We start from the raw sequence: 72,089 nt of genomic DNA, 5'->3' as shown, positions 1-72,089 counted from the left end.
GTGCCCGCGGTACAATCATTCTAGACTTTTTTAGTTAGCCTACAAACTTTGTACACCTTCGGTACAATCTTAATCTATTTTACTTCACTTTCATTCACAGACTTTGTACAGCCTCGGTGCATTCTCATTCTGTTTTACTCCACTTCCATTCACAAACTTTGTACACCCTCAGTGTGTATATATGTATGTATACTTGGGTTTTACGTCGTACTTAACAATCTTTCATTCATGACAAAGAGTCAGTGGGGGTGTGTATAAATATACTGTGACTTCTCGTGGCAGGGCAAGTACATGCCGCCAAAGTGCTCTCACCACTAAAGTATTATGCCGAAGACACCAGACATGCCACCACACTCAATCTCATTTAACTGACACCGGCCAGCTCAATTGGTTAAAACTTTTGCTACCTGCGGACATCATGTTGTTGACAACTGAGGACGTATTTTCGAATCCAGCTTTCGCTGTTTGGACTGCGGTCTTAAGTTAAGAAGATTGTCAGGTAACTGGCATTTATCATTATTTACATTTGAATGTTTTTTTTAACGTTACACTCCAACACCCCTTTAAGATTCCTACACTCGAATATCTGTACACCAATGTGTAAGTGTAAGCACAAGAGACCAGATGTCAGTATACCCAAATCTCCTCATGCGTGCCCAGATGCCAGCGTAACCAGCGATCAGATGGCTTTGGGGATGTGAGTTTACCGAGATGTCAGTGTAACGAAATATACGACTTGTCAATGTGAGTGAGTGAGTGCTTAGGATTTAACGTTGTACTTAACAATTTTTAAATCATATGACGACGAAGGAATCCTTAGGGTGCATGTATTTTATTTGATTTGATTGGTGTTTTACGCCGTACTTAAGAATATTTCACTTATACGACGGCGGCCCGCATTATGATGGGTGGTAACCGGGCAGAGCCCGGAGAAAACCCACGACCATCCGCAGGCCGGAGAGGAATCCAACATGAGCTGGACTTGAAATCACACCGACCGCATTGGTAAGAGGCTCCTGGGTCATTACGTTGCGCTAGCGCGCTAACCAACTGAGCCACGGAGGCCCCTAGAGTGCATGTAATGTGCCTCCTTGCAGGACGGATTTCCATCGCTCTTTTATCTAACGCTGCTTCAATGACACGCCTTACCGAAGGCAAGTAGGCCGCCCCACCAGAGCCATTATACTAATACAGGTCAACCAGTCGTTGCACTATCCTCTTAATGCTGAACGCCAAGCCAGGAAGCTGGAACCTCTTTCAAGGTCTTAGGTGTGACCCAACCCAGGAATGATCCTGGATATACGAGAGGGAAGCTCTACCGAGTCATCGGGGCCCGACGTGTCAATTTACCTACGTGTCATTACACCTATGAGTCAATGTGCCCACGTGTCAATTTACCCACGTGTAAATGTACATTGCTCTACATGTACACACGTGTTCATGTATCAACGTGTAAATGTACTTGAGAATCAATGTGCCTACGTGTAAATGGTTCTACCTGTTAATGTACGCACGTGTTAGTGTACCTACGCGTCAATGTAGAAAGGCGTCTATGTACCGCCGTGTCAATGCACATACGTGCCGATGTAGCCATGTGTCTGTATATGCCAATGTCCCAGTACCTATCCAGGTTTTACTCCACCCCTTGATGTAGGTTACTATGGAAACAACCTGTCAATCAAGCATTCCTACAGCAGATCAATCCCTGTCTTAACATGTTGGTAAAACAGTTGCTTATTGTTGGAGAAGCCAAAGAACAATGGTACATCATATGCCAGTAATTACTTTCCCAATTTTTTGGCCGACAGTAAACAAATTATATGTGTCACAGACAGTTTCTGTCACATAGCCGGGCGTCCGGTATTTGACGAATGATTCCTCGGCGCTTGGGAATGCGATCATAAAAAATGCGCACACATAAATATATGTCGCGGTCATTTGTGCTCGGAGTATTTGTTTGCGTGTGCCTTAATGGGGCCAAATTCTAAGACAGATCATTTTGTACGCTAATGAATAATCTTAGGTAGGGATGCCCCGACTTCAGAAAACTGCGTAGTTTAAACGTTTTTGTCTAGAAAACAAAAGAAAGCCATTCGTCAAGTAACTAGCAGGCTAAATATAGCCGATGTTGCTTACACAATAAACCCTTGGCTGTGATTGACATAGTCAGATGAAAACGCTTCCTCATAAGATTACGCTTATGGAATAAGTAAAAGGGGTTTTATCACGGTCGGAGGGCAAAGGCAGGTTTAAATTACGTCTTGTGTCTGTGATATCACAGGGCTATAGTATACATTCACGACTGTCAAAGTTTTAGGTACAAAGGCTATCAAACATCTATCAGGGCTGTGTCATACCTTGACTAATCTAGGCAGTGACTTAGCGAGACTGTTGCGAAGCGTGGCTTGTCCTGGCTGTGGCGAATCGTTGCTTTTCTAGACTGTAGAGAACCGTGACACTATCAAGGCTGTGACAAGCCGTGACTTATCTAGACTGTGTTGTACCGTGACTTATCTACTCTCTGGCGCACTGCGACTTATCTAGACTGTCGCGTACCGTTATTTAGTGACATTGTGGCGTACCGTGAATTATCTAGGTGTGACGTACCGTGACTTATCTAGGTGTGACGTACCGTGACTTATCTAGACTAGAGCGTACCGTGACTTATCTACACTGTGGTGTATCGTGACTTATCTAGGCTGTGACGTAGCGTAACTTATCTAGGCTACGGTGTAGCGTAACTTAGCTAGGCTGTGACGTACCGTGACTTAAATATGCTATGAAGTAGCGTAACTTAGCTGGGCTGTGACGTACCGTGGCTTATCTAAGTTTTGACGTACCATGACTTGTATAGAATGTGGTATACTTTGGCTTATCCTTGGCACGTAGCGTGATTTACGTAAGCTGTGACCTAATGTGGCTTATCTACACTGTGACGCACCGGGACTTATATTTGACGGGGTGTGACTTATCTAGGTTGTGGTAAACGGTGATTTATCTTCGCATTGAATCACTGTGATTTGTTCCGGTTTTTGCGTACAGTGGCTTATCTGAACCTGATATGCTAATCCTCAAATTTTATGACCACCAGGACAAAGTGAAGATCCAACACTAATGGCTTAAGATTTGGGTTTCGTCGGAACATTACATATATGTGTTTTAAGTGCTGTGTTAATATACTGGCTGTACACGACAAAGCCCCCATGTATTACAAAATCGCCCTTCACCACAAAAAAAATGTGGACAAAAAGCTATGTTCTGTTACAATATTCCCTCGTGGTCTGTATAATATTCATTTAGGAAAGTCCCCGGACACCACAAATACCCTGTATAGCACAAAACCCATCTCTACCACAAACTCCCAATACAACACAAACTGCCTTTATGCCACCCTGTGCGATTTTGTCCCCTCCTGGTTTAAAAATAAAGACCTAGGTGGCTACCATTGATTATTACACGTGCTCTCATTGTTCAACGTGGGTACATATTTCTTTGCTTTTTTGACGCCTTCATTACCTGGCCTAATTTACATAAAGATTCCATCCTTAATAGATATGAAAGAAAAATATGCCATAAAGAGTTTTACAGTCACTAATTCCAGTTGGAAATCAAAGGGACGTAAGCTTTGTTACAAATCACAACATGTTGAAGTCATGTGCCAGCTAGAACAGAAACTAATATAACTTTGGCTCTTGCTTTGAGCTTTTATACTTCCGCCAGTTATTCTAGGTACTCATGTCTAAAAGTCATGCTCAAAACTGAACTGCTAGATGTACTACTCTTACGTTCATATCCGATCATCATGCCGATATGGCACTGAATTTTAGGTTAATAAATATACACTGGTGCATGTCGGGAAGAGCTTGATCAGACCAGACTGCTGAAAGATGACTTTGTCTCCTCCTGAACAGAAAATCTTCTGTGATTTGTCTCTTGTTTGACGTCGCTCATTCACGCCTTAGGTACTTTGCCGGGAGAGGGAGCAAGAAGTGGAGACTATATGCAAATGTTTTCAATATAGTACCTCACCATAGACACAGCCCTATCACCAAGCCTTCGCATAAAACCTAATATGAAATTAATAAGTGTGTGCTAATATTCAGTTGTAAACGACAATCAGTTCACCAACAAATGAATAGCATATTTTTGCATATATTTAACAGAAACTTGCACAAATTCTCAACAAGTTCAGACGTTTGGGTTTAAATTTAAAGTGATATTTATTTATTTATTTATTTATTTATTTGATTGGTGTTTTACCTATCCAAGAATATTTCACTTACCACTGCCGCCATAGGTTCCCATAGTTTATGGGAAGAAACTGGAGAGTGTCCGGGGGAAACGCAAGGCCATCCGCAGGCTGCTGCAAGACCTTACCATGTACAGCCTCACATTCCTGGGTCATTCCGGTTCCTGGATCATTGCGCCGAGCTGCTAATCCCCTCGGCCACGGAGCCGCAAATTTAAAATAAAGTACATGTAACACGCTCACAACGGTATTCATACTGAAACTACGATAGAAGAAGTCAGCATTTTTCACTTTTGCTCCAGATTTGTGAGCACTGAATTCGGTCTTTTCTGTGAATGGGCCTTTTACTTAGAACGCGATATGCCTCACAGTTTTGCAAGAAAAGAAAGGCAGAAAATTTACACCTCAAGTATTTTTTGGTAAAGTTCGAAGTTTATAATATCTGTTTTAGTGTGTTTAGCCCTCTCCATGTATGTTATAACAACAGTCACATATGTGATCGATACTTTCTTAAAAACATGGGTTTTAATATGTGATTGCATTGAAGATGTGGATCGTACCTTGATTATTTCTTTGGTCCAAACACGCATTTATATTGGGGTACTCGCATAATTATAAGTATATATAATTATATGCTTTACCATTTCTGTAAAAATCAGTATTTTTATTTTCATATTCATGTTGTCCAAAAACCACCAAAAGAAAACGAGTGTACCCTGTTATTGCAGTCGAAAGAGACTAGCCTTACACAGTGATGCCGACAATAAAAAAAACTGCCACGTGATAAGTCTCGTATTTGCCGCGGGACTGCACAGCACGCGCCCGTGGGTTTCCGGTCTGGGTAATTCACGTGTCACGCGGGATTATCTGGTTACCTATCGTGTTAACATGGCCAATGGCAACCTGTACCCCAGGCTGAACATTGCCCCTCACCGCTCGAACAACACCTTTCTCCCAGAGAGGCAGGTAAAAAGAACTTAACAAAGAAAAGAAAAGCAAAAACAAAAAATGTTTTTTTTTTACTTACGCTCGAATGTGCACGGAGGCATACGGACAGACTGTGGTTTAAGACAGAGTACAATACGGATTAAGTTCATATATATTAAAAACACATGTGGAAAAATGTGACCAGATGTTGCGCCGTAAATTTTTACAAACCATGCTAACATAACATGCTTAAATTTTGCACGTCTTACATAACAATGTTTTTCATATTTACAGCTCTGAATCATATGTTAGAATATCTTACTCTTTGAGCTTACTTTTGTTTAACACTCTTATGGGAGCAAAACTTTAGACATGCTCTTAGACACGCAATGTAAGATTTTTAAATTATTTGCGGTTGTAAGAAAACAAATCTCGTTATTTAAAAAAATGAATACAAAACCACATAAGATGCAGATTGTCGGTAAGTTTGGTTTTCTTTCCACAGAACCGAGTTCGAGGGCTACATCTTTTTGCACGTAAAGTGTTTGTGTAACAATGATGAGCATGCAGGTGATGGGAATTAAAATCGTGTCATATCTCAACTATTTGCCTCCAACTTTTTTACAGTCCACTACACATTAGTCATCGCGATGTGTGAAGACAGACTACATACCTATGAAAGTCTTGTTTACAATGTTTATTTTTAAGCTGAGTTATACAGAGGAATAATGCGTGAAATCCAGTTATGCCCCCAACTTCCAGGTTTACGCATGCTCACATCCTACTACTTTCCCATTACTAATTTTGAAATGAACTCAAACCGGTTATGAGTACCGATGTGTCTATGATTTGAATTCTATTTGGTTCACTACCTCACCTTATTTGAGCATAGATGCCCCAGTGACAAAATGGTTAGCGTGCTGGCGCAGCACAATGTCCCAGGAGCCTCTCACCAGTGCGGTCGCTGAGAGTTCAAGTCCAGCTCTTAATAGTTTATCATGCCAGCAGTCTATAATTTGTTTTGAGTTCTACGTTCCCACGTTCTACCCCTTATTTTAAAGAGTATAGACGTATACCCATGCGTTATCTAGACACAATGTAGTGTTTCTTGCTAAGCACAAAATCCTTCTGTATTTTATAAATGTTTAGAATATAAAAAGAGTTTTATATGTATATTTCTGTTGAAAAGCTGCGGGAAGGTCTGTGGGATTAGTCTTATTAGCTGCAAAATAGATAATAAATCGTTTCCTTGAGATCATCTTGATCCAGAGTGTACACAGCATTTAAAAACATATGTAAACTATATGTACAATTTTCAATAATAATTTCTCTGGCCAAATGCTCTACAAGAACATTGGAATGGTCAGATTGTTTTGCATACAAAAAGAAAGCACAACCGTGTATTGTTATGCATTGCGTATTCTGGTGCATCATTGCTTACGCAACACGTGTCTTTTCATTAAAACAAATGAAAACTGAAAAAACCGTCACAATAACAAACGCATGACGACGAAGTACGACACAGTCGTAAAAAGCCTAAATTTGCAAGTCAAGATGCCACTTACTATTCCAGCCTTGCCCGGCCTTTAAAGCCCGCCGAAAAGGCGCCCACTCCCCCTATGGCTGTTCTATTCATCCTCCAGTCGACAGAATAATATTGATTACGGGCTGTAAACCAATGTCCATTGGATTTCATTGATTACGGGTTCGAACCAATGTCCACTGGAAACATTGCTCTCTGTTCTACAACTAAACTAAAGGGAATTACCTCTGAGCATGTTACCGATAGCCAGAATACACTATACCAGACAACAGCATAGCTCGGGCCCTGGAAGCCCAGGGCATTCATGCGGTATATTCTGGAACTGTTTCGGGCGTTACCTTGTCATCTTAGCAGCTGTGAGGCGATACATTTGCACGTGTAATGTAGCCTTTTTTTGTGGCAAAAATGTCTTAGCCTACGGGTATATTGGTAGACATCCATCCAGGTGTACCATTTCTTTGGAGCATTCTTTCTTAATCAGTGCTTGCGGTTTATGTCCTTAAATTGAACATCAGGAAGGACTTCTTGTCTCGTGGGAATTGCAAGCCACTAATAAATAGGTCCCGCATGTAGTCCTACACGTCGGCGTGATATATATGACTGTGATTGTGGTGATGCGCTATTGTTTAAGTCTTAAATTCTGTCAATTTAATTACTGCATCTGATGGGTCCCTGACCAGTGACTGGGCAGGTTCGTACCCAGTTCTCTCTAGTTGGGCCTCGTTGTCTGAATAAATAATACCTGTACAAGGATTACTTAGGTTTAATTTGGCTGACGTCACACTGAAGAAATTTTCACTTATACTATAGCCATTCAGTTTAATCCGTGGGGAAAACCACCAAAATTTGGCAGGTTGCTGACGAACTTTCCCATGTGTGACGTACATACTTTGCGCGCCATATTGATGTAAGTCAAATGGTCTTCAACGAAAGGCCCGCTTACATTCGAACATTCGTCGACCGCTCATTGTCACCAAGGCTCCGCAAATAGCGAGTGAGAGCCGGGTAACACTGAGTAACCATATAATACTTCAAAAGTTACATGCGAATGCAATTTTCTTCAGTGAAGAACCCAAAGTCAAAATCGAACTTCCTCAACCAGGTTGCCAATAGTGTCTAATACTGTGTGGTCAGCGACACACTGACTGTTTTACGTGATCGGAAAATGAGTGGAATTTTTAAGTTGATTAATTTGTACCAAATTTTCAGGTTTTCTGTGTACACACCAAGCAGTCAACGAGGCCCATGTGGCCGTTTGCGCAGAAGGTCACTTGTCAATACGGTGTGCATATATCTGTGTCACGCATGGGAATGTGGGTCACTGACTTGCCAGAAGTCGGTGGTTTACACTAAGAATTGCGGTTTCCTTCACCCATTATACCAATCATATAAGTGAAGAATTCTTGAGTATGGCGATTAACAACAATCAACTAAAATTAAAATAGCACTGACACATCATGACGGAAGACATCTTTGTAAACTTTGTTATGTAATAAAATCATTGCATGAATACTGAGCAAATCTCCAGTCACCCAAATACCTATGTCAATTTAAACATTATTTTTTTTCTTCTTCACTTTTTGTAATTAATTTTTGCGGTTTCATCTAATTATAAATCATAATTTTATGCTCAAACGAACTGAGCTCTAAGCAAAAAATAAGACACATATGCATCATGTTTGCCCCGTGGCATGAAAAGAGGCTACCTACTCACTGAAAGTATCAGCATTTCGTATTGTCTATTTTTACATAAGCATTTCGCCCGAAAGACACATAAAAAACAAGGTAAGCTACTATTAATAACAAGTCACGCATAACACACAAATGTCAGGATAAATCCCTGAGTGTCATTTTTTTTCTTTGTGCTGTATAAAGCTTGGATTGCCCATTAGCTAACAAAAAATTATATATACATGTATATCAAAATAAAATAAATGCAAAAACAAAAGCAGAATATCCCTATAATGGCATTATATTGTATACATCACTGTTGAAACAAAACTTTGCGGGTTAAGACGAAAATTGACATAATTAATCACCTTTTGTAAAGATGCTCAGGGGGTTGGAAAATATAAGGAAAAAAAGGTATAGCCATTACTAATGTCCCAACACATTATTTTCATTCAAGAATGACGCAACAGTGACAAAATAAGATAAAAAAGGGACAAAAACTTAAGTCAATTTGAAATAGTCAAGGAATAAAAATTACACCTTTTGAACACAATGTCTTATACACACTCCGGAGAATACTTCGATATTATCGACGATCGGAATGTCAAATGAACAGCAGAATTTATTCATAAAGTAATTGTAAAGTTCATTTCCGGTTTGACAGATGATTACCATGGCTAAACCGCGAGAACAAAATAACTAACATATTTTACTTATATGATTTTCAGTAAAATGGTTTTCTTCGAATCCAGAACGCCTTATTTTTAAAATCATCGTAAGATGCTCTGAATATTGATAACGATCTAGATAACTTTTGTTACAAGTTTTACCAGAGTGTTTTCTGAGTTAATTTGGCTGTGAGGTGTCTAATTTTGGATGCTGGTTTCCCACAGGTATCCGGGAAGACATGAACTGATGTGCACGTGGATAGTTGTAAAACCTGATCTTGACATTCGTTCTGCTACTTTTTGTGCCGGCACCTGGCACCTGAAATACCCGGAGCACAATTAACTTCTTATGGAAGCCCACACATGCCATCAGATTACATTTGTCATTTTGATTGTTTACCTACCGAGGTATGCTTGACTGCGCACAATTTCAACCGGCGCATTTTTCTGATCAACTTAACGTACACGCTAAACACTGATGTGTTAAACTGAAGGGATACTATGTTCACAGAGTGACAGCTTAACAGATTCTGTTATTGCTACAAACTATTATGCTTTACATGACAGACTTGTTCTGTTATTCTAACAGAATATTATTATATTTTATTTTAAAAATTTATTCTAGCATCACTCAGAAAACATATGAAGATGTTAAGTTTAACAGATTACTTTTTAGAGTGTACGCGCATTTTTCAGAAGTATTAACAAAAGGGCACTTCCGTAGTGCTTAGAATTAAACACAGTATAGAGATATCAAGTCAAATTGATGCAACAAATATGGATGGAATTTATATATTTATACTGAAATGTCGGTAAATATTAAATGTCGACGATGGTGTCGGTAAAATTACTATAGCATTATTGTATGTGAATGATAATAAAAATTCTAGATATGAAAATATCTCATTCTGCAAAAAAACGAAAAATTTCTTAAGACAGAAATCTGATTGCAATGCTATTCCAAAAAATCGCTCTGTACGATTTGCACCCTTAAATCAAGTCGACTTATTTTAAACCCACCATCCGGGATATTTTCCAAATGCGTAAGAATTGCTGAGGATTTTTTTTTTCCGTTTAGACCCTGTCTTTCCCTTATTAAGTCATAAACGCTTTCCATCATGTTATTAGGTGGTTTTGGAACTTTGTGCATAGTTCTTTCTGAGTCAATACTGGCTTTTAAACCTGAGGTGGCTGTGCTGGATTTACTACTATGTCGGTATTGCTTTTAACCCTATATGTAGGAGGGTCAAAAGAAAAAAAAACTTCATTTAAGTCAATAAACTTATTGTGCAGTTCATAAAAAAGCGGTGACATGCTGAATCATGTGATGTGTAAGATGATGCCATGGAAACTGGACGTCCGTAAACCACAGAGCACTTTCACACGACAACATGTGGTCAGTGAGAACACCATACTATAGAACTGTCACCACAGAGCACTTTCACACGACACCACGTGGTCAGTGAGAGCACCATACTATAGAACTGTCACCACAGAGCACTTTCACACGATACCACGTGGTCATTGAGAGCAGCATACTATAGAACTGTCACCACAGAGCACTTTCACACGACATCACGTGGTCAATGAGAACACCATACTATAGAACTGTCACCACAGAGCACTTTCACACGACAACATGTGGTCAGTGAGAGCACCATACTATAGAACTGTCACCACAGAGCACTTTCACACGACAACATGTGGTCAGTGAGAGCACCATACTATAGAACTGTCACCACAGTGCACTTTCACACGACACCACGTGGTCAGTGAGAGCACCATACTATAGAACTGTCACCACAGATCACTTTCACACGATACCACGTGGTCATTGAGAACAGCATACAAAAGAACTGTCACCACAGCACACTTTCACACGACACCACGTGGTCAGTGAGAACACCATACTATAGAACTGTCACCACAGAGCACTTTCACACGACACCACGTGGTCAGTGAGAGCACCATACTATAGAACTGTCACCACAGAGCACTTTCACACGATACCACGTGGTCATTGAGAGCAGCATACTATAGAACTGTCACCACAGAGCACTTTCACACGACATCACGTGGTCAATGAGAACACCATACTATAGAACTGTCACCACAGAGCACTTTCACACGACAACATGTGGTCAGTGAGAGCACCATACTATAGAACTGTCACCACAGAGCACTTTCACACGACAACATGTGGTCAGTTACTATAGAACCATACTATAGAACCGTCACCACAGTGCACTTTCACACGACATCACGTGGTCAGTGAGAGCACCATACTATAGAACTGTCACCACAGAGCACTTTCACACGACATCACGTGGTCAGTGAGAGCACCATACTATAGAACTGTCACCACAGAGCACTTTCACACGATACCACGTGGTCAGTGAGAGCACCATACTATAGAACTGTCACCACAGAGCACTTTTACACGACACCATGTGGTCAGTGAGAGCACCATACTATAGAACTGTCACCACAGAGCACTTTCACGCGACACCACGTGGTCATTGAGAGCAGCATACTATAGAACTGTCACCACAGAGCACTTTCACACGACATCACGTGGTCAATGAGAACACCATACTATAGAACTGTCACCACAGAGCACTTTCACACGACACCACGTGGTCAGTGAGAGCACCATACTATAGAACTGTCACCACAGAGCACTTTCACACGACAACATGTGGTCAGTGAGAGCACCATACTATAGAACTGTCACCACAGTGCACTTTCACACGACACCACGTGGTCAGTGAGAGCACCATACTATAGAACTGTCACCACAGCGCACTTTCACACGACATCACGTGGTCAATGAGAACACCAAACAAAAGAACTGTCACCACAGAGCACTTTCACACGACACCATGTGGTCAGTGAGAGCACCATACAAAAGAACTGTCACCACAGAGCACTTTCACACGACACCACGTGGTCAGTGAGAGCACCATACTAAAGAACTGTCACCATAGAGCACTTTCACACGGTACCATGTGGTCAATGAGAGCACCATACTGAAGAACTGTCACCACAGAGCACTTTCACACGACACCACGTGGTCAGTGAAAGCACCATACTATAGAACTGTCACCACAGAGCACTTTTACACGACACCATGTGGTCAATAAGAACACCATACAAAAGAACAGTCACCACAGAGCACTTTCACACGACACCACGTGGTAAGTGAGAGCACCATACTATAGAACTGTCACTACAGAGCACTTTCACACGACACCATGTGATCAATGAGAACACCATACAAAAGAACAGTCACCACAGAGCACTTTCACACGACACCATGTGGTCAGTGAGAGCATATACTATAGAACTGTCACCACAGAGCAGTTTCACACGACACCATGTGGTTAATGAGAACAGCATACAAAAGAACAGTCACCACAGCACACTTTCACACGACACCACGTGGTCAGCGAGAGCACCATACTAAAGAACTGTCACCACAGAGCACTATCGCACAGCACCATGTGGTCAATGAGAGCACCATACTGAAGAACTGTCACCAAAGAGCACTTTCACACGACACCACGTGGTCAGTGAAAGCACCATACTATAGAACTGTAACCACAGAGCACTTTCACACGACACCATGTGGTCAATGAGAACACCATACAAAAGAATAGTCACCACAGAGCACTTTTACACGACACCATGTGGTCAGTGAGAGCACCATACTATAGAACTGTCACCACGGAGCACTTTCACACGACACCGTGTGGTCAGTGAGAGTACCATTCAAAAGAACTGTCACCACAGAGCACTTTCACACGACATCACGTGGTCAATGAGAGCACCATTCAAAAGAACTGTAACCACAGAGCACTTTCACACGACACCATGTGGTCAATGAGAACAGCATACAAAAGAACAGTCACCACAGCGCACTTTTACACGACACCACGTGGTCAGTGAGAGCACCATGCTATAGAACTGTCACCACAGAGCACTTTCACACGACACCATGTGGTCAATGAAAACACCATACAAAAGAACAGTCACCACAGAGCACTTTCACACGACACCATGTGGTCATTGAGAGCACCATATTATAGAACTGTCACCACAGAGCACTTTCACACAACACCATGTGGTCAGTGAGAGCACCATACAAAAGAACAGTCACCACAGAGCACTTTCACACGACACCGTGTGATCAGTGAGAGTACAATACAAAAGAACTGTCACCACAGAGCACTTTCACACGACATCACGTGGTCAGTGAGAGCACCATGCTATAGAACTGTCACCACAGAGCACTTTCACACGACATCACGTGGTCAGTGACAGCACCACGCTATAGAACTGTCACCACAGAGCACTTTCACACGACACCATGTGGTCAGTGAGAGCACCATACTATAGAACTGTCACCACAGAGCACTTTCACACGCCATCACGTGGTCAGTGAGAGCACCATGCTATAGAACTGTCACCACAGAGCACTTTCACTCTACACCAACATGGTCAGTGAGAGCACCATGCTATAGAACTGTCACCACAGAGCACTTTCACTCTACACCACATGGTCAGTGAGAGCACCATACAAAAGAACTGTCACCACAGAGCACTTTCACACGCCATCACGTGGTCAGTGAGAGCACCATGCTATAGAACTGTCACCACAGAGCACTTTCACACGACACCATGTGGTCAGTGAGATCACCATACAAAAGAACTGTCACCACAGAGCACTTTCATACGACATCACGTGGTTAGTGAGAGCACCATGCTATAGAACTGTCAGAACAGAGCACTTTCACACGACACCGTATGGTCATTGAGAGCACCATACTATAAAACTGTCACCACAGAGCACTTTCACACGCCACCGTGTGGTCCGTGAGAGCACCATACTATAGAACTGTCACAATTTAAGATTGTGAGGAATGTTGTGATTGGTCGCGATTAAAGTCACCAAGGCTTCACTTTACTGGCCGTAACGTGTAGGACAATAATAGCTGATACTTTTGGTTTTCATGGAAAAGTTTAACTGAAAAATCTTTTTTATGATAAAGATTCTTTACTCAAGGAGAAAGGCCTACCAAGCCGTTACAGCGATGCGTAACCATAGTGGCGTATCTCTGCACTGTGTGTTAACATGCGTCAGGAGCAAAATGTGATTGCATCGTAAAACGGGCCCCTGGGGCCTCCACTTGGGGTAATGCCCATTAGTATACTTAGTGGAGACATAATGGTGAATGGGCTTGAAGCAATTTTACGCCAGGCACATCCTGCTGGTGGACTAAGCATCCCCCAGACCGTGTCCCTTCGCACAGTTTTAATGAGATTGTATATTAAATGTGATGACAGCACGGTATTTTTAAGTAATTCTAGACCAGTAATGTCAAATAAAAAACTAACTTCACTGCTTTTGTTTTTACTTAATTCCAATTAAGCAGAGGTGCTAATGGGCGTGTACGTTGGTACTTTTTTAGCATATATCTTAAACAGTCGGAATAAATCTCTAACTCAGGCAAAGTGACCGGATTTCACCGGTAATATGTGTGCTTACCATTGTAAAACCGGTCTCTGTGTACGCGAGGTTCCGTACTTCTCATACATGTAATGTCACAAGGTTATGACGGAACACGTCGGTAATGTATGACGTTGTCGGGTATTTTGTCGGCACCAAAACTGACGGAAAGCCTGTTTTGAAAGGTGTTATCAGAAGAACAGAAAGTCTTGTAGGTAAAGACGTTCTAAGAAAATCTTTCTGGTAATGATGTTCTTAGAAAATTGTGTCCTTACATTGTGCCGAAACTTTTGTCATCTTTAATCTGTTTTGATACTGAAACTAACAGATATATATTTCTTCAAAGATATTGCCAGGAATCTTCAAATGTCGGTGGTGACGCAGTTAAGAAAACGTTTCGAAATTGACCCTTTGAAAGGAAACCTTTTAGCTACTGATGTTCTCATAAAACCTTGTTTGTAATGATGTTGTGAAAAAACCTTTTACACTTTAACATTTAAACCTTGTCGGTATAATGAACACTTTTTCGGAAATGACGCCATAGGTAAACATTATGGGATGCTGTCTGGAAACTTTGTGGGTAGTGACACCACTCGTAAACCTGTCAACAAAGACAATGTCAGGACGCCTATGAGAAAATCTCGTCGGCAATGACGCCATCATGAAATTCTGCCGGAAATCTTTCTGCGAGAAAAATCTCCGTTCAAGACAGGAAATCGTATTGGGATAAAGTCGCAATGAAGCCATTATATACTCTCTGCTAACTTTACAACGACACTGTGGTTCTTGAAGACTGTGAAAACATATGGCGACAACGTAAGTCTTCTAAAATAAAACAGCAAATTTAATCGTTTTCTGGTACATGCATAATCACGCATACAAACATTATGTTCGGATTGCCATGACACACCTGTCGGAATATATGTCGGACGATGCAAATGTCCACATTTCAGAGGTCTTATTTTGGGTGAAGTTAAAAATAATCCCTCGGATGACGTCATTCATGCTCAGGTATTCAGCGGAAGCCTGTAGCGGCATGTCATGAACGATACGAATTATAACGCACAATAAAATGAAAGGGAGAATTGGGTAAAGAGTGATCACTGCTGTAATGCTGTTTTTTCTTGATAGATGAAACAGCAGATTATTTGCTCGGCTATCTTATTATGAAAGAGGCTATTCCCTACTTTTAGCTAAAAGTCCATATTCGCTAAACAAACCAAATTTTCTGTATTTAACAATTAAGAATAGCTCACATTAAATCCTTCCAAGCTCTTACCTGTACTATTACTAGTAAAAAATCGATTGGAATTGCGTTGATCGATATTTTTCCGAAATTCCCTTTATGACAGAGAAAAGATTAGAGACGAATCTAGGCTATCGCCCAGCTTTAGGTGATTCCATATATGGCTGCTGTAAATGAAAGGCGAAACGGCATCTATTGGTAACTCGATGTCCGGAGTTTAGTTTTGTGGGTGTACAAAACCAACCATTTACCTATTCTAACAAATACGTAACCGATATATATATATATATATATATATATATATATATATATATATATATATATATATATATATATATATATATATATATATATATATATATATATATTAGCCCAAATGTAGATATTAAACATATCAGTGTAGATGTATTTGCTTACTGGATTGGTATCTAATGCCATTATAAGGAGTTTTTCACAACAATTTATATTACGGTGTTATGTTGATATGAGTGGAGGACCTACTACAGATTTATTTCGCTCGATCCTAAACCAAACCACTATAAAAGATAATCCGATTTTAAGGCTAAATGGTAATCGTCAACTTGACCATGAAAACAACCTGCTTGGATGTGACTAAACCCGGAAGACATGGTGTTACTAAGCTTGTAAGCCCCCTGTCTTGAAATGTGGTTGGGGGTCGGACATAACAGACATATTGTCCACGTGGGGTAGTGGGATACTGGAGGATGCGTTGTGTTAGCTCACCTGTACAAAGCGTTTGTGTCGTCGGTCCAATAACCAGGAAAACAATATTAAGGTAAATGTTAGGGGTGGTATTTTGAAAAGTACCGCGTATATTGAGCTCATATATGCTTAACACGGATGGAAGGTGGGGGACGGTACAAAACTTAGCACATTTTATATTAAAAGCACAGTTTTAAAAAGAGACAAAAAGTCTCTTTTATATTAAAAGAGGCAAATTCCTTTCTCTTTTTTGTACTAGAATCTATGTTAAGGTAAATGTTTCATCTTCTTATGTGTTGAGCTGAAGTGTTTGAGTTCATCATTAATGATGGTATAAATATATCTGCTAACATAAATATCAGTCAGTCCGATTTTTCAACCAGATATCTATAGCTCCGATCTCCAAAGAAATTCTCTCCTGCGCGCAAAAATAATATCTGCATGTCGTTCACTTTGTTTTTTGGGGAAAAGATGAAACCCAGGTTGGGTACGTGCGCACTGAACACATAATACTGCACAGCCCTGGGTTTTGTATTAACGAATCTTGGTGTATTTATTTATTAATTTAATTGGAGTCAAGAATATTTCACTTACACGACGGTGATCAGCATTATGGTGCGAAGCTTGGTGTATTTATTATTATTACGGAAGGAAACACGATGCTTGGCGTCTTTATTATGGTGGGTGGAAACACGATGCTTGCTGTATTTTTTATGGTGGGTGGAAATACGTACATTGCTGTATTTATTATGGTGGATGGAAACACGAATCTTGGTGTACTTATTATAGTGGGTGGAAACACGAAGCTTGTTGTATTTATTATGGTGGATGGAAACACGATCCTTTTTTTATTTATTATAGCGGGTGGAAACACGATTCTTGTTGTATTTATTATGGTGGATGGAAAAACGATTCTTGTATTTATTATAATGGGTGGAAACACGATGCTTGTTGTATTTATTATAGTGGGTGGAAAAACGATGCTTGTTGTATTTATAATGGTGGGTGGAAACACGATGCTTGTTATATTTATTATAGTGGGTGGAAACACGAAGCGTGTTGTATTTATTATAGTGGGTGGAAACACGATGCTTGTTGTATTTATTATAGTGGGTGGAAACACGATTCTTGTTGTATTTATAATGGTGGGTTGAAACACGATGCTTGTTGTATTTATTATAGTGGGTGGAAACACGATGCTTGTTGTATTTATTATAGTGGGTGGAAACACGAAGAGTATTGTATTTGTTTCTTATCTTCTTGTTCTCAAAACTTTTTCGGTTGTAAAATGGCGGACATTTTTATGGGAAGATTAAATTTGTGTACCCATGGGAAACTAAGAGACAGGCACTCCATTTTGATGGCAGACAGAATGATCTTCAAGGACCACTTATTGTAAGCAGGCCCTTAGGGGGGAGGGGAACGTCCAGAAATCCCAACTCTAAGACTGTGACCGGGTGTGCCTTAGCGGTTGAAATCGCTATACCTTTCACCATACCTCTCTACTACCACCCGGTCCCGAAGTTTAGTGTAACTATCCCCCCACCCCCCACCTCCCACCACCCCCGCCCAAAAATGTTATAAAGCACATTTTGTGTGTTAGTACGCTTCCATAAACGGCTTCCTCTGGATCGGGTAGTTTTCAGGGGCCGATTCCACAAAGCCATTTCTGACTTAAGTCAAAATTTAAAGCTTACTTTTGGGTCTTAAAAATTGAAACTTTGTGCCCCACCTCCCCATCAGTGTTTGTGGAATGGGTCCTTGGTCTTTGTACATCACCATGGTCACACTAGACACGTGAATCTCACCCGCGTGTCTGCTGGACGGAAGATGGCTTGGAAAGACAATACATGTTTCAGGGAAGTTTGTAGGGGAAACTGGTACAGGAGGGCTTGTAAGCCGAGAGCTGACATGTGTATACACAGACTTAAAAGGAACAAATCTCCCTGTTCGCTAGTTACCCGTTTCCCTTTAACCTCAATGCACTGGATTTCTTCCGTTTTAAAGGTCCCCTAAATTTTTTAATGTCATATAATTTACGCCAATAGTATATTTTATAGTTCGACTTCTATATATAGCCTATTCTATATGTTTAATGAAGATAAGTAAATTTCATTACATATTTGAGAAATGAGGAAGCAATCTCCATTATATTAGTTAATCAATCAATCAATCAACCAACCTACCAGTTCATCCATCGGTCCGTCCGTCCGTCCATCCATCCATCCGTAAATCCGTACGTCCGTACGTCCATACGTCCATCTGTATAAAGCCACCCAGCCACCCAGCCAGGAAGCCAGCCAGCTAATTAATGAGTTAGTCTCTCGGTTAATCGATGAATCGTTTAATTGTTGCTTAAATAAGCTAAACATATCTATATTCGTCATTCAAAATCTGCTTTGGGCATTTCGGCAAACCGGAATATACTCAGGATCCAGAGCAATGTACCGGTTCCACTGGCACTGTATACCTTAAAGAAGAGTAGTTCCACTGGCACTATATACCTTAAAGAAGAAGAGTATACCTTAAGTTCACATGTCATCCTTGTGCTTGTGTGGCCAGTTTTTTGGGGGCAAAGTGTTTGAAATATAAGTAGCGCATATGTATCCATAGTCTCACATCGCAGCCAAGCGTGCTTATCCGTCAAAAGAACCTTCCAATAATTTACTGATCGAGTGTGTGATTAGATTAGATAAAACTGATAGGCTTTTTTGGGGAAAAGGCCCGGATTCCGAGAAGCAACAATTACATTTGTGCACAAAGCTTGAAGCACGGTGAGAGAAGAGACTGTTCTGGTGTTGTATATTCACAGAAAGCAGGACTAAATACGACGCCTGATCGGAAATCTAACGGATCACTGCACGCGCTAATCTGGAGTATACTTTGTTGTCTACGTGAGAAGTAAGTCAGAGCCAATGGCTTATGCCTTAAGGCGACCTACAGTCGTGACATGTGCCTTGAAGAGTCCCAGTTTTCGGTCTCCTACACTAATACACTCCCGTACCTAATATTAGCATCAAAGAGCGTGGAAAATACGGTGACACTTAGCTAATTATAAATGAGGTTATTCCACGCTTTGCTCTACATATCGAGTGACATGAGGCGCGAAAGTCTGCTATAGATGACGGCATCAAAGACTTTTCGTGTGTCGTTAATGAAGGATAAAAGGACACCTGTAGGGGATGACCCATCCACACTTACCTCCTAGAAGCTGCGGTCGCTTATACAAGTCCAGTAAACCAGGATGAATTGCCCAGTATATCCAACAAGAATAACCAAAGTTTTCTTTTTTATTTCTTTGCTTTTACATTGTCTAGAATAGATTAATTTTCGGTTTTAAGTTCTAAATTTTAAATCCCTTCAGGTTCTCAAATATATTGTCTTTGTGCATATCTGTACAATTGGATTGCTGAAATTGAACTTGCTGCCAACCGCACTCATTTCTTATGGGGCATTGGTAGCAGTGAGCAGTCGACGACACTCGTGTGGCTGTTTGAGGAGTCAAATGTTCATGGAAGACCATTTGTCTTCAAATAATATGGTGATACAATATATCTGTACGTCACATGTGGAAAAGTTTGTCAGTAACTAGCCAAAGGTCGGTGGTTTACGACAGGCACCCCGGTTTCCTCCACCCATAAACCTGGCCGCTATCACATTCGTAAACAATTCTTGAGTAATTGCGTTAAGCAACAAATTACTAAATATGCCAATCAAAGAATATTACGGCTTTACTTTTTGCAAATATAATACCAAGACCAATCGAGCAAGTTTACAGATGAAGTTGTACAATTTTGTACCTGGACAACGTGCAATCTGTCCTTCCTCACAAATTATGTCTCTACATGTAATTACAAAATATATTTGTATTTATTTATTTATTTGAATGATGTTTTACACCGTACTGAAGAATATTTCACTTATACCACGGCGGCCAGCATTATGGTGGAAGGAAACCGGGCAAAGCCCGGGGGAAACCCACGACCATCCGCAGTTTGCTGCCAGACCTTCCCACTAAAATATATTTTTATGATTTGTGAGCATAATCCCCTCTGGCTCGCCTCATGCGCTGAGGGGTGAATGTTCTAATGTGGTACGGGAGTGACAAATATATGGTGTGGCACTGACAAATATGTACCGTGGTAGTGTCAAATATATGGTGTGGCACTGACAAATATGTGCCGTGGTAGTGTCAAATATATGGTGTGGCACTGACAAATATGTGCCGTGGTAGTGTCAAATATATGGTGTGGCACTGACAAATATGTGCCGTGGTAGTGTCAAATATATGCTGTGGCACAGACAAATATGTGCCGTGGTAGTGTCAAATATATGTTGTGGCACAGACAAATATGTGCCGTGGTAGTGTCAAATATATGCTGTGGCACAGACAAATATGTGCCGTGGTAGTGTCAAATATATGGTGTGGCACTGACAAATATGTGCCGTGGTAGTGTCAAATATATGCTGTGGCACAGACAAATATGTGCCGTGGTAGTGTCAAATATATGTTGTGGCACAGACAAACATGTGCCGTGGTAGTGTCAAATATATGCTGTGGCACAGACAAATATGTTCCGTGGTAGTGTCAAATATATGCTGTGGCACAGACAAATATGTGCCGTGGTAGTGTCAAATATATGCTGTTGCACAGACAAATATGTGGCGTACTAGTATCAAATATATACTGTGGCACTGACAAATATGTACCTTGGCGCTGTTAAATATCTGCTAAGGCACTACCAAATATCTGCTGTGGCACTGGTAAATATCTGCTGTAGCAATGGTAAATATCTGCTGTAGCAATGGTAAATATCTGCTGTGGCACTGGTAAATATCTGCTGTAGCAATGGTAAATATCTGCTGTGGCACTGGTAAATATCTGCTGTAGCAATGGTAAATATCTGCTGTAGCAATGGTAAATATCTGCTGTGGCACTGGTAAATATCTGCTGTAGCAATGGTAAATATCTGCTGTAGCAATGGTAAATATCTGCTGTGGCACTGGTAAATATCTGCTGTAGCACTGGTAAATATCTGCTGTAGCAATGGTAAATATCTGCTGTGGCACTGGTAAATATCTGCTGTGGCAATGGTAAATATCTGCTGTAGCAATGGTAAATATCTGCTGTAGCAATGGTAAATATCACCTGTAAGCAGTTGTTTTTGTGTTATCATCATGCTGCCATTTCTGATTCCAGCCCCCTCTTGCGGCAGATATCAACATATCTGTTGGTCTCTGGTGATCAAGTTGATTTGCCTTACAGGGCTAGCTCACCGCGAATATGAGGCTGTGACTTGATGTCAGGAGGTTTGTCAGGTACCTGGCGAGGGGCCACCGTACCACCGAACCACACCCACCAATCAGATAGATAAATACTCATTTTCCAACATAAATATTTCTCTCACATTTATTCATTTGTGAACAGAAACATTTCTTTTCTGACCGTGTTACTGTTTTGCTTTCGTATTACATCGATTTTTGTGTTGTTTAAGGCCATACTCTAACATTTTTGAACACGCGAAGGCTGTGAGTTTTGTGAGTGGAACAAACAGAATACCCTTGGTAATCACCGACCGCAGTTTAGGGACGAGCTTTCCGACGCTTGAGGCGTGTCACATTGGTGAGTTAAAAGTGGTCCCGCGCGATCGTCACAACATGCCCCTGAACAAAGCCGGAGGATGGGATTGAACCTATGACTCGTGTGAAAGGAGTCGCGAGAAAAGTGCCATCCGGCCAAGGCCCACTCCCTCCGTGTGGGTCTATGTGAACACTGTTTTAGACACCTATCAAATGAATGTATGATTATGTTTTCGAAGTTTGCAAACATTGCTCAGAAAATTTGGCCCATTCTTTCTTATTTAAAAGGGAGTAACTTTTGCACATATGAGACTGCAAAAAGATAAAAGAAAAAATATAAACACTACACAACTGTCCTTTGAGGTCGGCTTAAGGTAATGTATTTCCTGTTAGTCTATACCATTATTACTCCGTGTATTATGTAGATGACATTAATCCGCCTGACATTAACTTCCTCATATTGTTATGTTATACACACAAAAAGTCCATGTGTGCACGGCTGTCTGTAAGACAATGTCCTCAATTTATGAATGTCCGTTGCCGGGTAAATTCGACGATTAATTTTTTTCCTGCACTTATCAGCTGTGTTGGGAGCATTTCCTTCCTTCCGATATTCATCTTAAGATTTTATCAGGGTATATTTATATATTTTTTCATAGCGTCTTACTCTTTTTTTTTGCTTCCAGTGTTATCTGTAGACAGTTTTACAATCAAAACGTATAATTTATTTTTAGAGATATATGCCTTAAAACACAGGTACATCGTGAAGTGGGATTAACCCAGGCTGTGTCAACAAGGGATCTGCCAATGGGACATGCGACAAAAGTTCGAACAGACAAAAAAAAATGGTGGCAACAAAAATATACATTTGTTAAATGCGGTGCGCTACTTTAGACTGTTTAAATTAGTGATGTTTTCCGACATATCTCGTTATTAATATATGCATTTTTTAAGCAGTCACGTGTCAAAAAAAAATTTTGGCACGTAGACAAACCCTGTGAAAACAACACTGGCAGACGCCCGATTACGTCCAGCGCGTTTGAATACGTGTTTTTACGTCCTACTTCCGGAATCAGTCTAATGAATGCTATGGTTGCCATTTTCATATTAATGAGGATTAATTACCATTTATTTGTCATTACCTTTGCCGTCTCATTTGCATACATTGAAATAGTTCTCAGCGAGTGTCACCTTGTAAACAAGCTAAAAAGCTTTATAACGGTTTTCTTATGCATCTCGTTTAATTATGTACATGTACGTTTATTATCTCCTTTTGGCGTGGTTCATTAAAAAGTAAGTATGTCAGGTAAATAATGTAAACTTTGAAATTCATTTGCCTGAATTGAATATAGACCTACACAACGTTTGTCACCGGGAGACTCCACTGGGGTTGGCCAGTACCTCTGGGTGGTCGCCTAATAAGCTGGAGGCTAGGGTTCAGACTCGAATCCGTGGACAGGCAATTTGTAGATCCATCCGCTCTCACTGCCTGTGAGGTCTTTCTGACATAAGTGTGGCCATTTGCACGGTGTAAGGTTGTCTTCCTCCAATATGATGTGCATAATTTTATATATAAACACATGTCGGTAACTTTCCAAATGTTGGTGGTCCTCTAACTTGACAACAGCGAGGTTGTGCGAGGCCACGGACATGTATATATGACAACATTTGAAACCGTTTTCATTCAAACACTAAAATATGCCTAACATGCCTAATTCGGCGGAATTTGTAGAGATATTATCGAATTTTTTTGTTAAATGCGCATTTCGCCGATCAGTTTTTTTCATTGAGAAATTTGATTTAGTTTTAGCATCCATTTAGCAGTAGCGACTTACGGTGTGAGCACACTGTTTCTTTACAACTCAAGCAAGGTGAAATAATTCTGGTATTGGCACTGGCGTCTGAGGCGGCTGATATTCGTTGCACACACGCGGGAATGGCGTGTGCGCAACCCATTTACACGTCACAGACATCGGCAATATATAATTCAAATTTTGAGTCATAACCAAACTTTACATGTTTATTAATTCTTGGATAAGGTGAGATATATTTCCAATATGACTCTTAAAACTGCAAACTTTGAATTGGTTATCACAGTAGGGTAATTTACTCGCAGTGCATTTTTGTTTCTCTCTGAGAAATTTCTAGATTGGTGGTCTTCGGCTAGGTTTCTACTCTTGGTACGCATATAAGGATGTACACTTCTCTCATCTTGTCATCACATGAGTACTGCATGTGCCTTTAAACAGGGCGCTAATTTTTCATCCGTCCTGAATCACCCTTATAAAGCATACTTTTTCGATGTTCAGGTGCTCCATGTGCGAAATCAAATACATCCACGGCGATGCGTGCGACTCCTTTAAGTCACCCTTCGAGATTATTGTGATGCCGTACCTAAAAAAGAAACACATCAAGCCATAAATAAGACAGCCGAGTGTCAAAACCTACGTAGACTTGCTTGATATTTGATTGATTACAAACTACTGTTTACAACCTTTGAAATTTGGTAACAACTCTACATCGCGGAGGAGAAAGTTCGAGTTAAATAGGTCAGTAAACAAAGTGTGAAGATGGATGAAGGGATGTGGAGAACACCAGGTGTTCGGGAACCTGCAACCGGTGCTCTGTTTTTTTTTTTTTGTTTTTTTTTTTACGCCGCACTCAAGAACATTTCCCCTTATACGACGGCGGCCAGCATCATGGTGGGAGGAAACCGGGAAACACACGACCATCCGCAGGTTGTTGGAGACCTTCCCACGTTCGGCCAGAGAGGGAGCCCGCTTGAGCTGGACTAGAGCTCAAAGCGATCACATTGGTAAGAGGCTCCTCGGTCATTACCGTGGTTTGCGCAAACCAACTGAGCCCGCCGCCCCCTCCCTCCTTCCCACAACTGGTGCTCTGTGATCGGCAAGTGTCATATTAAAAGACACACGTCACTGTGTATTTCGGCAGACATCGTTCAAACGGCGTGTTTACGTCGGCATAGGGGTGTAAAGTAGAATGATCTATCGCTCGAACGTTTTCACTCTCGAAGCAGCCAGGAAGTGAAAAAAAATACGCAAATACGATGGAATTTGAATGTAAAATATTCTTGTGCTGTTCAAGCACAGGTGCATCGAAGGTGAATGACCTTTTCTGATTTATCAAAATACATGTATAGATTTGCATGTCAATTAGCATTTAACCGATGCATCATTTAATCACTATCATCGATTTGATCAAGATCCTTGCACAAACACGTGTGAAACGGAACTACCCGTGTTACTGCAGTAAAGATATGGTTATTCATTCCAGATATAGAGAGAGTTGGTTAATTATTCCAAATACTGGTACATCGGACATTATAATCTTGTCGGTTTCAGGCACTTAAATCCGGCAGGTATATTGATGTTGATCGCCATTCTGTATCCGTATGAACCTCTTGAATATGGCCTCACCTTAGCATTTCAATATGAAGAGCAGCATGTCTGAAGGTTTACATGTAGTTAAAGATCATGGCCTGGTTAAAAATCATATGGACCGTGTTAAAAGTAGTAGTGGCCGTGCTTCAAACCGTAATGGTTGAGTTAAAAATGGCAGTGGCCGAATAAAAAGTCGTGGTGGCAAGTGACCGTGTTAAAAGTAGTAGTGAGGTTAAAAGTCGCTGTGGCCGTGTTAAAAGTATTAGTGGCGGAGTTAAAAGTCGAAGTGGCCGAACTAAAGCCGAAGTGGTCGAACTAAAAGTCGTAGTACCCCAAATACAATACCAGGCCTGTAACTTTAAACAGTGCAGAAAATGCATTTTATGAAAGAATCAGACGCCTGGGTACTACCTTGCTTGACGCTGAGCGTAAAGAGGATTGTGGGCCAAGTACAGGTTACCCAGGCGTCAGTCAATAATGTGAGCGCTTTGGGCCTAATGTCTAGTGTCTTCGACGTGGCATTATAGTGAGGCAGCACTATTTGTATCCTTGTCCATTGGGTTCTGCGTGGTGCAAAGCGACAGCGTTGTGTTATGTCCGAGATATTGTCGAAATCGACAGGAAACCCAATTCAAAGAAACAACCATCCAACTAAATGTTATATCTTTTATGAAGTGTTCAATAAGGCAAGACGCAATTCGCCCATTTTAACATACGTGTAAGCTGGACCATGGCGACATCACCCAAAGAGTTTTAAAACGTGATACGCAATATTTTTGCCTCTTCGAGCTGACGTGGTTCTGGTTTTATCTCCATGTGATGAAGTGGCCTCGAGGAGTGTGCAACAAAGACAACCTGATGTTATTCAACTAAACCCTGATCACCTGAAACAACTTAGCAATGACTTGTATTTTTAACACACCAACTTCGATACAAATCACAATAAACCGTGGAGCAGTTTAGCTTATCTCGCCGATATCACTCTCGACCAGTTAGCGTACGTGTTATATAATTAAGCAAGATCGTATGTGTGCGACATCTTAAACTAGGACTTACTGTTGATCATCATTGGTTCGAAAACGGATTGTTCCCTTTTTCCGGCGTAAGAACGATATCAAGGAATTTGACGAATGTCAAGGATTAGGCGAAGCATAATCAACTGTATTATAACAATAGATTTATCTGCGTTCTAACAGCCTTAGTCATCAGTCGCTCAGATGGTGTTCATTTCGGGTGAACAATCAAAACATTAAAGGGACCATGATATTATTGACAGGTAAAAATAACAACATGCCTGCTTTTCTATACATCCCTGTGTTTCGGGTGAGCCAGAAGAAAAACAAACAGCTTTTTTTTCACAATTCACATACCACAGATCACCGTGGTGGCCGTATTTGGGCAAACTGTTGCAAGCTCATCATAAGCTCTGTGAAAATGTCCCCACTTTTTTCGTCATTGTTCGGCAAAATGTCCCCACTTTTTTCGTCATTGTTCGGCTTAATCTTCGTGGTCGAAAGAAAATGGAAAAACACATCAGCAGTTCAGAATTCATTAACCTACTGGTCAGTTAATTGATCTTATATGTGCACATTCCTAATACTTAACGTAATGTTTACTGTGTAATATTATGTAATGTTAACATTGCGATACTGTTAACACTTTACACTACATATACATATATTTTGTTTGACAAACATTATAAAAGACAAGTAATAAGGATTTTTTTTTTTTTTTTGATTGGTGTTTTACGCCGTACTCAAGAATATTTCACTTATACGACGGCGGCCAGCATTATGGTGGGTGGAAACCGGGCAGAGCCCGGGGGAAACCCACGACCATCCGCAGGTTGCTGGCAGACCTTCTCACGTACGGCCGGAGAGGAAGCCAGCATGAGCTGGACTTGAACTCACAGCGACCGCATTGGTGAGAGACTCCTGGGTCATTACGCTGCGCTAGCGCTTTAACCGACTGAGCCACGGAGGCCCCACAAGTAATAAGGAATTCGTAAACGTATGATTACAGGCATGAAATGGTGTATTATATGGAAGCTTGTTCAAACTGACTTCAACCTATATGTAAGACCATTGTTGTAGCCTGCTTTAATGTTACATTTTTGATTGGCGACATTTGCTGTTGAAATGCTAGTAATGTAAAAACAGGTGTGTGGGATTTAGGCTTCATATAATGACGTTCTCGTATGTGTTGAACTTAACTTTGTTCGACGTACACCATACATTCGCAGATTATGTACTCGTCGACCTCATCAGTGATACCAGACCATCGTGGATCTCGAGAAATCTCACCATCTCCCGCGATAACAGGCTTATTATGGCACGGTAGGCCTGGCCTACCTCGGATGCCCTGCGGGAGAACGAGGCGATCGCACAGGTAAAAGCTATGGTGTGAGTCGTGAGACGTTAGTTAAGACAGGGACGCGGCGGAGACAACTAGCAAGGTTTACTGCGTCAGAAAGTCCGTTGTAAAGCTGTTCTCTTATACAGACGACGAGCGTAAGCCCGGACACGCCGACCTAACACTGCGCGAGAATACATGCCTGCGGATTAGATACAGCCATCGAGGATTCAAGAGTGATCTATACCCCAAGTTTGGAAAAGACTTCACAAGAACTACTGCACAGGTGAGTTTTGCGAAAAAGAAAAATGTTTTCTGTTTATTTATGTGTGAGCTTGAATGGTATATTAACACGCAGATTAAGGCGTTAGGCAGGGAGAAATATTTACCAGTTGGTTTTATTATTTGTCTTGTAAGGTGATGCAATTAACACTGACCAGCTTATGTGGGTTATTGCTATTGGCATTTAGACCACCAACGCATTTATATTTTAATTTGACGAACGGTTGACTGACTTTGAAATCGATGACGCACATATGTTACACACTAAATCACATCTTCTGAACCGAATCCTTTCGAAAATAGCCCCTTATGAATTAAACTGATATGAAAGTTTTACGGTGGACAATAATGTACACAGTTTGCTTTGAACTTTTATATCAAACGTAATACAAAACAGGGCATAAAGGCATATTATGTCATTTCAGTGTGCAAATGTGATTCTATGAAGATTTTATTTTACAATAACATCTGAGCGGTAAATACCATGTTTCGATCAATATAGTCACATTTTATATATGGAAACTAAATTCCTAGATAAAACCTAATCAAGTTTGTTTTATAACACTTTACATATTTTATTCAGTGTGTCCCTAAACTAACACTTCGTCATACAGTTTGTGAATGCTGCATATATTTTCATATACAGATTTTCTAAGGGTATGAACTCTTGGCGTCACTAAAAAGTTTGCCAGCTCAGCACTTAAAGCTCGTGGTTTAAATTGAGAAAAAATCAGAAAAATTGAAAAAAAGGGCATTCCCAAAGGGTGGGTGGGAGAAAGGGGGGGGGGGATTTTCGTAATGGTACGGTTGATGCAATACGAACAGGTCAAATAAATCCGAGGAAATATTTCTGTTATTGTTTTAAAGCCTATCCTAGTCCTCTGACAACCACAAACGATTGTATTACTTGAGTGTCCAACATATGCGTGTTTTAAACACATGCGATAAAAATCCTCTTCAATATGCTTTCACATTTTTGTGGTATACATGTAGTATTAGATTGTTTGGATTTTCGGAGAAATTACTCGAGGTGTTTTGAATGTTCCAGAATAAAAAAAAAATCACACTCTCTAATTTGCATAGCGAATTAGTGAACTAGGTTGAGAAAGTGTTAGTTAGTAGAAGTGCGGATGAACAATTCACGTTCTCAGACGATTAACTGCGGGTGGGTGGGGCCTGGGAATAAGGTATAAATAACCTTCAAGCTCGTTCATAACATCTCATAGCCTGAGGGAGCAACTTGTTTTTAATGCAGAGTGAATCACACACAGTGTATAATATAATATGACAACAGTACATTGATATGTTATCTTCATCTCAAGAAACAACGCCAAGTCTATGAACACAACAATAACAAGGATAGTCATGTAAAATTCACAAGGCCTTTTTTTGAGGACTGGCTACTTTATAACGGAATAATTCAGCGGATCAACAGTCAGCATTCAAATCAGAAGGGTTTGTGTATTTGAACGCCGCCTCAAATATCCGCTAACAGTAAAATGCCCGATATGACGTGAAGCGAGTCAGTGGAAGCCCGACTGAGAGGTGCATCACTGACGACTGACTCAAGGTGTGAGTCAGCGCTATTGTTTTACCCTGAGGCAAAGTTCAAACCTAGCCTTCGGCACAGTGTGACACTTTTTCATATTATATTCTTCTTAAGATTTTATATTATGTACTCAACTTGAAAAAGTTATCACGTGAGGGAAAGTTATTCAGAAACTTGCCAAAGCTCGGTGGTTTATATCGGTGGTATTCCGGTTTTCATCACTCCATAAAACTGACCGCCATCTTTTGTAAAGTGAAAAGTTCTTGAGCAATATAGAATCCAGAGAATAAATATATAAAGACACAACTGGCGTCGTGACACACTGACTGTAAAGGTACAGTAAGATTAGCCAAAATCCATAGAGAAATATAAACGACACACAAAAACAAACTCACTTGTGAGAAAGTCATAACTTCATGCATATGCATGAAGCAGTGGCGTTCTGCTAATTGATTCTTGCATAATATAATTCATACTTTACAACACAAATGAAGCTGTTAGGCGATTAATTTTGAAACCTTTGTGTTAACACCGCTTAATTAGTCGTCTTAATTAGAATCATTTGAAATTTTGTTTAAATATTTCTGAGAGTCTGAGACCCCCAAGTGCTATATGTCGCCAAAGGTCAAACAATTATTATTGATATCATCACCCAAGTTGTTCAGAAGACCACACAACTACGTTACCTGTGAACTAAGATAGACTCTTCGTGGCATAAACTTATAAACAAAGACCTTGCTAGGGTGAAATTCTAGAGAAAAGAGAATTAATTATGGGTGCCGGTTATATAGACTGTAAGTGATTTAATGCTAAATTGCACTTAATGTTCACAGACATAAACTGTGAATTTTCCATAATTAGCAAGGTTGTACATTGTTTGAATATAGACTAACAAGTTGTTGTGCAAACCGTTAGGCAATCCGTGCGCATGTCCTCTGGTGCCCACCGCGAAATTTCTGCATTAATCTGGTTTTGGTAAATCACATGTAATCCTTCAAAAGTTTTGGGTTACTGCTGTGGAAGTGTGTGTAGTCTTTATAGCATCTTTATATTTATATATTGCCACGATATGGCCGATGTGGCGCTAAGCCATACATTCATTCTACATTCATACATAAACAGAAATATTTGCAGAAAATCTTGTCAGTCGTGGGGCCTCCGTGGCTCAGCTGGTTAGCGCGCTAGCGCAGCGTAATGACCCAGGAATCTCTCACCAATGCGGTCGTTGTGAGTTCAAGTCCAGCTCATGCTGGTTTCCTCTCTGGCCGTACGTGGGAGGCTTTGTCAGCAACCTGCGGATGGCCGTGGGTTTCCACCGGGCTCAGCCCGGTTTCCACCCACCATAATGCTGGCCGCCGTCGTATAAGTGAAATATTCTTGAGTACGGCGTAAAACACCAATCAAATAAATAAATAAATCTTGTCAGTCGTCTAAAATGCACTAGTCGCTGGCGGAATCTGAATTGTTTTGAACCTGAATTTATTTTTATGTATCCCACGCTTAGTTTTTTTAGAATTTCATTGCAAAAGTCTTGTGCTACACCCCATACTGACTGTTACATCATATACATATAACATATGGCACGCTAGCAAGGCTCATAGGGCAAGGAAAATATCAACGCTAATCCACGCATATAATTGCTCTTCATCTGCAAAGCTGCTTTCACAAATGCTTTTTATCACAATTTGTCTCTCATGAATTGTACGATTATTTCATTCAGTCCACTTAACATAGCCTCAAAGTTAGTGGATGAGCGTTGTTTATTTTTATTTGTCAGAATGTAAAGAGTGATTTTGTTTCTTTGTTTTTTGTACCAAAACGTGAAGTGTCAAAACTTGAACATCAACAATGTAATGTGTGAGAGATTAGTGTCAACCGTGAATTGTGTGAGTGAATTGATGTCAAAACCACTTTCTTGTGATCTAGAGAGTGACATGGGATAATCTTGTAGAAGCTTGTCTCACATAATCTCCTGGATTAAAATTTGCTCATACACGGCTTTATTTTGTTTTTGTCTTTTTGAAAACATCAGCTCCTTCACTGACGTTTGTAACGGGGAAGTTTAGTCACGAACTGAGCATTAGACTCTCCCCTTATCGGTTTGTAGCTGTATACGTGGGGTTAATACGTGCACATTAAGATAGCATCGAGGTGACCTACCAGTGCTGGGGAGCGTGTGACAAAATTGATTTCGTTACATAATTGTAGAAGCAGACAACAGATATGGATAATTACGTGCTTCGCTTTATGGAGGAAAAAATATCTCTGCCATTTATCAGAATAAATAACAACATGCTTTTCGTTTTATTTTGTTCCAGGCGCACTCCAGTCACTTTTAGCATTCTACTTGCCGTGAATAAAAAATATGCTGGACAGAAGCTTAATCCCAAGCTCACGAACTAATTTTACACAAATTGGTTAATATTCCCGGGCTGTGACAGGACTAACAAGACCATGCAGATTCTGATCGACATGCTAGAGACTTCACCGCTTGAGACTGGCAACCTTTCCACGGAAAACAAAACGTATCGGCCCAGGTTCCATGGACCCACGAGTTTCACCGTGTCGCCGTCAGCAAGGTCAGACATAGCGGAAGTGGGGCTTCATCTGGAGGCCTTGGCTGTGCTCGCGCTGTTCATCACGAGCATCATAATCAACTGTCTGATGTTCTCACTGTTTCTTAGAAAACCTTCCCTTGTGACATTCTCCAACCGCTTTGTTCTCAACCTGGGGATGTGCAATGTTCTCAATACATTCTTCACTATGCCGGTAGTTTTCGTCTCGCTGGTCTCCAAGGAGTGGGTTTTCAGCGCCACCTGGTGTCAAGCGACCGGGTTTCTTACTTCCACATCGTTCACAGCCAGTACACTGACAATAGTTATGATATCGATAGACAGATATTGCGCAGTGCTGTCTCCATTACAGTACAAAATAAAAATGACGTCATTAAGGGTATGGCTCATGATCGGAGCTGTCTGGACAGTGGCGGTGAGCGCGTCATTTCCCCCACTGGTGGGGTGGAACAGGTACGCCTATCATCGAGAAAAGTTTACCTGTACAGTGAGCTGGCAGAGTCGCTTGTCTCAAGACCAATATTACACACTTTTCATGTTTTTCTTAGGACTACTTTTCCCGTTGTTGGTGATCGTTGTCACTTACTCGGTGATATTTCGCGCAGCCATGCAGAATTCCCGAAGGACAAGTCGCTCTAACAGTTCTCCCCCAAGTTTAACTGAGGTCACATTGGACTCGCCTTTATCCAAGAAGCCACTCACCGATTCCAGAGTCAGTCTGGTTTCTACGAAACAGGGGCAAATGGACAAAACCCCTCGCAGCGCGCCGTCTCATTTCAGACGAGAAGTTTTCACGACGGCGAGGACTACATTTATTGTGATATTCTCTTTCATTTTGTGTTGGTTTCCATTTTACATGTGCTCCTTGTTGGAGAGCTTCCTCCCAGAAGACAGTCCACTTCCGGTATTTATTTTACATGTGTGCTTCTTGCTGGCAATGAGCAGTTCAGTGGTCACACCCATGGTTTATGTGTTCAGAAATAGAGTCATTCGGAAGGAAATGGAGAGGACGTTTTTCCCGAAGATGAAAGCGCCGCCCAAACTCTCGTCTCTTTACACGAGACGCATCGTGAACACAAAGGTCGTTGTCACTCGAGGAACTTCCGTTGAGCACGTAACGGAAACAGAGACACCTAGCGGTAAAATGGCCTTTACAAACAATGCTTTTGTGATGTCTAAAAGTAATTTCGTATGAATACTCAACGGACTGGTTGTGTTTCTCTTCATCATGTGACTGACAGAATTTATTCCCTTATAGTTTAAATGATTAAGCATTAGAGTAAAAACAACGTGCAGCATAATTAGATGTTTCCCTATATACATATATATTTTAGTGAGATATTTGAATATTTATTTGCCCCAATTTCCAGAGGAATAAAATCAAATAACACTTATATGTCACAACTGGAAATAACATGTATTTTTTCACTGTTTCAAGTTTTGCCATCGATCAAAGTCCATCTGTGTTTGCCTTCACAATACTGAAAAATAAGGTCAAATTATTGCCAGACTTCTAAACAAGAGAATGCGATTTCTTTTAGCAATACATCGTCACTCGCACCTTTCCATGGAGAGCACGTCACTCTGTGGCATTCTAACCCAGCTAACGTCATTTATGAAAACAATTACGATTAAACAGATTTACAAAATGTTGTGAAATTGGTGCAAATAGAAGATTTGTCAGTTTCAACCCTCAATGGCGTTCTTTGAGGGTGGCCACGTGATTAAAGTAATCTGTCTCCGATTATATTATGGTGGGACTCCACGTGCAAGGCCTGCTTCTTTAATGTGGATCATTGCAATATACTCTTTTACGGATAACACTGCGCCGATAACCATTTCCGGTAAAATGTTAGCGACAAGTGGGCGCAGCGAGACACATTATGCGCCCGTTTTTACCACTAAAATGTTTTTGTTTGTGTTTTAAACGTTTTCAGAATTTATTTTCTAAAAACTTTTGTGGTACATCATGTTGTCTGACTCTATCTTTTTATTTATTTATTTGATTGGTGTTTTAAACTGTACTTATGAATATATCACGTATTCGACGGCAGGGAGCATTATTGGGGGAGAAAATCGGGCACAGCCCGGGGAAGGCACGACAATTCGCAGGTTGCTGCGGACCTTCCCACGAAAGGCAGGAGAGGAAATCAGCCTGGAATTGAACATTGCGCTGCACTGGCGTGCTAATCCCCTCGGCCATGGAGGCCCCGACTCTATCTGACTATGAAACCCAGGGGTAATGTTCGCATGGAGACTGTTATGCGTTTGACGTCAGTGAAACAAAAAAACTCGTATTTTGCTAGGGGATTTAATGTCGCTATCAACAATATTTAGGCCAAGTCACGACAGTGTATCCTCTTGATGGACCGGGTTACACCACGCATATCGTGCTGCATCACTGAAAGACCATTCCACTTACATCGCACATTCCACTTACATCCGATATAATCCGTGATCGTAATTTATCGCATTCCATGTATTCCGAAAGTGATTGAGGTGATTTCAAGTTTTCCATCTATTAAACATTCATCAAACAGAAATACTTTTTTAAACATTAATTGCCTTCTGGTAAAAGCTTGAGTGCGTGAGTGAATAATAATGCATAACATCTCCGCACATCTCCGCAAAATATTCTGTCATTCATTGAGTCACGTGAAGCCAGGCGACGTGAGATGCTGAAAGACTGAGTAATTCTGGGATGACAGCAACAGTTTAGTCATGCGTATGGGCGCTTCCGGTTTGTCTGGGCAGCATAGTATGCCAATGAGACACAAAATACATTTTTGGTGTAAATTAACGGTCACCAACAAACACGATATAGCCTGATAACGATTATTGCTTTGAACGTACTTTCGCGCAAAATTTATTTCTGAAATTAATTTTCCATGACGTACATAAGGGAAGCGTTTACTAAAATAATGCTGAATGATTAAACATGAAGTGAACATTAAATCCCTGATTACAATAAATTCTAACCGAGTCAATGACGTTGTTGAAAACCAGTTCTAAAAATCAATTAATATTCTTTCATGAAAGTGCGCCATTTAGGACGTAATCATTAAATGCCGCCATTTGTATGTAATAAAGTACCGGTAATGTACATGTTTATATGTTATAAGGAAATGCGTTATAAAGGTATAAGCATTTCAAATTCATGCAGTGTATACGAAACGATCCCCAGGCATTAACTGTATATAGGCCAGTTGAGCTTTAATACCCAATTATATATAGGGTGTTAGTTTTGCAGGTGCTTGCTTACATAGAGATCTCAGCAGCGTAAGGTCGGGAATGATTTTATTTTAACCTGCCGAAAGTACCAAACAAGCATGCAAGAAGCAAAAGTATGCGATTTTATATGTTACAGAGAGGCAACGAAACTTGTCAAACGACTGTAACTGCTTTAACAGTCAGCGTAGGCATGTCACTTTTTATTAAATTTGATGAATGAACAAAATAACAATTGATGCCGATCAGGATATGAGCCCACAACGGCATACCTGAGCCTTGGAAAAAAATGGGTCATAAAAAGAAAACATGAGCTTGTCACGCCTAATCCCATATTAGAAGAAGAAGAATAACAATACGAGAATGATTACATATAGGGATTGAAGGGGTGTGTTTGCTCTAAAACGTGCTCTGGTTATCGGAGGAACAGATGAATTAATTTCATATTTGGTATATCTGATAACACCATTACAGCTATTATTCTTTTCACACGCTACACCTACATCACACGTTATGCTTATTGATGACATTACACCTTATTTGATTTAATTTGATTGATGTTATACGCCGTACTCAAGAATATTTCATTTATACGACGGCGGCCAGAATTATGGTGGGAGGAAAACGAGCAGAGCCTGGGGGAAACCCATGACCATTCGCAGGTTGCTGGTTACACCTACATCACACGCTACACCCATTGATGACGTTACATCTACATCACACGCTATGCCTATTGATGACGTTACACCTACATCACACGTATGCCTATTGATGACGTAACATGTACATCACACGCTATGCCTATTGATGACGTTACACCTACATCACACGTATGCCTATTGATGACGTAACATGTACATCACACGCTATACCCATTGATGACGTTACACCTACATCACACGCTACACCCATTGATGACGTTACATCTACATCACACGCCATGTCTATTGATGACGTAACATTTATATCACACGCTATGCCCATTGATGACGTAACACCTACACCACACGCTATGCCTATTGATGACGTTACACCTACATCACACGCTATGCCTGTTGGTGACGTAACATTTACATCACACTCTTTACCCATTGATGACGTTACACATACATCACACGCTATGCCTATTGATGACGTTACACCTACACCACACGCTTTGCCTATTGATGACGTTACACCTATATCACACGCTATGCCTATTGATGACGTAACATGTACATCTCACGCTATACCCATTGATCACGTTACACCTACATCACACGCTATGCCTATTGATGACGTTACACCTACATCACACGCTATGCCTATTGATGACGTAACATGTACATCACACGCTATACCCACTGATGACGTTACACCTATATCACACGCTATGCCTATTGATGACGTTACACCTACATCACACGCTATGTCTGTTGGTGACGTTACATCTACATCACACGCTATGCCTATTGATGACGTTACACCTACATCACACGCTATGTCTATTGATGACGTAACATGTACATCACACGCTATGCCTATTGATGACGTTACACCTATATCACACGCTATGCCTATTGATGACGTTACACCTACATCACACGCTATGTCTGTTGGTGACGTAACATGTACATCACACGCTATGCCTATTGATGACGTTACACCTACACCACACGCTATGTCTATTGATGACGTAACATGTACATCACACGCTATACCCACTGATGACGTTACACCTATATCACACGCTATGCCTATTGATGACGTTACACCTACATCACACGCTATGTCTGTTGGTGACGTAACATGTACATCACGCGCTATGCCCATTGATGACGTTACACCTACATGTATCTAACATTGGACGGAGACGAGGTTTGTCTGCAATAATTAAATCTTAACATTACAACATATATAAACATCTATATGTTCAGTTCTGAAAAAAAATCTTGTGAACTGTAATTATGTAATTATGTCATTGTGCATGAACAAGCAAATGTGGTACTCAACCACCATTTTACGTCTAGAAAAATGCCCCTGTGGCGAAATTAACGACATACATCATGGATATTCCCAAAGCCCAACAAGATAAAAACAAGCGACATTTCAAAAATGCATCCCCCAGTCAGGAACACCGTCCTCACCAGCATTAACAACGACGTCGTCTACGCTTAGTGCTACTGGAAAAAGCTGTAAGTCCTCATGAATAGCCACAACACTGAACAGTGTATAAAAAGATTTTCATTTATTTTTTAAAACTTGCTTGAATATATTTAAATGCGTTTAAACATTTGAATTCTAAGCTGAGCTTTACGCACCGACACTGGCACTGTTAGCGTTTGGTGTAACGATGTCCCAAACATTTCATCTTAGATCTAAGCCATGTATTTACTGTTTAAGTAGTCCGTAAAGTAAAAGAAAGCTAAAATATGAAGTAAGGTTCTTCATGCGAACAACAGGAAACCATGCGTAAAAATACTTTCATTTACTTTTTCATATTTTTAGAGTGTTGAAAGGCATTCAAATATATGAACACTATCCAGGGCTTTGTGAGCCATACTGACGGTATCTAGGAACTCTAAGATCACCTTTTTTTCCCTTATGTTCACCAGAAGAAAAGAATTTTTGGGAACATTATTTCAGTAATGTGGGAAAAACTTCCTGTGACGTCAAAGTTCTTAAACTCTGATATTATGGTCCACAAAGCCCACCTTATAATTCAGATGTTTGAACGCCTTCAACTCTTTTCACAAAAATCTAGAAAAATAAACGAAAGTATATTTGTGCATAGATTTAAGGGGTCTATTTTTAGTGATGCCTACCTCGATTTTTAGAGGTATTTTCCTAACACAATGAATTGCACCTTACAAAATGCATCTCCAAACAATGCTGTCATTCATAGTCAGAAGCAGGGCTAATAATGAAAAGTATAATTGCCATGCGCGAAAGGCTGCACACACACTGTAGTTTGTTTAATTGGAGATATCGGTTTAATTCAGATTAATACTATTTAATTCAGGTCAGTTTCAATTCAGTTCAGTGCAGTTCAGGCTATTTCTGTTCAGTCTTATCCCATTAAATTCTGGTCAGCTAAATTCATTTCAGTTCACTTCCGTTGTGAATTTATTTTAATTCAGTTAAGATGAGCAAATGAGTTGGATTCATTTTAATTCAGTTAAGATGAGCAAGGTTAAAATAAATTAAGTTTCAATTCCAACCAGTTATAGTTGAAATGAACTAAGCGTAGTATAAAAAGTATTTAATCTGGAGACGTAGATTCACGCGAGCCCATGGTTTAACAACTAAAAACACAATACATGGCGACACGACAAACCCGAATTCCAGTCACGTGCCTTAACACATAGGATGCCGGAGATTAAAGCTAGAGATTATCCCATTGTGACGCAGATCCTGCCTTTGTCTTAGAAATACAAACAGTGTATTTTCCTCTGGTGATCTATTATCCTCTAAATTATCAGTTACCACCGTCGGTCAAGCGCAGACGGTCTTTGACCTGATGTGAAATGTTAAACCCTTACCAAGATTGTCCGACAGCGATCAGCATACACTGTAAATGTACCATACATCAGAGACCTACATTTTCGACATTATACATACGCTATTTCAACGCACAACCCAAAGCATAAAAACCTTTAATCCCCGTTCCAGATACTAATACGATACTAAAAATGAAAGTACGCCGTACTGAAGAATATTTCACTTATACGACGGCAGTCAGCATTATGGTGGGAGGAAACCGGGCAGAGAGATAAGTTGTTATTTAGGCCAGTTTGATTAGAAAGTAAATCTAATCAAAAAACATTTATAAGTTTGAGTGTCGATGTACGTTATGACATATATTTATTGACGCGACTCATCTGACATAATCTCCATGTCTTGTGGAACAACCAAATAGATGCAAAGTAAGTATCTTTATACTGATTTATTTATTGGTGTTTTAACGTCGATAATTTAGAGTACGCAGGAAGGTCTTCCAGCAACTTCGTCGTGGGTTTTCCCCGGGCTGTGCCAGGGCTGTGCCAGGGCTGTGCCAGGGCTGTGCCAGGGCTGTGCCAGGATTCCTCCCACCATAATGCTGGCTGCCGTCGTACAACTACAATATTCTTGAGGACCGATACGGCGTAAAACAGCAGTCAAGTAAATAAATTAATAAATAAGGCTTTCCTATATAGCTTACCGTCATTGGCGTAGTCGAGTAAGAGCTACAAATATGACAGCACGTGCTTGTATTACTCCTAATTACTCTTTAAGTAAACATGAAGTCTGCCACTACATGTGTATTGTAAAAAGGATACAGGACTCCGGAATCACAGAAAATTATTTTTTGCAATTAACATCGCCGCATTTTTTTCACCTAACTTTGCTTAAGTCATGGTGCTAGTGGGCTATAGTATTTAAACATTTACATTAGAATAAAACCTAGCTTCTTGTCACCCCGGGTGGAAACTGTACCCACCATGTCGCTACTGCGCATGCTCCAAATACAATTACAGATGGAAACGTCTGTTTTTACAGTGTGACCAGCAAATTCACGCAATTCTGTTTACAACTGTCGTCTGAAGTAAATGACAGATTGATAGACAACTTGAGTAATGGACTTCTAGTACTAATGTAAAGTCGTGACAAGAATCTAAATGCCATGTATCTCTTAAGTACTGATTGATCCATTTATCAAACATTCCAGTCCCGCGAGACCTTTCATTTAATGGAATGATCTCGGCTACGTAGGACAGCCATCTTGTCGAAAGTTGAGATAACTTGTGCCTATTCTTCTGTTGGACATTTGTTGTACCAGTTTGTTTATATGGCTTCCATGTATGTAAAATTCGAGGTTTAATCCAGCGTGGAGGCTGATTTACCCAAAGTATATAGACCTGCCTGTCAGCTGAAGTTAACACAGTTGTCAACTAAAGGTCAACAAACTTCTGCCCCTTAGAAATGAGGGCAAAAGCTTGACAAAGCTTAACAGACACAAATAAATGTTTCCTTTCTCATATCTCCGTGAGATGAGAAATGTACAGTGCACCTGCATTCACGTATTCCTATTTATATCAGGGCCCAGTTTCACAAAGCGGCGTACGACATTTGTTATCGTACATTAGGGTTCAGCGTCCTAACACAGCACTATGAAACAAGGAGCGTCTCACCAATGCGGTCGCTATGAGTCCTGGGCACGGTTTCATGTCCCATACATAGCTAAGCGGACTTCATATCTGTACAACATAGGTTCTTATGGTAACCATGGTTATTTAGCAAAGTGCGCTTTATGAAACTGGCCCCAGGTCAAACTGGTTTCCTTTCGGAGCGTGCTTGGGAAGGTCCGACAGCAACCTGCAGGTGGTCGTAGGTTTTTCACCCACCATGCTTAACGCTTGCCGCTGTTGAAATAGTCTTGAGAGCTGCTTAAAACATCAGTCAAACAGATAAATAAATAATCAGTTGGTGATGAAGTGCTAATGAGCGTATGGTATAAAGCACGAGTCATAAAAAACAGCCGAATTTGAATTATTATTCAAGCAAAGAATCACGTCATTCTATTGGACAGGCCACATTTCAGCATCTGACTATAAGGATGTATCTCTGTTCTTGCTTCGCAGTTAAGTGGTGTAAGGAGGAGCCAACAAATGAAAGTTTGATATTCGTATACCAATGGTCTATCACAAAACAATGCCTAATCTATTTCCACGTTACCCGTATCACAAATTCCAACATAAACAAAAAAAGAGAAAAAAGAAACAACAGTAAAAAGTATAAACAAAACTTCGCAAAAAACTGACTTCAGGTACAAAAGAGAAGCGTGTAGTCATCAGTGTTCACCGATGAATATACCATACCAGGATGAATATACCAACGTTCATTAAATATCACTTGTATTCCACCAACATGGTGTGCACATCTGTGCGTCACCTGTGTATGAGAAAGAGCTTGTCAGTAGCTTGACACTGACTTATGGTTTTCCCCAGGCACTTCAGTTTCCACAATAATTGTTACAAGAAACAATTTTTTAAATTTATTGTTGTTTTGTACAATGGATGGTTATTCTGCCGGTAATGTTCGGAGTAATGGCGTCTTTTTCTCCGAACAATGGGTGGTGGAAAGAGAGTGCCTTGGGAATACCTTTGACATTTACTCACTTATGCTGACGCAAAGTGATGCACATCGTTTTGGGAAGACAAGTGGTCTCCAAAAAACGATAGGCTGCACGAACAGCAACACGTTCGTCCGCCTAAACGAATTATGGCCGTAGGGTAAATGCTGTTTTAAAGTCTCTTTTTTGTTGACGTTAAATAGTGTCTATTAAGTGTGATTTATTTTAATTAAAAACTGTAGAGCAGAATTTAAATAACATTTATGACCGCCAGATTAGGAAACACGTGAATCTTGTACTGGCTAGCAAAATGTCCAAAACTACATTTCAGCCGTCAACCATAACTAAAACTTTAAGTCACGCGTTTAAGTCACGTGTTTTATTCACGCACGTGGAGATCTTTCGGATATGGGAATTGTGACTCTGGCATTTGAGACGACAATGTAATATAAACTGAACACGTGGCTCAAGGGAGACACATGTTGACGTCACCTTGTCACTTTAACGTCTTTACTGACCAATTATATCTAAAAACACAGAAACGAGTAGATCTAAATCACGAGCAGATTTATCTACTGGCGAATGTCTTGCTTTAGATAATCAACTTTTCTTGGATTTGAAGATGAGACTACAGGCTACTGTCCTTACGAAGACGGGTATTGCTGGATGCAATAGAGGTCTTAAGTCTTCAGTTCGTACAACTCAATGTAGTATTGATTTTTATACCACGATTAGGCTTTATAGGCTTAGTACAACCCTCAGCCTATTACCCAGTGAACGCACTCTAACTACGCGATTCGTTAATAGCTGAAACTTGTGAAAGTTGCGTCCCTAACGGAAAAGGGGGGCGGTCGCTGTGAGTTCAAGTCCAGCTCAAGCTGGCTTCCTCTCCGGCCGTAAGTGGGAAGGTCTGTCAGCAAGCTGCGGATGGTCGTGGGTTGCCCCAGGGCTCTGCCCGGTTTCCACCCAACATAATGCTGGTCGCCGTTGTAAAAGCAAAAAGCAACAATGTTAACACTGAAGTAAGCATCATTTCATGGGCCACTGGAATCAGATTTATTTATATATTTATTTGATTGATTGGTGTTTTACGCCGTGCTCAAGAATATTTCTCTCATACGACGGTGGCTCTCATACGACGGTGGCTAGCATAATGGTGGGAGGAAACCGGGCAGAATCAACGACCATCCGCAGGCTGCTGAAAGGCTGCCTCTCTTGGTGAGAGGCTTATTACGCTGCGCTAGCGAGCTAACCAAATGAGCCACGGAAGCCACCGAATTACATCTAAAATACTTCATTTAAACAGGTATATACATGTAGTATGGTCCATAAAGTCTGCCATAAAAGTCAAAGACTTAAATGTATTCAACTCTTAAAATAAATCAAAATATTTTACGCACAGTTTTCAGTTATTCATCAGCTGAACCTTACGTGAGTTGTTAAGATGACATTATATCGCCTGTGATTGATACTTTACAGGCACGCCTCACTCGGTAAAGACTCGGACATGATTTCTACTGGATGCTATAAAAAACCATACTAGTGCATGGATCTAAAACGAATGCTGCACTAATAAAATCGTCATGTGTTTTGTACTCATACAACATATTTGACAGTAGATGTTGCAAGATACACTGGGGCTGGTATACAGATCTGATCTCATCATTTCTGTAGTATGGGTGGCCACTCTGGTATACAGAACTGATCTCATCGGTTCTGTGGTATAGGTGGCCACTCTGATACACAGATCTGATCTCATCGGTTCTGTAGTATAGGTGGCCACTCTGGAATACAGATCTGATCTCATCAGTTCCGTAGTACAATTGACCACTCTGGTATAAAGCTCTAATCTCATCAGTTCTGTAGTACAGTTGAACACTCTGGTATACAGATTTGATCTCATCAGTTCTGTAGTATAGGTGACCACTCTGGTATACAGATTTGATCTCATCGGTTCTGTAGTACAGGTGGCCACTCTTGTATACAGATCTGATCTCATCGGTTCTGTGGCATAGGTGGCCACTCAAATACACAGATCTAATCTCTTCAGTTCTGTAGTACAATTGACCACTCTGGTATGCAGATCTGATAGTATCAATTCTTTGGTGTAAGTGGTCACTCTGGTATACAGCTTTGATCTCATCAGTTCTGTAGTACAGGTGGCCACTCTGGTATACAGATCCGATCTCATCAGTTCTGTGGCATAGGTGGCCACTCAAATACACAGATCTAATCTCTTCAGTTCTGTAGTACAATTGACCACTCTGGCATACATGTCTGATCCGATCAGTTCTGTAGTGTAGGTGACCACTCTGGTATACAGATCTGATCTTATTAGTTCTGTAGTACAGGTGGGCACTCTGGTATAAAGAACTGATCTCATCGGTTCTGTGGTATAAGTGGCCACTCTGGTGTACAGATCTGATCTCATCGGTTCTGTAGTATAAGTGACCATTCTGGAATACAGATCTGATCTCATCAGTTCTGTGGCATAGGTGAGCACTCTTGTATACAGATCTGATCTCATCAGTTCCGTAGTACAATTGACCATTCTGGTATACAGATTTGATCTCATCAGTTACGTAGCATAGGTGGCAACTCTGGTATACAGATCTGATCTCATCAGTTCTGTAGTACAATTGACCACTCTGGTATACAGATCTGATCTCATCAGTTCTATAGTACAATTGACCATTCTGGTGTACAGATTTGATCTCATCAGTTCTGTGGCATAGGTGGCCACTCTGGTACACAGATCTGATCTCTTCAGTTCTGTAGTGCAATTGACCACTCTGGTATGCAGATCTGATAGTATCAATTCTTTGGTATAAATGGTCACTCTGATATACAGCTCTAATCTCATCAGTTCTGTAGTACAATTGACCACTGTGGTATACAGATCTTATGTCATCGGTTCTGTAGTATAGGTGACCACTCTGGTATACAGATTTAATCCCATCAGTTCCGTAGTATAGGTGGCCACTCTGTTATACAGATCTGATCTCATCAGTTCTGTAGTACAATTGACCACTCTGGTATACAGCTCTGATCTGATCAGTTCTGTAGTACAGGTGGCCACTCTGGTATACAGATCTGATCTTATTAGTTCTGTAGTACAGGTGGGCACTCTGGTATACAGATTTGATCTCATCGGTTGTGTAGTATAGGTGGCCACTCTGGTGTACAGATCTGATCTGATCAGTTCTGTAGTACAGGTGGGCACTCTGGTATACAGATTTGATCTCATCGGTTGTGTAGTATAGGTGACCACTCTGGTGTACAGATCTGATCTCATCAGTTTTGTAGTACAATTGACCCCTTTGGTATACAGACTTGATCTCATCAGTTCTGTAGCATAGGCGACCACTCTGCTATACAGATCCTATCCCATCACTTCCGTAGTATAGGTGGCCACTCTGGTATACAGATTTGATCTCATCAGTTCTGTAGTACAATTGAAGACTCTGGTGTACAGATCTGATCTCATCAGTTCTGTAGTATAGGTGGCCACTCCGGTATACAGATCTTATCCCATCAGTTCCGTAGTATAGGTAGCCACTCTGGTACACAGATTTGATCTCATCAGTTCTGTAATACAATTGAACACTCTGGTATACAGATTTGATTTCATCAGTTCTGTAGTATAGGTGGCCACTCTTGTATACAGATCTGATCTCATCAGTTCCGTAGTACAACTGACCATTCTGGTATACAAATTTGATCTGATCAGTTACGTAGTATAGGTGGCCACTCTGGTATACAGATTTGATCTCATCAGTTCTGTAGTATAGGTGACCACTCCGGTATACAGATCTTATTCCATCAGTTCCGTAGTATAGGTGGGCACTCTTGTATACAGCTCTGATCTCATCAGTTCTGTAGTACAGGTGGCCACTCTGGTATAGAAATCTGATCTCATCAGTTCTGTGGTATAGATGACCACTCTGTTATACAGATCTAATCTCATCAGTTCTGTAGTATAGGTGGCCACTCTGGTGTACAGATTTGATCTCATGGGTTCTGTAGTACAATTGACCACTCTGGTATACAGACTTGATCTCATCAGTTCTGTAGTATAGGCGACCACTCTGGTATACAGATCCTATCCCATCACTTCCGTAGTATAGGTGGCCACTCTGGTATACAGATTTGATCTCATCAGTTCTGTAGTACAATTGAAGACTCTGGTGTACAGATCTGATCTCACCAGTTCTGTAGTATAGGTGACCACTCTGGTATACAGATTTGATCCCATCAGTTCCGTAGTATAGGTGGCCACTCTGTTACACAGATCTGATCTCATCAGTTCTGTAGTACAATTGACAACTCTGGTATACAGCTCTGATCTGATCAGTTCTGCAGTACAGGTGGCCACTCTGGTATACAGATCTGATCTTATTAGTTCTGTAGTACAGGTGGGCACTCTGGTATACAGATTTGATCTCATCGGTTGTGTAGTATAGGTGGCCACTCTGGTGTACAGATCTGATCTGATCAGTTCTGTACACCAGAGTGGCACTCTGGTATACAGATCTGATCTTATTAGTTCTGTAGTACAGGTGGGCACTCTGGTATACAGATTTGATCTCATCGGTTGTGTAGTATAAGTGACCACTCTGGTATACAGATCCTATCCCATCACTTCCGTAGTATAGGTGGCCACTCTGGTATACAGATTTGATCTCATCAGTTCTGTAGTACAATTGAAGACTCTGGTGTACAGATCTGATCTCATCAGTTCTGTAGTATAGGTGGCCACTCCGGTATACAGATCTTATCCCATCAGTTCCGTAGTATAGGTAGCCACTCTGGTACACAGATTTGATCTCATCAGTTCTGTAGTACAGTTGACCACTCTGGTATACAGATTTGATCTCAGCAGTTCTGTTGTATAGGTGACCACTCTGGTATACAGATCTGATCCGATGAGTTCCATAGTATAAGTGGCCATTCTGATATATAGATTTGATCTCATCAGTTTCCGTATTAGGTGGCCACTCTGGTATACAGATCTTATCTCATCAGTTCCGTAGTATAGTTGGCCACTCAGGTATACAGATCTGATCTTATTAGGTCTGAAGTACAGGTGGCCACTCTGGTATACAGATCTGATCTCATCAGTTCTGTAGTACAGGGTGGCCACTCTGGTATACAGATCTGATCTTATTAGGTCTGAAGTACAGGGTGGCCATTCTGGTATACAGATCTGATCTGATCAGTTCTGTAGGACAGGTGGCCACTCTGGTATACAGATCTGATCTTATTAGTTCTGTAGTACAGGTGGCCACTCTGGTATACAGATCTAAGCGCTATCCATTCTGTAGTACAATTGACCACTTTGGTATACAGATTTGATCTCTTCAGTTCTGTAGTACAGGGGCCACTCTGGTATACAGATCTTATCCCATCAGTTCCGTAGCTATTACAGTGGCCACTTTGGTATACAGATCTGATCTCATCAGTTCTGTAGTATAGGTGACCCACTCTGTTACACAGATCTGATCTCATCAGTCTGTATTAAAGGTGGCCACTCTGGTATACAGATCCGATCTTATTAGTTCTGTAGTACAGGTGGCCACTCTGGTATACAGATCTGATCTGATCAGTTCTATAGTACAGGTGGCCACTCTGGTATACAGATCTGATCTGATCAGTTCTGTAGAACAATTGACCACTCTGGTATACAGCTCTGATCTGATTAGTTCTGTAGTACAGGTGGCCACTCTGGTATACAGATCTGATCTTATTAGTTCTGTAGTACAGGTGGGCACTCTGGTATACAGATTTGATCTCATCGGTTGTGTAGTATAGGTGGCCACTCTGGTGTACAGATCTGATCTCATCAGTTCTGTAGTACAATTGACCCCTTTGGTATACAGACTTGATCTCATCAGTTCTGTAGTATAGGTGGCCACTCTGGTATACAAGATCTGATCTCATGAGTTCCGTAGTACAATTGACCCCTTGGTATACAGACTTGATCTCATCAGTTCTGTAGTATAGGTAGCCACTCTGGTATGCAGATCTGATCTCATCAGTTCTGTGGTATAGGTTGTCACTCTGGTATACAGACTTGATCTCATCAGTTCTGTAGTATAGGCGACCACTCTGGTATACAGATCCTATCCCATCACTTCCGTAGTATAGGTGACCAGTCTGGTATATAGATTTGATCTCATCAGTTCTGTAGTACAATTGAAGACTCTGGTGTACAGATCTGATCTCATCAGTTTTGTAGTATAGGTGGCCACTCCGGTATACAGATCTTATCCCATCAGTTCCGTAGTATAGGTAGCCACTCTGGTGTACAGATTTGATCTCATCAGTTCTGTAGTATAGGTGGCCACTCTTGTATACAGATCTGATCTCATCAGTTCCGTAGTACAATTGACCATTCTGGTATACAGATTTGATCTCATCAGTTCCGTAGTACAATTGACCACTCTGGTATACAGATCCTATCCCATCACTTCCGTAGTATAGGTGGCCCACTCTGGTATACAGATTTGATCTCATCAGTTCTGTGATACAATTGAAGACTCTGGTATACAGATTTGATTTCATCAGTTACGTAGTATAGGTGGCCACTCTGGTATACAGATTTGATCTCATCAGTTCTGTAGTATAGGTGACCACTCCGGTATACAGATCTTATCCCATCAGTTCCGTACTATAGGTAGCCACTCTGGTATACAGCTCTGATCTCATCAGTTCCGTAGTACATGTGGCCACTCTGGTATAGAAATCTGATCTCATCAGTTCTGTGGTATAGAATGACCCACTCTGGTATACAGATCTGATCTCATCAGTTCCGTAGTACATGTGGCCACTCTGGTATAGAAATCTGATCTCATCAGTTCTGTGGTATAGGTGGCCACTCTGGTGTACAGATTTAATCTCATGGGTTCTGTAGTACAATTGACCACTCTGGTATACAGATTTGATCTCATCAGTTCTGTGGTATAGGTGACCACTTTGGTATGCAGATCTGATCTCATCAGTTCTGTAGTATAGGTGACCACTCTGGTATACAGATCTGATCTCATCAGTTCTGTAGTATAGGTGACCACTCTGGTATAAAGATCTTATGTCATCGGTTCTGTAGTGTATTATAACTGACCACTCTGGTATACAGATCTGATCTCATCACTTCTGTAGTAGAATTGACCACTCTGGCGTACAGATTTGATCTCATCGGTTCTGTAGTAGAATTGACCACTCTGGTATACAGATTTGATCTTATCAGTTCTGTAGTATAGGTGGCCCACTCTGGTGTTCAGATTTAATCTCATCAGTTCTGTGGAATAGGTGGCCACTCTGGTATACAGATTTGATCTCATCAGTTCTGTGGAATAGGTGGCCACTCTGGTATAGAGATCTGATGTCAGTTCTGTAGTCTAGGTGTCCACTCTGGTATACAGATCTGATGTCAGTTCTTTTGTATAGGTGACCACTCTGGTATAGAGATCTGATCTCATTGGATTTGACTCAGCAATCGTGAATCACGTAAATTCACGTTCTGTGGCATAGGTGGCCTCTTTGGAATACACTTCTGATCAATTCCATCAGACATATAAATAAATAACCGATATCTAATTAATTGTCAGAGAAAGTATTTTCCTCTCCGTGTACACTGCTTGAGGGCTTGACCGTGAATGACGGATTTGTTGCCCGCAGGCTTCTTATAGAGAATCCCACGCTTGTCGGCAGACAGTAAAGATAGGAGTTTCCTGGGTTCAACTTTACAGCCCTGGTCACGCTTAAACAAATTAACAAAACTTAAAATTCAGTTTAGCTCACGCATGGTGTGGACGTCTTGTCGCTCACACCATCCAACGGCTTTAAGACTACCGTGCTTGCCCACGTCATACTGCCGTGGGCCGTGTACGGTAGCTTATTGTTTTGATGCATCTGTTAAGTAAAACTAGGTTTCGGTGAGTTGAACGGTCACGTCATAAGTGTTAAATACGTCATAACTTGAGTGACATCCTCATTATGGTATAAAATCTTTAGATGTCGGATTAAAAGAACCGTGCAAGGACCGATTGCGGAATGAATGTCATGGACGATAAACCACTCAAAGGTTCAAACAGACGATAGAACAGTAAAGTTCATCAGTCACATATGACGCAGACGACTCAACCACGGGCAGTTCATAATCCATTCATAATGGGGAACATCTCCTGTCTCCAGCAATTCCCTGTTTGCCACTCACAAACAGTGCTACATCCATAACTGTACAAAAAGATCGGCAAGTGTCTGCGCATCCAAAAAATACCCCATTTTTCTTTATTACTGCCTTTGCGTTGATGTTTTGCTGACAACCTAAAACGTGATATCTATTACACTATTCAGCTTGGACCCGAATCACCACTGCGGGGAGTCCGCCATTAAGCTTCAGAGTTGGTCGTCGTTCTTTTGGAAGGCGATGTCAGTAACAGATATATATATACAGTCAGTAAAACCGGAGTAACCAATAATACTGTACAAGGTTTTCAATGGAAGAGTAGGCTAAACACAAGTAGGGCCCATTGTATATTGATTCTAAGGAGTTCTTGGGGAAAACCATGACTCGCTGAACGCGGTCGCTTGAGTCCAAACCAGAAGCCCTTAGCTAATTACGTAATGTGTTCAAACCAGCTCCACCAGCATTTGTCAGTTAGTTGACGATGTGCGGTTGATGCAATAAACTGCTTAAATCATATCATATTTCTCATTTCGGAAAAATAAGACATATATACGCTATTGTTGCTACTTTGAAGTATTGATTTTTTTTTTTTTTTTGATTGGTGATTCTACGCCGTACTCAAGAATATTTCACCTATATGACGGCGGCCAGCATTATGGTGGGTGAAAACCGGGCAGAGCCCGGAGGAAACCCACGACCATACGCAGGTATCTGCAGACCTTACCACATACGGCCGGAGATGAAGGCAGCATGAGCTGGACTTGAACTCACAACGACCACATTGGTGAGAGACTCATGGGTCATTATGCTGCGCTAGCGCGCTAACCAACTGAGCCACGAAGGCCCTTGAAGCATTGACACGACAGTATAAAACCCTAGCTGAGGTATAAACTGACAGGAAACTGTATTTCACCGATTAGGTGTCACCATTTGCAAACTATCTTATTGTCGTCGATGCTCTAGTTTTCAGTTTACTCTATGCTGTTGTGCTTTATATCATTTCTATATTAATCAGCTCAATGATACTGGCCGTCGTTATATATTAAGTGAAATATTCTTGAGTAAGGCGTAAAACACCAATCAGAAACAAAAATACAACAATGATGTATTCGTCCACTAGGCTAACAATCACCGTCGCAAACGACTGCTTGTTAATATCATTCCGTATCCAAGGTGTAGGTGTTTGAACAGAATAATAACTATGTGCGGGGACACTATGTAAGGGAGATTACTTCACTCTCCAGTAAAAACTGTGTATTATTTCCAAGTTGTCTACCCCTTAATGACTAACCTTTGTACACATGTCGACAAAACCAAGCAAAGGGGGTATGTGATACCTGCGGTTAAGCTCATGTAACACGAAGCGCGTTCAAAGATATTCAAAATGAACTCAACCGGATATGGGAATATCTATATCTAGATGAGTTTATTCAAACAGAGGTCAGCCATAACCCCCTCATCGATGGAAGCTGCAAGTTCAAAACCATTCATGGCTACATGGCTTATTGCTGTATTTTTTTTTGTTCTATCCATATTTGATAAGGCCTACCGTATATATGTATATATATATTTCCAAGTTGACTAATATATATATATATATATATATATATATATATATATATATAATATTATATATAATTGCGAGTCACATGCGAATAAATCCCGAACCTCTGAACTTTGCAAAGAACCTTTCATCATGACAAAGGTTGATTAACATGCAAGCAGATCTGAAGTAGGATCTATTGCGAAAGTGCATGCACCCCTGATCACCTTGAGCTGTCAGAGTAACAGCACTGCCAAAGCCCATAACAGAACAAAAACAGCCATAATTTTTTCTTCGAAAGTAGACAACTCAGCTCGAAACTCCAACCTGATTGAATATGATGAACCACTTTGAGAAAAAAAAAAACCGGAAAACTACTTCGTGACTCGTCGACGGACTGACTGACTGACTGACAGATACGGTAACGACAAGGTGTCCTACCTGTTTGCGCTGTCAGAGTAATAGCTACATACATATACATGTGTCAAAGTTTTAAATCAGACTAACCAACCGTTATGAAACAACAAAAAAAAAAGAAAAAAAGAAAAAGAAAACCCAGAAACAGTTCATGACGGGAGAAAACAGCCATCATATTGTTAAAATGAATACAATAGCACAAAACTCGAACTTGATATTAACGTAGTCATGGTGATGTCACCATACCAAATTTCAATGACAACCATTTTTGGATAAAAAAAAATGGGATAAAAGGTTCATACCTGTACTTTCGTTGAAAATGTACGTTATATATCTTGTCCGAGAAGCCAATCAAAGAATAGCTGCTTACTTCGAACGTACTTTTGAATATAATGCACGTAGGGCCTACCCTTTCTGGAATCCATTCACGCGCAATTTACGCACACATCTTTACATGAAAATATATATAGGCGTATACAACAGAGACTACAGGAGGAGAATACTAAATATACACATCAGAATTTTCACAGATATCAGCGATATCAAATTTTGAATGGCACGACGTCATCAATTGGCGAAAAAGTTCTTATCAGATTCAAAATTAAAATACTAGTCCCAAAATTAGTATATTTTATTTGTTTATTTGTTTGATGTTTTGCGCCGTCCTCAAGAATATTTCACTTATGCGACGGCGGTCAGCGTTATGGTGAGAGGGAACTGGGCAGATCCTGGGAGAAACCCACGAGCATCAGCAGGTTGACGTCCCCCACGGCCCCCTTGCCCAAAAAGATATATCCTTCTGATGCATTTTTTAATAATGTTAGGTGAGTGAGTGAGTCCTTAGGGTGCATGCTCGTGTAGTGTGCCTCCTTATTGCAGGGTGGATTTTATCTATCTCTTTTATCTAGCGCTGCTTCACTTACCAAAGGCAAGTAAGCAGCCCCGCCTGAGCCATTATACTGCTATGGGTCAACCAGTCGCTGCACTATCCCCTTAATGCTGAACGCCAAGCGAGGAAGCTACAATTTCCTCTTCTAAAGTCTTAGGCATGACCCGACCCAGGATTGTCCCTGATCTACCGTTCTTAACAATATTCAGTAAATTATAAGACACGCCACTTGATGAGTACACAGGGTCAAGTTTATTTGGCATTCTAGGACTTGTATAATGAATATGTATATTTATATTTAGGTACAGAGCGAGACATACGACGCATACGCAGTAACGTATAAGTCTCAACCACAGCGTCGCCATGATATGGCTGAAATATTGCCGATATGGCCTTCAGCCATAATCATTCATTCATTCAACCATAGTGGAGAGTTATCCAGAACTGATCAAAGTGATCAGCCACAAGGTAATTCGCTAAATAAATAATAAACAAAACTACCATAGCCTTCAAGGTGTTACAATACATATACTGACTTTTGACGGACTACACATTCCATTTCCGCTCAACTTATTTTTATATGTTCCCCTATGTCGATATCATAAATGGTCAATAAAATCTAATAAATTGTGAACACAGTAGCCGACAGATCAAAAAGTCTCTTATACATGAAGATTATGTGAACTCACAATAAAAAACAAACACATGCACAAAGAATGTGGGAAACAAAAACAAACTCAATATCACAAAAGAGAACTCATCACATACAAACACTCCAGCCTAGGCTTTACTGAATTAAGGATGGAAAGTCCTGAGAAGCAAGAAACTCACTGTGTTTTTCCTACTTTTAGTTTTTTCTGATAAAAACTGTAAAATTCCTTTAAGTTTTCCTCTAAACATGACAAAAAGTAGCTAATGATGCATTGGAAAGACAAAATAACAAGTTATACATGGCAACCATTTATTGCATTGCGTTGTACAACAGACAAAAGAGCGGAGTGGTTAGATAGCATTTCACAAAGCAATGCCTCAACAATATCATGATTCGGTTTACAGCACAACACTTACCACAACAGCACAAATAATGTACATTGGTAGAGCTGTAAGGGGACTCTATATGACACATACATTGTATAATTCACATGTATAAATATTGATTTCATAAATAATGCTGTAGGGACTTGCTCAAAACTTCTCTGTGTGACCTACAAACAAGACGCAGATATTATCAATAAAGCCTGTGTCATGCATTTCACAATTTATTTTGTGAGTGATGCATTTTTTTACTTGATTGTTGCTTATTTCCCTTATATAATAGCACTCAGTTTTAGGGGTGGAAGAATTAGAGCGTTTGACATAAACCACCAACAACTGGCACGTTAGTTATGAAATTCCCACAGGTGATGTCCGGATATGCATACTATACTGGTAGAAGGCTAGTGGTCATGCACGAACATAACACCGCAAGAAAAGGCCACACAAAAGCATGGTTGATTCCTTATTATCAAAAATGCACCAACTGATGATCACAGCCTGTAAGAACTATATCCTGCAGTAAGGAATTTTTCATTTTACATGCAAACTGTCGTCATGTTCTTCGTCATTATGGTATTACATTAGGAAACAAACCGCAAGTCATGTAGAAATGAACAAATGATGCCATTTCCTTTTATAAAGTTACAAACATGTGTGAAAATAAAATAATGGCCAAAATCAAGCATCTATTATGTGGACTTTTGCCCCAAATCACAATATTCTGTATGCTGTTTCCTAGATCATTACATATGCTTGCCTCACGATCTTACAGCCTCAGTCAGGATCACACTCCCACCAGTGTTGAACAGATCATGAGGCGAGGTGGACCTCATGATCTGTTTCAAAGCTGTTCATATGCGAAATCTACAGACTGTGAATGACTGATTTCTGCACGATATTTGGGTACATACACTCCCTTCAGACTTCAGATATTTGGGTACATACACTCCCTTCAGACTTCAGATATTTGGGTACATACACTCCCTTCAGACTTCAGATATTTGGGTACATACACTGCCTTCAGACTTCAGGTATTTGGTTACATACACTCCCTTCAGACTTCAGGTATTTGGTTACATACACTCCCTTCAGACTTCAGGTATTTGGTTACATACATTCCCTTCAGACTTCAGGTATTTGGTTACATACACTCCCTTATCTGTTCATACGTGCACTGTTGTTGGCAACATGGATCGAGTGTTCAGGATCTCTGATGATCACAGTTGTATCTAATTCATCCAGCCTTGTATAAAAGCCAAATCAAGATTCATGTTTAGTACATACTTTTGGTGCTTTCATGAACAGTTGTAGTCACATCACCACTGACATTCCATTGTATTTGGCAGTGGAAATTATCCACGGACTACGAATTTGAAATTTAAATTAAATTTAAATGAAAGTCTTGCCTAAAAACATGAGAATATAGACGGTCATCTCTGCATCACTGAACACAGCTGACACCTTCTCTCTTACATATTATCAGCTTTAATTGCCGTTTATATATCATTTCTACCGTATTCCTTTTGGATCTGGTGTTTTATGTTTTTTGGAAATGGGTTTGGTAACTATGGACTTAAAACCTCCTTTCGTGGTCTATGAGTGATAAACTGGTGCACCAATGTCTAACTTGGTGATTAGTCACACTAAACTCAGCTACATGTAGCAGCATGTTTATACATGTGTGGAGAAATTTGGCAAAGACACAAATACACATCATAAATACTTGAGGTATTAGTTTGCAAGTACACCTAACATATACCTAAAGTACAAGACACACCTCAAAATCAGATAGCTACACCTCCACGGTACACCTCAGATATACCTGAAGTATAGGTGTACCATCTCATTAGAGTTAAGGTCATCACCCTTAATCCCCTTTATTTACCCAGGCTAGTGACGTGGCTTTAAGCCAGTTTAAGGGCTTGAGTGGGTTTATCTGTGAACGGTAATTGGATTAAATGCCCCCCGAGTACATGGAGGTCAGGATGAAGTCGTACATGGAGGTCAGGATGAAGTCGTAATTACCAAACTGGCTAAAATGTGACCACGTGAATGGGCAAATCTCTGAACTGGCTAAAATGTGACCACGTGAATGGGCAAATCTCTGAACTGGCTTAAAACCGAATTGGCAATTTGGTTGTGTGAATGCACATATTTTTACAACTGGCTTTGATTTTAAACAGTTCAAATTTGATCCGGTGTAAACTGTATGAAACGGATAATACTGAGCAGCGCCATCCCATCTTGACATACCCGGTCAGCATCACCATTTTGCACTTAACTGATCAACACAAAGCACAAATGACACTATATTAAAAGTCTAATATGGCAACTTCAACTTTTCTGTGGTCTATATTCAGTGTGTGTTTGTACAAGGGAGGGTGTCCATGTGATACACTCACCTAGTATGTTATGCTTGCAGAGGGGGCACGTCCGGTTCTCCACCAGCCACATATCAACGCAGCGAGTATGAAACTCATGGCAGCAAGGAAGTACACGCACCTTCTGTTAAAGAAGTGACATAAAAAGTCCTGATGTAAACTCATTCATCCATATCCTTAAGTGAGTTTTTTTAAAATCTCTTACATATGTGAACTATACATTTTTTTTGTGTGATTTACCCTGAATGATCTAAAATTTCGTCCATGACTAAGGTGCTAATCTTTCCAGATTCTGGGCGTTCCACTGATTTTAGCAAGCTACTTTAAGAGGTGTTTGGGAGGTTGGATGGCATCCTGTTGGGGAAATGTAAATTTTAGCACCAGAAGAACATGTGGTCTCATGACATTTATTTGCCTCCAAAAATGTTTTTTTGTGGTCTAATTTTTACGTAAGTTAGGGTAGGTCACACTCAAAGCCCGAAGCCAAAATGCTCAGATGACATGTGTTGATTGCTGAATTACTTTTACAGCAATCCTTATTGATTGATGAGGTATGAGAATTAATTACACCCAACAGGATATTATTCCTTCTGGCGTTGCAAAAACTGTCTTATGCTAAGCAAGAACTTAGTTGTAAGTTAGTAGTCTTATTCTTGAATATAGGTTGACTGTATTCCATTCCTTTTGACCTACAGTATATGACAAGACAGGTGACACCCACTACCATAAAATGAAAATTTAAATTTCGAATTTGACCAATTTTTACTGTGACAAATCCTAGACCTGATTTGACAGGAAGTATTCCAGGCAGATAGCACACATGTCTCGCTTCTCTGTTCTCTGATACTTCTTGACTGTCATCACACATAGAGCTTGGTGAGCCAGGCGACGTAAAGACAGCTGAAAACAAAAACTCTACAATCAATGACGAAGAAACAGAACATACCAGTAACACACATATACATGTAGTACAGGGAGTGGACTAGTGGCTATCTGCGCTTGCCTTTCAAATGCTTGGACACATCTTTTGTCAGGGAGTTTGTACTTTTTCCAATTTTCGATGCTTGTTGGGCCTTGGTGACAATAAGCAGTCAATGATGATTGTGTGGCCATGTGAATAGTTCAAAGTTCATGGAAGGTCACTTGTCTTCCACCAATGTTAATTTTTCATCATGTACATCTGTACATCCGGAGTGGGAGGGTTCATTAATGTCAGCAACTAGCAAAAGCTTTGTGGTTTCCTGGCTGCTATCGGATAAGTGAAAATGTCTTGGGTATGGTGTTATTAAAGAGAGTCCAAAAATAATATATATATATATATATATATATATATATATATATACAAGGTACACATGTATATATCTACTATTAATAAAGGGGAAAGAAAAAATACTTCATGAAGGTAAAAACACAATTTGTTGGCTTATTTTAATACCTGGTGTTAACATATTCACCTCATACAGCCACTTCTACCTTGTTGGAATCAAAAATATCACCTGAGTAAACATAAGGTGAAAGACAACATTTACATTCCGTAAAGCCAAACACAAAAACAAGATGAAAAAATCATCAGTAAAGCTTTATGTAAACAAAATACACAACAGAGTCACCTCCACATCCTGATCCCTAGTTACCCAGGCCCCATTCCTCCTCCTGGCTTTCACAATGAACACACCTTAGATTACAACAGTCACCTCCGTATCCTGATCCCCAGCTACCCAGGCCCCTTTCCTCCTGTTTGCTTTCACAATGAACACACCTTAGATTACAACAGTCACCTCCACATCTTGATCCCTACCTACCCAGACCATAAATACACCTCAGATTACAACAGTCACCTCCATATCCTGATCCCCAGACACCCAGGCCCTATTCCTCCTGTTTGCTTTCGCAATGAACACACCACAGATTACAACAGTCACCTCCGTATCCTGATCTCCAGCCACCCAGGCCCCATTCCTCCTGTTTGCTTTCACAATGAACACGCCACAGATTACAACAGTCACCTCCATATCCTGATCCCCAGACACCCAGGCCCCATTGCTCCTGTTTGCTTTCACAATGAACACACCTCAGATTACAACAGTCACCTCCACATCTTGATCCCTACCTACCCAGACCATAAATACACCTCAGATTACAACAGTCACCTCCATATCCTGATCCCCAGACACCCAGGCCCCATTCCTCCTGTTTGCTTTCACAATGAACACACCTCAGATTACAACAGTAACCTCCACATCTTAATCCCTACCTACCCCTGCCCCATTCCTCCTCTTGACTTTCACCATAAATACACCTCGGATTACAACAGTCACCTCCATATCCTGATCCCCAGACACCCAGGCCCTATCTTCCTGTTTGCTTTCACAATGAACACGCCACAGATTACAACAGTCACCTCCATATCCTGATCCCCAGACACCCAGGCCCCATTCCTCCTGTTTGCTTTCACAATGAACACGCCACAGATTACAACAGTCACCTCCATATCCTGATCCCCAGCTACCCAGGCCCCATTCCTCCTGTTTGCTTTCACAATGAACACGCCACAGATTACAACAGTCACCTCCATATCCTAATCCCCAGCTACCCAGGCCCGATTCCTCCTGTTTGCTTCCACAATGAACACGCCACAGATTACAACAGTCACCTCCATATCCTGATCCCCAGCCACCCAGGCCCCATTGCTCCTGTTTGCTTTCACAATGAACACACCTCAGATTACAACAGTCACCTCCACATCTTGATCCCTACCTACCCAGACCATAAATACACCTCAGATTACAACAGTCACCTCCATATCCTGATCCCCAGCCACCCAGGCCCCATTCCTCCTCTTGGCTTTCACAATGAACAGAAGCATCAGAGTCAGAAGAGCAGAATAGAAAAAGTTCCAGAAACTGTACGGATCAGCCTGTGGCACAAATGAAAAAAGAATTCAAAAATACAAGAAACAAATTCAGACATTTATTATCCTGTACTAAATATGTCAAACTTACATGTACTTGTGTGTGTGGAGGAAGCTGGCTAAGGTAACTTGATCTGACACAGGGTTATTTTTTTGTTAAAAGAGGGTTCCATCTATGTTATCTGTTTTTCTGCTTGCTTCCTCTTTCGTTTCTTTGATAACTTCTTTCTTTCAGCCATGCCTTAGACAACTTAACATGTATGGCAGCAATGAAACTAAAATAAATTTAGGAAAACAGCCGAGAAAGCCATGTCCTTTCAACAAGTTACACATTGGTCACTCATTTACCCCCCCACCCCCCATCCCACCCCCACCCCCACACACACAAAATTTTTAGAGGCAAATAAAGATAATAAAACATTACTTTGGAGAAATTTGTAGAAATTGAAGCACATAAATCCAAACTTGTCTGAAACACCATAAACTCCATTGTTTCAATGTCATGGATTACCCAGCTTGTCTGTGTATTGTGCTTTGTCAAGGCAGACAACTCCTCCTCACTTCATGTTTGAGTATGGTTGAATACCTACATGTAGCTCGTCTCTGTATTGTGCTTTGTCAAGGCAGACAACTCCTCCTCACTTGATGTTTGAGTATGGTTGAATACCTACATGTAGCTCGTCTCTGTATTGTGCTTTGTCAAGGCAGTCAACTCCTCCTCACTTGATGTTTGAGTATGGTTGAATACCTACATGTAGCTCGTCTCTGTATTGTGCTTTGTCAAGGCAGACAACTCCTCCTCACTTGATGTTTGAGTATGGTTGAATACCTACATGTAGCTCGTCTGTGTATTGTGCTTTGTCAAGGCAGACAACTCCTCCTCACTTGATGTTTGAGTATGGTTGAATACCTACATGTAGCTCGTCTCTGTATTGTGCTTTGTCAAGGCAGACAACTCCTCCTCACTCGTTGTTTGAGTATGGTTGAATACCTACATGTAGCTTGTCTCTGTATTGATCTTCTATTGTCCTCCTGGAGAACTCATTGTCATTGCTCTTTGAGTGTTGTTGAATGCTGTATTTAACTGACCTCAAATTTCGTCCCTAATTAAGTTACTCATTTCCCCTGATTCTCAGAATTTCTAAGAAAAGGAGTTTTAACATTTGTTTAGAAGGTGAGATGAGAGCCTAATGAGGAAATGTGAACTTCAAATGTAGTATTTTATGCTTCTAAAATGCTCCTTTTTGGGTGAATCGTTGTGGTCAACACAGTAGATGTACCTTGTTTGTCTCTGTATTGTGTTTGTCAAGGCAGACAACTCCAGCCCACTGACGCCCGTGAACAGTGCCTATGGACCAGCCACAAGATGTCCACCAGGTCAAGGTAGTTTCTTTCTGAAAACAAAAAAGGGATAGTTTAATTAGTCGAATCAAAAAAAATGATGGCAACACATTTTTGACTTAATATAAATTTTCAGAAACAGGACTTTCATTTTGGACAACTTTGTATAGAACTGGCTGTTCTTGGTCTTATATCTAGTGTCAAATTAAAAGCCTGTTTTTTAGGTTTTATCAGCTCAAAACTCTGCAAAGATATTTTGCTTTGAACATTCTCTCCCCACAGAATGTAGCTCATATTTAGCAGAACAGAACGCCAGGTTAGACATGACCCACCTCAGAACTGATATAATAATAGTACTGGCTAATAATTCACACACTGTAACACTGTGTTCAAATAAGAGAGACAGGGACCCTTGAGAGCTCAATCAGCTGTGAGCTCAATCAGCTGAGGGCTCAATCAGCTGAGGGCTCAATCAGCTGTGGGCTCAATCAGCTGTGGGCTCAATCAGCTGAGGGCTCAATCAGCTGTGGGCTCAATCAGCTGTGAGCTCAATCAGCTGTGGGCTCAATCAGCTGAGGGCTCAATCAGCTGAGGGCTCAATCAGCTGTGGGCTCAATCAGCTGAGGGCTCAATCAGCTGAGGGCTCAATCAGCTGTGGGCTCAATCAGCTGAGGGCTCAATCAGCTGAGGGCTCAATCAGCTGTGGGCTCAATCAGCTGAGGGCTCAATCAGCTGTGGGCTCAATCAGCTGAGGGCTCAATCAGCTGTGGGCTCAATCAGCTGTGGGCTCAATCAGCTGTGGGCTCAATCAGCTGAGGGCTCAATCAGCTGTGGGCTCAATCAGCTGAGGGCTCAATCAGCTGTGGGCTCAATCAGCTGAAGGCTCAATCAGGGCTCAATCAGTTGAGGGCTCAATCAGCTGAGGGCTCAATCAACTTCAATCAGCTGAGGGCTCAATCAGCTTCAATCAGCTGAGGGCTCAATCAGCTGAGGGCTCTATCAGCTTCAATCAGCTGAGGGTTCAATCAGTTGAGGGCTCAATCAGGGCTCAATCAGGTTCAGTGAGTGGACAGGCAGTGGTTTAGTTATGACACTCCATGACTGCCATATTGTATAAATGAAATAATCGTCAGCATAATGGTTATAAAAATAAATAAATTACGTAACATACAAGTATCTGAATGTACTATGAACTGGGTACTTAGCCATTATGCTAGAGAGACTGGTCACATTTTATTTTCTGAAAGGCATCTGGTGATAATACTTACATAACTTAATCAAAAACAAAATTTTACATGCAACGGTGAAGTGGTAAAACTCTGTCCACCTGTAATGTGATGGTTAAAAGCGATATGCCCACCTGTTCTTTTCTTTATTACGACACAATTATTGGCGTAAATGCATACGAAGTTCACATGCACTACAATGTCCCAAAACAAAACGATGCATTGTACCGTCATTTGGATCTTTTTGTAGAACTCATCCTCAAGTCTCCTATTGCCTTGTAATGTGAGAAGTGGCGAAATTTTTCACTGATCCATTATAGCTTACATGTACCTTGAGATCCTCCAGAGTCGAGTTGAAGGTGATCTTCACTTTGACAGCGGCCTTTCTACAGTAACTACAGTAAAGAAGGTCGGATGTTGATGACAACAGACAATAGGAACAACCAAATATTTATACACATACAACACTCAACTGTGGGACAGCTTTAATGCTCTTTGTGATAAATACACACACACACACACACAAGTACGTGTACCCAAGTATAAGCACTACATGGTTTAAGCTATGTACTCAAGATCATTTCACTATGGGAAAATAGAAACCACAGACTGAAACAAGGACCATTGATCATACAGACACACAAGTATCAACCTTGCACTTTGACCAGATCAACAGTCTGACGTAAAATCTATTAAAGTGTATGTGCATGTAAAGTGACCTGGTTATTTTAAATAGATGGTTTATCAAGGTGTAGCTAAAGAAAACAATCCACTGGGAAAAAAACATTAGCTATTATAAACAGAAAGAGCACCATGAATTCACCAGAACAGAAAAGAATGCCCTATAACCTATACATGAGAGAATACTGAGCACTTTAACTGGAGAGCACTGTGAACTCACCAGGGGAGAACACAGAACACCTTCATAACTACAGAGCACTGTGAACTCACCAGGGAAGAAGGCAGAACACCTTCATAACTACAGAGCACTGTGAACTCACCAGGGGAGAACACAGAACACCTTCACAACTACAGAGCACTGTGAATTCACCAGGGGGGAACACAAAACACCTTCATAACTACAGAGCACTGTGAACTCACCGCGGGAGAACACAGAACACCTTCATAACTACAGAGCACTGTGAACTCACCAAAGCAGAACAAAGAACACCTTAACTGGAGAGCACTGTGAACTCACCAGGGAAGAACACAGAACACCTTCATAACTACAGAGCACTGTGAACTCACCAGGGGAGAACACAGAACACCTTCATAACTACAGAGCACTGTGAACTCACCAGGGGAGAACACAAAATACCTTCATAACTACAGAGCACTGTGAACTCACCACAGGAGAACACAGAACACCTTCATAACTACAAAGCACTGTGAACTCACCAAAGCAGAAAAAGAACACCTTAACTGGAGAGCACTGTGAACTCACCAGGGGAGAACACAGAACACCTTCATAACTACAGAGCACTGTGGACTCATCAGGACAGACAAAGAAAGCCCTGTGAACTTCGGATGAGAAAATACAGAGCACTTTAACTGAAGAGCACTCTCAACTCACCATGAGAGAATACAGAGTACCTTAACTGGAGAATTCTGTGAACTCACAAGGTCAAAATTCAGAGCACCTTAACTGGAGAGCACTGTCACTCACCAGGACAGAATACAGAACACCCTAACTGGAGAGTACTGTGAACTCACCATTGGAGAATGCAGAGCACCTTAACTAGAGAGTACTGTGAACTCACCAGTGGAGAATACAGAGCACCTTTACTGGAGAACACTGTGAACTCATAATGAGAGAATACAGAACGCCTTAACTCAAGATCACTGTGAATTCAACACAAAAGTACTATGAACTCAGCAGAATAGAACAGAGAGTACCATGAACTCACCAGAAAAAACAGAGAGTACTGTGAACTCACCAGGAGAGAATTGAGAGCACGGTAGTGATGTTCTCTGGAGATTGGACCAGGATGATGGGTTTGGAGAACATCTGAGGTAAGTCCAACTACAAACAGACGTAAGGCCAGGGACAATTATTAGATGAACTTCATGAGTATGACAACAGATTTGTCATACACATTGTCCTCTAATGTGGCCGCTACAAGTGTGTTTTACTGTTAGTGTTACTTAGTTTCTATATAGTGATATATGAAACTGCTGAAGATGGCAAAGATGGCAAAAGGGTATCAAGATTATGGCTGACTGGCAAAGGGGTATGAAGCTTATGGCTGACTGGCAAAGGGGTATGGAGCTTATGGCTGACTGGCATAGGGGTATGAAGCTTATGGCTGACCTAAAAGGGGTATGAAGCTTATGGCTGACCTAAAAGGGGTATGAAGCTTACGGCTGACTGGCAAAGGGGGATGAAGCTTATGGCTGACTGGCAAAGGGGTATGGAGCTTATGGCTGACTGGCATAGGGGCATGAAGCTTAATGCTGACTGGAAAAAGAGTATGAAGCTTATGGCTGACTGGAAAAGGGGTATGAAGCTTATGGCTGACCTAAAAGGGGTATGAAGCTTACGGCTGACTGGCAAAGCGAGAGGAAGCTTATGGCTGACTGGCAAAGGGGTATGGAGCTTATGGCTGACCTAAAAGGGGTATGAAGCTTATGGCTGACTGGCAAAGGGGTATGAAGCTTATGGCTGACTGGCAAAGGGGGATGAAGCTTATGGCTGACTGGCAAAGGGGTATGGAGCTTATGGCTGACTGGCAAAGGGGTATGAAGCTTATGGCTGACCTAAAAGGGGTATGAAGCTTACGGCTGACTGGCAAAGGGGGTATGAAGCTTATGGCTGACTGGAAAAGGGGTATGAAGCTTATGGCTGACTTGCATAGGGGTATGAAGCTTAATGCTGACTGGAAAAGGGGTATGAAGCTTATGGCTGACTGGAAAAGGGGTATGAAGCTTATGGCTGACTTGCATAGGGGTATGAAGCTTATGGCTGACCTAAAAGGGGTATGAAGCTTATGGCTGACCTAAAAGGGGTATGAAGCTTACGGCTGACTGGCAAAGGGGGATGAAGCTTATGGCTGACTGGCACAGGGGCATGCAGCTTAATGCTGACTGGAAAAGGGGTATGAAGCTTATCGCTGACTGGAAAAGGGGTATGAAGCTTATGGCTGATTGGCAAATGGGTATGAAGCTTACGGCTGACTGGCAAAGGGGGATGAAGCTTACAGCTGACTGGCAAAGGGGGATGAAGCTTATGGCTGACCTAAAAGGGGTATGAAGCTTACGGCTGAATGGGCAAAGGGGGATGAAGCTTATGGCTGACTGGCAAAAGGATATGAAGCTTATGGATGACTGGCAAAGGGGTATGAAGCTCATGGGTGACTGGCAAAGGGGTATGAAGGTTATGGCTGACTGGCAAAGGACTAAATGTGCTTTATGCTTGTTGAATAAAGCATTTATAAATGTAGTCATACACAACCACTCACTCATCAAAGCAAAATAAGCACTTATCAAAATTCAAACTGAATATTAGGTATTCATTTCTAATGACAATGGATGTTATTGACCAAGAATTTTGCCCACGGTATGAAATAATAACAAGTAGTATGATTTCGTATTTTGACTGTTGAAGACAAGTGTCATCATATGACCAGATAAATAAATTAAATTATCATTAAAGGTCATTATATTCAATATATATTGTAACAGCTTTCTACCTTTCCTACATACATGCATGATTGCTTAATATTCAGCTATGATATGTTCTGTTTATGTCGACTGAGCTTATATGTACTTAATTTTTCTCCGTGCATTTTTAACCACCATTTCCAACATATACTATTGTAAAGGCTTGTAAATCTACTGGTTTAGGATTTGTATTTATAATTTGAAATCATAACCTCATTTTCATATATGTCATTGCAAGTTGAAGGTATCAATTACATTTTTCCCTTAAAATGTTGCATATATACAGTATATGTCTAATTTTTGGGACATCTGGACAGCTCTTTCATAAATCTTTTCATATACTGTACATGTACTTGTAAGCAGATCTTTGTGGTACGTGTCAGATGTTGGGCACATTATTAATTTATAATATTAAGAATTCAGGAGCAAATACATATAGCAAATTTCAACAACTTCTCTTGGCAATACTAAAATGAAATTTACATTATAAGAACAGAGAATACTGAAGTACACCAAAGAATATAGGAGTATAAAACAGCCAACTTATGTACTTGTGTATCACTTTTGTGAATAACACTGTCCAATTAATACTTCAGGTCAGGGGCAATGATTGATTGTACTACCAAAACTACATGTACCTCTTTAAGCAGTTTAGGGTTCATGGACAAAATGATAATGGCTGAAGCTCCAAACATTAAGGCTGTTTTCACCTGAAACAGAAGGAAATTAGAACTGTACAACTGTATGCAGTTAAGCGGCTACCAAGTGCATTTTTTTCTGGCAAACAAGTACAAATTTTCATTAGTCGAATTGGAGGCATGTCTCCATTTAATGTTCACACAAGTTACACAGAGGTTTATGGGTAGAGGAAACAGAAATGCAACGAGTAAACAGTCTTTGTCCCACATCTGACAAATCACAAGACTTGGATTCGAACACGTGACTCCATTGGTCACGAGCCTGCTTATAGTATAGTCAGTACCTTAACCTGTTGAGCCAGCGAGGCCACATATTCAAGTAAATACCACTCCCTCCTCACAAAATAATCCACTTTAACTCAATTTATAGGCCAAATCTATTTTATGCAGAAAACCAAAGTATGAAGGAATTAATGTTGGTAATAAGATGATAGCTCAGGCTCTGATGCTTATGCTACTTGTCACCTTACCCTGTCAATGACAGAAGGCCATTTCTCACTGGAGTTCTCACTCGTCCCGCTGTAACATCTGCCATAGTGAACAATCCCAACCCAGTCCTTGGGAAGGTCCGTATAGTCAGAGTTGTCTGCCCCTGAGTTATCAGCCTCATCACAACCAGATGGAATCTGAAGGAGATCATAATCCAGACTAACTATGCACTTGGTGTATTAATTAACACATCACACATCCATGAAGACAAAAATGTAGATATCTGAAATTTAATAATACCATGATGCATATGTCAGACTACAAAATGGATGGCTTATCCTTTATTTACTGTCTTAAACTAGCTCATTCACAATGATAAAAGTGACAAAATACAGTTCCAAAACACACTTTCACAGAAAATCAGATCTTTATCAAGAAAAGAACTTCATCAACTAAAGATACGTCTGCTGGTGTAATATAGTTCTAATGTTCAGTTGTATTGGGATATGCATTTTACAGAAGGGAAAACTCACATAAAAAATATTATTTCCCAATACTGGTATATATAATTTTGGTGCTTAGAAGGCATATGGTCTTAGCCAAACACTGCAATTACGAGGGGTAATCCATTTCAATCTCTCTGTAGAATATGCCACAGGATGCAGGGTGCTTTAACACAGCATTCACCACAGGAAAAATATGTCTTATTAAACAGAACTTCAATTGAATTTTGAGAAAAAAAACTCCCAAAACTCACGACTAACAACGTTAAATGACTCTACCTGTATATTTTATATTTCAGGCATTATATTTGGTAAATGTCTGAATGTCAAATAAGAAGGGAGATAATGTAGCTCACTGAGTTATGGCCCAACAATTTTGCCAAATCTTTAACAGTATTCCCAAGGTTTGTCAGGGGGCGCCACCAGTTAGTTTTGTTAAATGGCTGGCGGCTGACCCCCAGTATCTCTTTTGCACCACGTTTTTCTGTATTATTACATCCTAATGGCAACCAATATATAGAGGGGATCGAGGAACATGGTGTAACAGGTTGTGTTCTAATCATTTTGAAGACAAATAATAAAATAATAATAATATAATAAAAAATAATGAAGACAAATCCGCGTGTCTGGGCTAAAGACTTCAGATAAATACAAGTGTTGATTTTATGCATATTACACAGCTGAAAATACTTTAAAACAAAAGGCACACTTATTGGCTAATAGTGACCTGCTTCTTTTGGGGTTTGAAGCAAGGACCAGAGTGATTTTAGAGCTGATTTTAAGTTTGACAGTAGGGAGTAGCAAAATGCTAAGTGCGCATGCGCTGAAAGCGTTTGCTTACACTGGAGCACATAGTGTCCACAGCACTGCTCAGTGACCATGTGGTGTTGAGTTGTCTGGTTCTAAATTCACAATGGCACACTAACTGTGCTTGATGGGATCACATAATCAGCTTATTTTAAAATGGAATTATGTGATACAAGTAAATGCCAGATTAAATGAATACAATAAATTTGAATAGCAGAAGATGGAATTCATATCCCTCTAGAAGCAACTGAGCTCTTACAAGAAATACTTGACAGCTGAACATATGTGAAGAGATTACAGCATTTGCTTAAACAGTGTAATGTTACATTAAAAAATAAATAAGTATTAATATTTAGGTAAAATAACTGATAAATATGACACAAAAAGTACATTCTTTAAGGGCAAACATTCATGGGGTGGATTTCACAAAAGAAAGTCTGACCTAATTTTGAATTAAAAAAGAACTCTTCCAAAAACTTGAACAGTAATTAATTTTTGTTTGTTACATATTAGGCAAAACAGAAATAGTTTTGTAGAACCGTCTTCAGGAAAATCAAAATGGCGTACTCAAATAGCTGAACTTTTGTATTTTTCATATTTAATTTTGCAACTTGTATCCCAATTTACCATTAATTCTTAAAATACTATAATTCTTCTATTAGTATTATAAAATTGTGTCCATATACTTCCCAGAGAAATATTAATGGAAAATTTTAGGCCTTGTTTTGACCCCCAAAATAGTGAGATTATTTTTTTTTTTGGTATTTACTGAGCTTTCCAAAAATATATATTTTGTTGTGGTTTCTATGAATTTAAAAAATCATTTGGGTATGAATCTATAACCTGATACTGATAGCGTCGTACAGTGAGAGCAAATTATATGACTATCGGAGCAATATCTCATTTTACCGTAACCAAGACTCCTTCCGCAGAAATCTGCCTGCCTCCAGCAGAGGAATATTCTCCTAAAATATCGGATACATCGGTGATTAACTTGTCTGATTTGTATCCCGTACTGCAGTCACTGGAAAGGGAAGATTTAGCAGACGACTTTGCATTTGACAGAAAATTGTTGACGTTGCAAGTTATATCACAATTTTTCGTCTTCGTTGTAAACTTCAAGAATGCCAGATTATCTACAGATGCCTTGGAAGACACTATCAATGTTACGCATCCAGATAAAAGGATGCAAGGTCCGTAAAGCCAGGTTTTCTTTGGTAAGGTAGAGAAAATCTGTACGAGACGCCAGTAAACGTCAGCCATGTTTGTTTATGTCCTGTGTAATTTTATACCTCCAGAGGCAGAAGAGCTCCAGAAGCCTAAAGTAGAGTGCCTTCTATTCAGCAATCTTTCACTTCGTTAATATTTAGGGTCAATAAAACATTACAAAGAGATACAAAGAATGTTATCTGTTTTATTGGCTGGTGAAAATTAAAAAAAATGAAAAGGAAATATTATTGTATTGGAAAAATAAATTAACCGCCATTTAAAGTAAAAGAGGACGATATAAGAGCGGTTTGCGCTGTCGAGGACAAAGACACCATGGAAACAGGGCGAGGAAAATCACGAGGAAGAGGATGACAGGTACACACGGTAGATAAGACATTCGAGGACAGTCAATTCTTTGTCGCCACTGTGGAGAAGAAACACAAAGAGACGCATAAACAGAAGAATAACACTGGTGAGACCAGTACTGGTAAATGGACTGCGGAACTGTTGTGCAACAACAAGCCTTTTGTGTGCAAAATTGATACAGGTGCACAAGCCAACGTGATGCCAAATTCTAAATTCAAGTCACTTGGGTTTCCAGGCAAATTGATAAAAAGTAAAGAAAAACTAGGTTCTTACTCAGGACTTTTCATAAAGATTGTAGGTAAAGTTACAAGTGAACGAAAACAAGAGCTACACCCGACAGCTTTTCACACTGTAGAAGGTTAAGTGCAAACACTTGTAACAAGATTTGAAGATAATCAAAACGGTAAACACGGTAATCACAGAGAAAAATCTGTATGAAAGGGTACCGGTAGAAAGGAAAGGTGCACAAAAAACAAAACAAGGTAAATAAGAGAAAGTGAAGGTGAAAGACAAAGTAGAGAAACATGAGAAATCAGGGCCAGCTAAAATGACAAAGGAAAAGCTGTTAGAGCAGTATGATGATGTGTTTAATGGTCATAGTTGTTTACAGGGTGAACTCAAAATTCATTTGAAAGAAAATGTTACTCCAGTAATACACCCACCTAGGTCTGTACCACTAGCCCTGAAAGAAAAACTAAAAGCTGAACTAAACAGAATGGAAAGCGTGAATGCGATCACAAAACATAGTGAACCTACAGAGTGGGTTACTAGTTTAGTAACTGTAGTCAAACGCAATGGTGACCTCAGAGAATGCTTAGACCCCAGAGATTTAAATGAAGCTATACAGAGATCTCATTACCCCATGAATACCGTAGAGAAAGTAGCAACAAAACTGACAGGGAGTAGATATTTCTCTAAATTTGACGCCAAAAGTGGTTACTGGCAAATGAAATTAGATTTAATACAACTTAATGAAGGTACAGGCTTTTGAGAGCCCCATTTGGAATAAACAGCATTTCAGAAATTTTCCAGGCTAGAATGTCAGAACTTTTTGAAAATGTAGAAGGAGTAAATGTTGTAATGGATGATATACTGGTTTGTGGACAGACGGACGTAGAAAATGAAAGCTGAGTAAAGCATGTGCTAGAAATAGCGAGAAAAGAAAACCTGAAACTGATCAAAGACAAGGTAGACTTCAAAAAATCAGAGATAGCTTATCTAGGACACAGAGTAACAGACAGCGGTCTAAAAATATATCAGTAAAAAGTCAAGGCAGTGTTAGAAATTCCAAGGCCTGCTGATAAACAAAGCTTCACAAAACGTTCACAAATTCATACCCAATGTAGCTGAGCAAAACGTCCTATTGAGAGAACTGTTAGTGAAAGGAGTAGAATGGGAATGGATGGATAGACATGAGAAATGTTACACAAAGTTATGTGAGCTACTCACGACAGCTCCAGTGTTAGTATTTTACGATGCAGATAAACCCTTCACATTGTCAGTGGACGCCAGTTCAATAGGTTTAGGTGCCGCCTTGATACCAAACGGAAAACCGATCGTATGCGCGTCGAAAGCGTTAACGCAAACTCAACAAAATTATGCCCAAATCAAGAAAGAGCTTCTCGCGATAACATTTGGTTGTCAAGGATTCAACTACGTAGGTCATAGAGTAGTCCAAGTAGAGACTGATCACAAACCGTTGAAGGTTATTTTCAAAAAACCTCTTCACAAAACTCCACTCAGACTCCAACGAATGCTCCTAGCATTATAACCTAACCACGTAGAGGTAAAGTGCAAAAACGGGAAAGAACTCTGGTTAGCAGATGCATTGAGTAGAGCGAGATTACAGGTAGCGGATAGCCTGTTAGAAGCACCCCTTGAAGTATTTTTGGTCAGAGAACAAACCCCACTTTCTCCAGAAAAGTTGGAAAAGTTAAAACAGGAAAAGCAGCAAGACAGAACGTTGTCAAAAGTAGTTTCACTTACTCTAGAGGGACTAAATGAGGTAAAAGATTGTCCACATGAGTGTTGAGAATACTGGAGCATTAAAGATGAATTAGAAGCAGTAGACAGAGTACTTTTCAAATGTGAGCAAGTTGTTATTCCGACCAAAGTAAGAAAGCAAATGTTAGAAAATGTCCATGAATCACACTTGGGGGTGAGGGAAGCGATATATTGGCTAGAAATAAACAGAAGAATTGAGGAAGTAGTTCAAAAGTGTAGAAAGTGCAACGAAAACCGTAAACAGCAAAATAGGGAGCCGATGAAAAGTCATGATATTTCAGACGCTCCTTGGGTAAAAGTGGACTCAGATCTTGTTGAATATCAAGGTCAGCATCACCTGATAGTAGTAGATTACTATTCAAAATTTCCAGAGGTGTATGGTTTGAGAAAAGACACACGAGCGCAAGCAGTTATTAATGCGCGTAAGTCGATTTTTTCACTACACTGGATACCTGGAGAAGTTGTTTCAGACAATGGTCCACAATACGCAAGCACAGAGTTTAGAAAGTTTTCCATGACCTGGGAATTTTGCGCACAAAACAAGCAGCCCTATATATCCTCGCTCAAACGGTCAAGCTGAACGCATGGTTCAGACGGTAAAAAACTTGATCAAAAAGTCGATCCATGTTACGCTTTGTTAGTGTACAGAACAACGCCATTAGAAGGAATAGGTTATTCGTTAATGGACCGCAGGTTAAACACAAAGTTACCAATGAAATCCTCAATGTTAAAGCCAAAAACACCAGATAGTGGACAGGTGAAAATGTCTTTAAATCAGAACCAACAATCTCAGAAAAGGTACTTTGATAAAAGTACAAGGCAAATGACTAAAAGGGAGAAAAAGGCAAAGGGAGATAGTGTTAAAATCAGATATGAAAAAACAAGAAAAT

At 40.5% G+C, this 72,089-nt stretch overlaps 1 protein-coding gene across 3 annotated transcripts; it reads right to left on the bottom strand.

The window, feature by feature from the left end:
• Positions 1 to 27,007: 27,007 nt before the first annotated feature.
• On the bottom strand, positions 27,008 to 69,037 carry LOC135476330 (RING finger protein 215-like). Of its 3 annotated transcripts, none has more exons than XM_064756327.1 (10): positions 68,530 to 69,037; positions 66,352 to 66,507; positions 65,822 to 65,893; positions 63,461 to 63,546; positions 61,855 to 61,918; positions 60,237 to 60,350; positions 58,843 to 58,962; positions 56,829 to 56,945; positions 56,067 to 56,169; positions 27,008 to 27,019 (listed from the first exon to the last, which is right to left on the bottom strand). In XM_064756327.1, the coding sequence occupies exons 1-10, from the start codon at positions 68,881 to 68,883 to the stop codon at positions 27,015 to 27,017; spliced, it is 1,191 nt and encodes a 396-aa protein (XP_064612397.1). In that variant the 5' UTR covers positions 68,884 to 69,037; the 3' UTR covers positions 27,008 to 27,014. The 3 variants fall into 3 exon arrangements, with proteins under 3 accessions (XP_064612397.1, XP_064612396.1, XP_064612395.1); XM_064756326.1 differs by lacking the exon at positions 27,008 to 27,019 and adding an exon at positions 52,863 to 53,834 and having other exon boundaries at positions 68,530 to 69,036; XM_064756325.1 differs by lacking the exon at positions 27,008 to 27,019 and having other exon boundaries at positions 55,730 to 56,169.
• Between the last annotated feature and the right edge of the window lie 3,052 nt (positions 69,038 to 72,089).

The sequence above is a fragment of the Liolophura sinensis genome, chromosome 10 (assembly GCF_032854445.1).
Source record: "Liolophura sinensis isolate JHLJ2023 chromosome 10, CUHK_Ljap_v2, whole genome shotgun sequence".
Lineage (NCBI taxonomy): Eukaryota > Metazoa > Mollusca > Polyplacophora > Chitonida > Chitonidae > Liolophura > Liolophura sinensis.
The sequence above is the reverse complement of the archived record's forward strand: the minus strand, read 5'-3'. Positions and strand labels throughout refer to the sequence as shown.

Coding starts and splice junctions, on each gene's coding strand:
- LOC135476330 (XM_064756325.1), bottom strand. CDS start 68,883: ATGGCTGACGTTTACTGGCGTCTCGTACAGATTTTCTCTACCTTACCA. Junction 65,894..66,351: donor GGCCTTCTGTCATTGACAGG/GTAAGGTGACAA, acceptor CTTCTGTTTCAG/GTGAAAACAGCCTTAATGTT. Junction 61,919..63,460: donor GTGCTCTCAATTCTCTCCTG/GTGAGTTCACAG, acceptor TCTTTACTGTAG/TTACTGTAGAAAGGCCGCTG.